This window comes from Polypterus senegalus, chromosome 14 (genome assembly GCF_016835505.1).
Source record: "Polypterus senegalus isolate Bchr_013 chromosome 14, ASM1683550v1, whole genome shotgun sequence".
Lineage (NCBI taxonomy): Eukaryota > Metazoa > Chordata > Cladistia > Polypteriformes > Polypteridae > Polypterus > Polypterus senegalus.
This window is the reverse complement of record NC_053167.1, coordinates 55,291,196-55,352,143: the sequence shown is the minus strand read 5'-3', so window position 1 is coordinate 55,352,143 and position 60,948 is coordinate 55,291,196. Positions and strand designations below refer to the sequence as shown.

The 60,948-nt window shown below is 37.6% G+C and overlaps 1 protein-coding gene across 2 annotated transcripts; it reads left to right on the top strand.

Moving 5' to 3' along the window:
- Positions 1-1,271: 1,271 nt before the first annotated feature.
- On the top strand, positions 1,272-34,230 carry hm13 (histocompatibility (minor) 13). Of its 2 annotated transcripts, XM_039734594.1 has the most exons (13): positions 1,272-1,632; positions 6,107-6,205; positions 10,647-10,729; positions 11,232-11,320; positions 11,430-11,515; positions 13,011-13,136; positions 13,567-13,624; positions 18,237-18,320; positions 21,210-21,246; positions 21,346-21,448; positions 22,416-22,501; positions 24,098-24,266; positions 33,757-33,842. In XM_039734594.1, exons 1-12 carry the CDS (start codon positions 1,426-1,428, stop codon positions 24,243-24,245), a joined length of 1,206 nt encoding a protein of 401 aa, XP_039590528.1. In that variant the 5' UTR covers positions 1,272-1,425; the 3' UTR covers positions 24,246-24,266; positions 33,757-33,842. The 2 variants fall into 2 exon arrangements, with proteins under 2 accessions (XP_039590528.1, XP_039590529.1); XM_039734595.1 differs by lacking the exon at positions 24,098-24,266 and having other exon boundaries at positions 1,274-1,632; positions 33,757-34,230.
- The last annotated feature ends 26,718 nt before the right edge of the window (positions 34,231-60,948 follow it).

Genomic DNA, 60,948 nt, shown 5'->3' with positions numbered 1-60,948 from the left:
CACGCAGGGAAGACAACCCGGGTCACCTAACTGCGAGGCAACAGCGCTACCACTGCGCCACCGTGCCGCCCAATATGCAGAGCATTAGGATTAAATTAAAATGAAGCTATGAGAAAGCCATGTTAAAGTAATGTGTTTTTAGCAGTTTTTTAAAGTGCTCCACCGTATCAGCCTGGCAAATTCCTATTGGCAGGCTATTCCAGATTTTAGGAGCATACCGTGCACTACCGTGTCACATGGCAAGCCATGGACATAGCAGTAAACAACATGGCTGCACCATTCATAAATCATTACAGAAAAGGTGGTACCTTACCAAAAGACAGAAAAATAAAATGTCATTATCAAGAAAAATAAGCATAATTAATCCAATGTAATAGTTGCTTAACATAACAGGACTAGAGATCCAGGAAAACACAGGGCCACAAGAGGGCCCCAGGAGTGTTCTTGACACAGGGAGTAATTTTTGTGTGAGCTTTTTTGGCTAATCCCTGGAAAAAACATCATTTGTGCTTGGAGTCATAATGTGAGTCAGGGTAAACTGGCTTGAAGGTAGTGTGTGCAGGGTATTTTATACAAAAGTAAAGGGGTGGTAAGTTTGAGGTGGCCAAGTACATATTTCCCTTACCCCAGTCAGTCAAGAAGGGACTGACCCACAGTTCAGCAAGCTGTTAAAAACGTCAATAGGCTTACTACTTTGTGTTCTTCTTGTGCTCACTCCATGTGTGATTTGATTAACAAACTCATACAAGACAGACGTTTCAGGGCACAGTAGTCATACTTAATAATCTTTGTGCCGGGGGGTGGTGACGTGTTGCATGCTGATTAGAAAATTTAGAAAAGAATTTTACTGTACCCTAAACATATAACCTTATCTAAATATAAACCTATAGTTGCAACGCTGACTTACAGTCGAATAACACAAAAGCTGTTTTAATCTCAATTGGAAATTACATCTGAATGCCTTATGAACTTTTCACCTATAGCTCTTTCAATAATCTAAACTTTAAATACATCATTAATGCGTTTTATTAAAAACAACTTAAGTTGCCTTTTCTACGGACCAAACAGCAAATTAATAACGTCATCCTAAAACTCCAGTTTGAAATGTATGTGGTAACTGCAAAAATTCAGTAAACACGTCCATGCAACAAAACAGCTGTCACGGACAGTTTTAACAATGAATGTGAGAATGCAGACGCTCCCAGTAGCGGATGCTTCTCAGTTGCCAAGGAGACGTAGTTACCGCTAACATCCGCTTCCTCTGTCGTCACGTGACCTGGGATTCGGTTGTGACGTCAGGCCGGAGTGAATTAAGAAACGTGGCCTTAGCAGAGCAGCGGAAGGGTCTGTTTGGAAAGTCGGCGATCATTAGAAGTCCTTCATTTGACAGTCCTGTGATAGTTAGAATTTGAAAATCGTACAGCAATGGCCGAAGTTGAGCAGCCCTTCCCGGAGGAATCCGTTCTTATCAATGCCTCCAGCAGCAACGGTAGTGACCTGGCTAACGTCACGGCGGCTAAGTTCGTGTCCACTCCGGAGGGAACGGCGATAGCTTACGGTAGCCTGGTCTTTATGGCGCTACTGCCCATATTTTTTGGTGCGCTGCGCTCAGTCAGCTGTGCCAAAAGCAAGGTAAATGATTGCCAAGGATGCCAGACAGAATTGCCGTGATGACATGTCGGGAGTTCGTTGTGTGTATCTTAAAAGGGCCTAACACAGTTTTTTAATAGTGGAAAGTCACAATGGTGCACGTCGTGGTTTTTATTGTACACGCAACAGCGTGATGAAGTGGATGAAAGCGTATCGCTTGGAAATGATGTTTTAATAAGTACATTTATCTGTGTGCTGAGTTACAACGGCGCTTATTGTTGCTTGATGTAATTTAAATTGTTGAAATATTGTTGTCATAATTTTAACATTATCATAGATTATGGGCATGCTTTCCAAATCATGCACATATGTGGGTCAGAAGAATAACATAATTAAATGTATGTTGGATATGTTGAAGTCGTAAAGTGTAGCAGGACATTTGTTCAGTGTATGGGTGAACTAAACGTTTGACAGATCAGGAAACTTTCATTTTAGCCTTTACTGAATCTACACAGTAGCATATAGAGACCACCTTCTCCAGTATCATCTAAACTTGCGCATATTTTACTTTTTATTTGTCTCCTTTGTGAGACCGAGTGTTTACAGATGTCAGTAAGTGGCTCAGCCTTGGGAGTTGCTTATTCTGCCGATGTTTATCTTTTATATCTTTTTTTTTTTTTTGAGTTGTTGGACAGTTGGTGCAGGTTCTTTTTTTCATCTTAATCGTTTGATAGAAGTTGAGAGTTTTAATACAATTCATTTTAAGTACCAATTGATTCTAAAGATCAAGGTCTATGAACATGCAAGAAAAAAAGCCACAACCTAGATAGATTATAGCAGCTTTGCATAATGATACCCGAATTTCATCATTCAGCTGCCTGTACATGACATTGTATGGAATGATTTGCCTATGTTGTGTGGCACTTAATTTTCCTCAAGCAATCTGAAACTTTATGATTTAACATGTGTTTGAGCTATTGGTTAATTTAACACAACTGCCTGGAGAAATGCTTTGCCAGCTGTTGTGTGGCTGGCATTCGTTAAGTGTGTGTACAGTTTAATACAGAAATTTGAGCTTAACACCAAAGATTGATTTGGTTGCTGAAGTTTTGAATGTGTTATGCTATCTGAATGGGTGTGATGCTTAGGGTTTTGAATGTCATTATAAATATGCAATGCCTGATGAGGCAGGCTGTCCTAATTTGTTAATGTGCTCTACTTCTAATTTTGTGAGAGCTAATTTCTCCTCAGTGAAAATCGAGTTTATTTTATTCACATTCAGGGTTGTTGAAATTTAACAATAAAAGCAGGTTGGTGGCCACAGAGAAGCATATTATGCAACCGTCTTTTACATTAATTCCAAATCTTCTTAGCAAAGTTGGTATGGTTGATTGCGTGGAATATTGCAAACATGTCTTGTGTAGCTGATCTGTGGCACTCTTGCCTTTTCACCTCATGGTTTGCTGACTTTTCTTGGAGTTTTCTGGTTCCTGTCAACATCTCATAATACTCAAATTACATACCCTTTAGTTTATTGGCCTTTCTTAAGTCTCTGTGTGTAAATGAGTGTGTGTGTTCTTTATGGTGGACTTGTCTCATTCAGAGTTGCTTTCTGCATTTCCCTGTGTGTGTTAGCAATTGGCTAGGGCTACCCATGATCCTGTATTGGAATAAATGGACTTGAAAAATGAATTCATAAGAAGTACTTTCAAGTAGCATTTAAAAAAAAAAAAAGTCCAATAACCGCCGATAATGAATCAAATTGTTTAATGGTAAATAAGAGTTGATATACAGTACAGAGGGGCATTACGGGTATGTGAATGTTCCTGCATCTCAGTTCTAAGAGCCTGGGTCTGTGTCCTGTCTGTGTGGTTTGCATATTGTCTTTTCTTCAGGTCAAGTTGAGGAGCATGCACTGGTACAGCGCGTTGCCGCACCCACCACACCATGAAACCGCTCAGAATCCTGATTGGCAACCACCAAGGGAGACGCACAGTCCAGTCCCAACCACCGGAAATGATTAGCTATCTGCTGAAGCCTGGTGTTAACATTGGAGTCCTTGGGGGAATTGTGCCACATGGCCGTAGTGCTGTAACTGATGCTCCTTCCCAATGATGGTGTGTGTCTCATTTGGGACTCTGTGAGAAACTGCTCCTTTGACACAAAGTTAAACCAGTGGTATACCCAAGGATTCTCTGAAGAGACACAGTACGGAAGGAGTCCAGTCTTTGTCTCAGGTCACTGGATAGCATCCATGTCTCACAGCCATATAGTGAAATAGGAAGCTCCAGGACTCTAAAGACTTGGACCTTTGTCCTTTTGCATAGATATCGGGAGCATTACACACCCCTTTCCAGCAACCACATGATAACCAAACTGCTCTCCCAATCCCTCTACTGATTTCATATGAAAATTTACCAGAGACATGAATGTCTTTGCTGAGGTAAGTAAACCTCTCAATAAGGTTGACATTCACTCCGCAGGCAGACACACTGCTGACGGTTGTGCCCAAGAGGTCATTAAAGGCCTGGATCTTGGGTTTTATCCTGGATGCTCACAAGCGCAGACAGACTCCTCGCTCTGTCTCTCAAGAGCCCCAATCATAGCCTCCATTGACTTTGCGAAGATCACAGCATCGCCAATAAAGTCAAGATTAGTGAATCTGTCTTCACCAACAGATGCCCCACAGCATCTGGACCTCACGACCCTGCCTAACACCCAGTCCATGCAAGTACTGAACAGAGTAGGAGTCAGAACACACCCCTGACAGACTCCAGAATCAACTGAGGAAAAATGCAGAGGTTCGTCCTCCACTCTGTACAGCACTCGCAGTACCAGTTTACAGGCCCGCCATGATACCAGTAACTTTGAGGGGATCTTGCAAAGTCTTGAGATGTCCCACAGGGAGGCTTGATCAACTGAGTCAAATGCTTTGTGAAAATTACAAAGGCTGCAAAGAAACTGCTAATGTTTGCGTTTGCACTCGATGAGAACCCTCAGTGCTGGTATGCGGTGAATGGTCTTGGGTGTAAAACCAGACTGCTCTGGTTGATGATAGTTGAGCACATGATCATGGATCCTATTGAGAATATATATTTTTATAATAATTGAGATTTGTGACTGGTGAGGTGAATGAGAACTGGGCACTGAGTGAAGCACTGACAGAAAGCAGAAACACTCCACAGATAGATAGATTGATTGATTGATAGATACTTTATTAATCCAAAGGGGAAATTCATATAATCCATCAGCATCATACTGATAAATAGCTATACTGAAACAACACCAGGAAGATGGGAGAAAAACTACACTCTGTAGCAGTTCATGAAGGCTTCCTGATCCAATTTCAAGCTGTCGGGCAATGTCTGTCTTTCTACCTATTTGCATAAGAGTAATAGGTTTATACACCATAATGTTCGGGACATAGCAATGGCAGGTATATTATAGCAGTCATATTTAGTACTTTGTTGCATATTCCCTTTGAAGTTTGCAATTCATAGACATCACCATCTACTGAGTATCTTCTCTGGCGATGCTCTGCCAAGCCTCTAATGCAGCCATCTTCATCTTCTGCTTGTTTTGGGGGCTTGTCCCCTTAAGCTTTCTTTAAAGCCTGGGCAAGGCCTGCTCAGTTGAATTTGAATCCGGTGACTGGCTTGGCCATTAAGCAATCTTCCATTATTTAGCTTTGAAAGACTCTTGTGTTGCTTTAGCAGGGATCATTATCTTGTTGTAAAATGAAATGCAATTCAATGAGTTTGGAGGCATTTACTGATAAAAGTAATGAAGTTTATAAGATGTTCAGAATTCATTATGAACTGCTGTCATCAATGAAGAAAAGTGTGTTAGTACCTGTGGCAGCCATTATGCCCAAGACATAGCACCCCCACTACCATGTTTCACAGATGAGGTGGCATGCTTTGGATCCTGGGCAGTTCCTTTTTTCTCTCCACAGTTTGCTCTTGTCATCACACTGATACAGGTTCATCTTTGTCTCGTCTGTCCACAAGAACCTTTTCCGGAATTTGGCAGACTAGTACTTTTTTGCAAACTGTAATCGGGCTCTCTTGTTTTTGTGATTAACTAGTGGTTTACATCTTGCAGTGTGACCTCTGCATTTCTGTCCATGAAGTCTTGCGGATAGTAGTCTGGCACACATTTGCCTCCTGATCTTTTTTACAGGTGTTTAGGATGTTTTCTTTACCGTAGTGAAGAATGTCCTCAGCAGTGAAGGTCTTCCTTGGCCTACCAGTTCCTTTGTGATTACTGAGCTCATAAGTGTGTTCCTTTTTTTTTTCTTTGTGATATTCCTGACAGTGGATTTAAACAATCCTAAAGTTTTACCGATGTATTTAGTAGTTTTGTTATTATTTGCTATAGTTCTGTATAACTTTATTATTGTCATATTCTCATATACAGTGCCTTTGTGTCATCTGAGGCATCTTCTGTGTTGTTCTAACGGCTTACACATTAGGATGTTTCTGTTAAACTCTCTTTTCTCTCCTTCTAAACCTAGAACTCCTCGGATATGCCAGAGACTATTACCAGTAGAGATGCGGCTCGCTTTCCTATAATTGCTAGCTGCACACTTTTTGGACTGTACCTCTTTTTCAAAGTAAGCATTCAGTCTACTGTTTTAAACCACATAAATTTGTTCTTATTCATTTGAATAGAAAGCCTAAGTGGAGAGTTTCTTCTTTATGCATTTTGTAAATAAAAGGAATTTGGACACGTGGCCATTTGAAATGACACAACTATTTTATTTCTAGCTACATCTCTGCTTACAGAACTAATAGAGAAGCTGCTAAGAAGAAAATTGTCCTGAGTACAATGTTGTATACATGCCAAAATTGCAGGTTTGTGTAATAAAAAATGAAACCAAGGTAAATTCGGTCAGAACTTATTTCACATTTATTGCAAAATTGCAATCTATGCAAAGAAGATGAAAACAAATCAAACTGTTTAGTGAAAAAAAAATCATGTCAAAACCTGTTTACATTAGTGTGCACACCCCCTAAACTAATACTTCGTTGAAGCACATTTTGATTTTATTACTGCACTCTGTCTTTTGGAGTAAGAGTCTGTCAGTTTGGCACATCTCGAGTCCACAATTTTGTTCATTCCTTCTTCCAAAAAAAAAAAAAAATCCAAATCTTTCAAATTATAAGGGTGTCCCCAGCTCCCTTCAGGTCATCCCATAGATTTCCAGCTGAATTAAGGTCAGGGCTCTGGCTGGCCATTCCAGGACATTGATCTTCCTTTGACAAAGCCATTGCTTTGTTGATTTTGATGTGTGCTTTGGGTTGTTGTCATGCTGAAAGATGATGTTCTTCTTTAGCTTCCTAGCAAATGCTTGAAGGTTTTGTGCCAAAATTGACCTATACTTGGAGCTATTCATCATTTCAACCACTTCGATTAAATCCCCAGTCCCCAAAGCATGATGCTGCCTCCACCATGCTTCACTGTGGGTATAGTTTTGTTTTGATGATGTGCTGTGTTATTTTTGTGGCAGACATACCTTTTGGAATTATGGCCAAATACAGTAGATAAACTGTGGTCTCATCAGACCATAATATGTTGTTTCCACATGTTCATTAGAGACTGGGTATATTGTACCTTTTTGCAAAATTTAGCTGGGATTGGATATTTTTTCTTGTGAGAAAGGGCTTTCGTCTTTCTATCTTACCCTCAAGAATATGACTGATTGTTGTCACATGTAGGAAACAACCAGTGCTTGCCAGGAAATTCTGCAGCTCCTTTAATGTAGTTATAGCCCTCTTCGTGGCCTCCTTGACCAGTTTTCCCTTTGTCTTCTTATCAATCTTGCAGGGATGTCCTGATCTTGGTAGAATCATTGTTGAGCCATATTTTCTCAAGTTGTTGATGACTGTCTTCACTTCACTCCATTTGATATTTAATACTTTAGATTTTTTTTTTTTTGTACTGGTTAATTCCTTTCAATGAGATCCCATTCATACTTTGTTGCAACATACTCCAAAAGCCATCGTCCACAAAGAGCATATCCGAGTAATCCTACAGGAACAGCCAAACTTTATCTGAGTCAATTCGCGTCACCATAGTTGAGGTGTATAATGATTACTATTTGAGATGAGACTTATTGTGATTGATTGAGTCTGAACACAGCCACCTCCTTGATTATTAAAGGGTTTTTATATGATTTTTTTTTCTTTTTTTCCTAAACCACTGATTTGTTTTCACCTTCTTTGTATGGATTGCAATTTTGCAGTAATGGTGGAATAAGTTCTGACAGGATTTATCTTGGTTTCTTTTTTTATTATACAAAGCCTGATATTTTTTTTTTTTTTTTTGTAAGGGGTATGTATACTTTTTACTGTATATCCACTGTAGTTGCTAAATGTAGGAGGCACATTCTACAGTTGTTTGCTAATGATTTCCTTTAAAGTAGGTTAATACGTTTTAAACTGTTTGGAACATAGTGTAGAATACTGCTGCATTCCCACAACTGCATCCTGACTGCTGATCCAGCTTTTCTGGATTCCTTCATTCTAACTACATTACGAACTAGACCCTTTTCCATTCATAGGCCAGGTATTTGAAATGCTTAGAACAGGTGTTTTAACATTTATGAACCTGTATAAACATAAAGGAGATGTTTCTTTCATTGCTAGATGTTCAAAAAGTGGAACTAAAATGTAAATTTAATTGAAATCCATTAATAGTTTGAAGCAAATTGCAGGCAGTTCCTTTGTGGGTCTATGGCATATAAGGGTAACATTGACTTGAGTAAACTTATTTCCTTACAATCATGGTATTTATTAATTTGCCACATTAAATTGTTTTGTAATATTTTATAAATTTTAATATATATAATTAACCTACTTTTGAGTTTTATAATGGAGCCAACTTGCCAAGTCTGTCCACCTTGAAGTAGCAAAAGTTTCAATTTAAGACAACATGCCTTACGCTTTTGTGACAGCAAAAGTAAACTGGAAGAAAAACATCTTATCACAGATTATTTATTTGTTGTTTCTTTTTCAAGGCAAGGATAGGTTTCTTGCTTGCTTCTCTGCTGGCAGCAAGTGATATGGGTAGAGTTATGACTACTCCATCATGATAACCCCCTCTTTGAGCAGTTGTGTGCTTAATTTAGTACTTTTGCTTCTGTGTCTTCAAAGGTTATGTTCAAGGATTGCATTTTATTTCAAAGCAGTGCCCTGCATTTTTGTTTTGTGTATATAAAAAAAAAAAAGCAATGCCATTTTACATTGCTAGCTCACATTACCAATCAGTTTTATGCTGTTTTTGTGGCCTGTCATTTGCATGCATAAAAATAGGTAAAATATGTGCCATAGCCAATACACATAAAAAAAAACAAAGTCAAATTTTCTTTGGTTTGTTGTCTGAAGATGGTAGTCAGTGAACAATTAAAGATGCTGCGTTTTGAGAGAGTAAAAGTAATTAGTAACTTCTGGTTTGTTTGCAGACATTTATTCATATCCATTTTATTTTATTAGGCAGATACAATTTTAGAATTATGTACGAATATGGAAATGTGTTTTGTAGCAATTATAAATGAATTTGGAGGAAATCGTAGTAACATTACTGAATACTACCTAATTTGCTGAGGTGCATCAATCTGTGAGACAACAAAACTAACTTCCGTGCCCCAAGCTAAAATGCCCGCACACCATTCTATGACCACCCTATGAGATGCTTTGCGGTATATGGGTAGAGCAGCTAATTATTTGTAACCCCCAAGCATCTCTTCATCTCAATGGCCACGCCAAAAGCAATGGTATCAAACGTTGTTGATGTCATTAGAGGTTCACATCATATTTTTAAAACATCACACAGCCCTATTGGACATAGTAATTTTGCTTTCTTGTTTGCTACACATAAAACTGTGGATATATATTGTGGAGCCGACCTGGACATAGACAGGCGGACATGTTGTTTTCAAACCACCACACGTTTATTTTACAAATATTTACAATAATCTGATCACTCAGACCTGCACAAACCCCAATACAGTCCTGACCACTCAATGCCTTTTCTTCGGGCCGCCTCCACTCTCCTCTCTGCCTTGTCCTTCTTCCACCCGACTCTAACCCTGAATGAATGGAGACGGCCCCTTTTATCCAGTTCCCGGATGAGCCCCAGGTGTTCCCGGCGTTCCTCCCTTGGCCACGCCCCAGCGTGGCGAAAGTGCCGGCTGTCGTCCTGGCAGCTCTCCGGGTGCCGTCCTAAATCTTCCCCCCCCAGCACTTCCTGGTGTGGCGGAAGTGCTGGGGTAACAGGTCCCCAAGGCATTGGGGCGCCTCCTGGTGGTGACCACGGGCTCCTACAGGGTGGAGCTTCCATGCCCTGTACCCGTGGCCCCCAGAGCAACCAGGAAGGCGGCCCCCACGTGATCCAGGGTGGGCTTTGACCCTCTTCCGGTCCCTCATGGTGTCCTGGCCGGGTCTTTGCCCCTGGCATCCCTGACTAATATATATATTTATATATAATTTATTTATTTATATATATATATATATATATATATATATATATATATATATATATATATATATATATATATATATATATATATATATATATATATATATATATATATATATATATATATATATATAAAAATGCAAATATTGTATGTACATTACTATTTTAAGGGAAGATATTAAAATATTAACCCCAATTTCTAATTGATAGAATTGTGAAATACCACATATACAGCACAGGCGCACTAATATAAGGCTAAATTTGCTTGACTTTGTGGATGATAAATGCTAGTTTAATTTCTACAACTTGGTTTTATATTCATCCAAGTTCTGCACTGCTGGATTCAGCTCTTACAAACTACATTGGCCTCATTGCTTCTTTCTAGTTCTGCAGAGACTTTTCATCATTATTTAATTGTTAAGTTTGGCCACTAAACGATAGTCTTTTTTAGAATGTAATTTAAATAGTCTTCTTCTATTTTAGCAGATGAAATGTCTTGCTTTAATTTCTTTTAAATTTGTATAGCACTGGAGATGAAAGTTGACAACTCAGCAGCTTGTTTTTGTTTCCTTTAGATATTCTCTCAAGAGTACATTAACTTGCTTTTATCAATGTACTTCTTTGTGTTGGGTGTTTTGGCATTATCGCACACCATCAGGTAGGAATCTATAAAGTTTTCTTATTTATTTATTTATTTTTTCCTGCTTTAGTACTATTTATTCATTGACTACTTTGCTATCAAAGCATAGGCAGGCTAGTTGTGTCTGTGGTTCTTTGAAGTGGTGTACTTTTAATCCAGGATGACATTTTTTTTATTTTATTTTATTTTTTTAACCCTTCAAGGGTAATGTAACACTCGTTCTTCTCCAGTGCTGACCTTTTGGGTTATTATTTTTTTTTATTTCATCATTTGGAGTGAGAATGCTGTTCTTTACAAGTTTATTTTTATGTTTGTGTGTTGGGAGAATATTAGAAACTCCAGGACATGTAATTGTATTGTTTTGGAAAGAAAACTGAAAAGCTTTTGTGACTTTGCACCATCAATGAAAAGTACACAGACAAAATGAACAAAGCTTGCTGTAAATGAAGCTCAGATCTAGAATGATGAACTCACTCTCTTTCTTCAGATAAGTTACCTCTGCTTTGAATTTCTTTTTCAGTCCATTCATGAATAGAGTTTTCCCTACAAACTTTCCAAATAAACAGTACCAGCTGCTTTTTACCCAAGGTTCTGGAGAAAGTAAGGAAGGTAAAAGACCTATAGGTTTTTTTTTATGTTTTTGTTAAAGGCTTATGAAACCAAGAATGTTTTAATTGCACGAAGAATGTTTTAATTGCACTTTATTTTTTTTCTGCAGAAATTGTGAACTATGAATTTGATACCAAAGACCTTGTGTGCCTTTGCTTTAGCAGTGTGGTTGGTGTTTGGTATTTACTGAAAAAGGTAGGTTGCATCTGTGGTTTTACTGATTTTTATGTGCATTTGCTTCTTGGTTAAAATTGGTCGTGTTATGTAAATGTGTATAATATAACAGTAAACTGTGTATTGAGCAGATGCCGTAATTTAAAGTTAATCCCACTATACTAATTCCCTTCATAATTTTAAACACTTAATCATGTCACCTCTTAATCTTCTTTTGCTTAAACTGGAAAGACTTGGCTCTTTTAGGTTTCTTAATATGATCATTACAAGAGAACCTGCAAGTTTTGTAGTATGCTACTCAAGGGGAGGCTTTCAATATCAGATGAAAAGTGTTTGTTTGAAAGATGAAAAGTGTTTCATTCAGGCAGAGAATGAATTTCAAACTCGGTCCTTTGTCATGCACTATTTTAGTGATGAAAATTTCAAGCCAGCTACAGGAGACTAGTTACACAAGCAAGTTGCTTTTTGAGAATTTGTGTGCTTCAGGAATCTCATAACATTTATATTAGTGCTACTGTTAGTTCTCTTAATAGAAATGTTTTGATCACACCACTATATTCTGACAAGTGGTTTGATGAAGGGTTCTCCTCTTCATTGCTCTACTATTTAGCATTTAGGCAACAAAACTATTTTATTTACTTGCAAAGCTTGATTGGCAACATATTTTAAACATGCAAAACAATGACAAAGGTCTTTTTTTTTTTTTTTCTCTTCTTCTCACATAACTGACTGGCCCAGTTTTCTGTGTAACCCTGCATGCTATTATGTATTTACTTCTTTTGACATAGCAAAAGAATCCCTTGCTAATTTAGTCATAACACTGTAGCTATAAGGTGTACCCCTGCTGACAGCTCATACCCCGGAATAATTAATATGAGTTTTACACACTTTACAAATGTTTGATATCCAGGTTATATTTTCACTCAAAGTTAACTAAAAAATTAAAATTGTTAGCAGTTTACATTCACTGATGTTTAGTTTATTACATTCTGTAATTTGGCATGTTACCTAGAAAGGATTACTTTAAGGGTAGACCAGTAAAGCCAGTTGTTTTTTATCAAAATCTATAATAGAAACTAAACACAGAATTCTCCAAAAACATTTACACCCTTGATAAGATGAACAAAAAAGGTTTTGGGGAACAAATGCCAGTAATTGTGATTTTAATGTTTCTTGAAGGGGAAATAAAAGGAAGGAAAACGAGTGAAATATCAAGCTAATGAGCAATAGAAATGTTTCTTCCATTGCCTCTTTTGTTACTTTACCTGTGGTGCCAATACATCTGAAGGAAGCTGTATTATACAAAGTCCCTGATGATGAACAATTTTAAACAATTTTTATTTTACTACTTTTGGCAGAGTGAAGAAACAAAGTGTGAATAAGAGGACAAATAAAAATTTGATTAAGCAACAAAAGTGAAACCATGCTAAATCAGTGTAGGGACATTGCATAATTATATGTTGTCTTTATTTTTTTCAGATGTACATAATTTAATTTTTTTTTTTTTTAAATTTAGCACTGGATAGCCAATAATCTGTTTGGGCTTGCTTTTGCTCTGAATGGTGTAGAGCTACTTCATCTCAACAATGTCAGCACAGGATGTATCCTACTTGGAGGTCTATTTATCTATGATGTGTTTTGGGTAAGCATACCTTTGATGAATCGTGTTACATTTATCTGTTTTTCTAAGAAGATCTAGTCTATTTAATTTAGCTATGTGAGCTAAACCAGAGAAAAGCATACTTGGTTTATGGCACCTTCATTTTTTTTGGTGTTTCTTTCAAAAGTAGCAATGAGTTATTCTTAATTTTACATGATGAAAAACTGTATATATTTTTATGTGATTCTATGTAATTGCATTTTTTGATTTCTACTGTATATCATTAAACAAGGAGCAAGAAATGTTTTCCTGTGGGTTTAAAAGTTTAGCTATACACAGAAATTTTGTAAATGTATTTTTTATATTGTAGTTATATATGTAGTTGTGCTTGTTTTTAAATAGTCCAACCTTCTATTGCATTACTTTGTAGATGCATCCAGTATAGAAACTGCATCCATTTTGTGTTTTGTAGGTATTTGGGACAAATGTCATGGTGACGGTGGCCAAATCTTTTGAAGCACCAATTAAATGTAAGTATTAAGGAATTCCAATATTGAGTAAAATGACACAAAATTGTTTAAGTCTGTGGCACCACCTTTTGCATGTGAATAGCTTTAATATTGTCTAGTGTGTGAATGTTTCAAATCAACATTCTTATTTGCTTTTGCTAACTGCTATAGAAATTGGAGAACTTTTCTGAACAAATGTTTTGATGTAGAATTGCTAATTTATAACGTTTGCTGTGTAGAAGTCTTTTAAATAGTGTGCAGTAAATGAAGACCCTTGTTGAACTTTTCAAAATAATTATAAAGAGCTAAAGATCCACTCTTGTTTTATTTGAATTTTCATTTTTTGAAAATAAATACAATAGATTTGGATAACCATGTACTTAAACAGGGCGGCACGGTGGCGCAGTGGTAGCGCTGCTGGGTTCGCTTCCCGTGTCCTCTCTATGTGGAGTTTGCATGTTCTCCCCGTGTCTGCGTGGGTTTCCTCTGGGCACTCCGGTTTCCTCCGGGTGCTCCGGTTTCCTCCCACAGTCCAAAGACATGCAGGTTAGGTGGATTGGCGATTCTAAATTGGCCCTAGTGTGTGCTTGGTGCGGTGGGTTGACACCCTGCCCAGGATTGGTTCCTGCCTTGTGCCCTGTGTTGGCTGGGATTGGCTCCAGCAGACCCCCGTGACTCTGTGTTCGGATTCAGCGGGTTGGAAGATGAATGGATGGATGTATTTAAACAGTAAGTCTTATGCTTTATTAACACATAGTTCTCTGTAAGCAATTTAAGACTTATTTATTTTGTCTGTTTGATTTCTTGTTTAATTGAAATTAGCCTCTTTACTGTTGGATCTGCTTCTTTATAAACTGATTATTTCTTTCAGTTGGATCCATAACTGTTTTTTGAAAAGTAACTATGTTCTCATAATCATAGGATTAACATTTGTGTTTTCATTTTTATTAATTGTTAATTGATCAGTTTTTGGTAAATGGTTCATCTGTTATCAGGTGCATTCACATGTAATGTTAAAGCACATGCTGTGTTTTATTATATTTGTCTGTCTGCCCATCTTCCTGGAAGAAATGCCTCTGCTCCCAGCAAGCCTATTTTGTTTATGTAAAACACTTATTTTTTTCAAGGAAAATTGAGGACAGTTCAGTTTTGGTTGAGATATCTCAAATACTGCTCCCTATACAAAGTTTTGAAATTTCAAAAGCATTGGAAAAAGTGCACACTTTTCTATCATAAAACAAAGAAAGATTATGTGTGACTTCAATTATCGGTTAGTTTACCATTTCAGATATACCTTAGGGGGGTCAGTACAACTTGTATATGTTGTATATTTTCCTTTTTTACTTGTCCGAGTACTGCTGCTGATGACAAAAGATCCCCAATATTAGTCAAATGCTGGGCGAGGTGCACACCAGCTTACCTGTTTAGCTGCAGCTGAGATTTTAACTCTGTTAGCTGCTACTTTCGCAAATGTTTAACAAATCTGAACTACAATCGGTAATGGACCCTTCACAACCGACAAGTAATAACAGGGCATCAATTGATGCTATTTTACATCACTTGAACTAGAATCTACTGCATTTGAATACTACTGGGCCACCACAAGTGTATTTGGGCCATTTCAAATTAGATGATACTGTTGCATGTATTACGGCTCACTGTTAAAATATATTTAGTCAACAAAAATTTGAAGTACCATAAAAATTGAAATGCTCTAAATTTCACATTAGTTAAGCTTCCGAACACCCCTGAATTTTATACAATGCAAGCATTCTAGGGTTAGAGTCATTTTTTAAAATTAATCAGTATTTGTTTTGAGATTAGCACCATCTTTAGCAAAAATTACATTTTTTTACTAACTTGTGCTAAACATTGCAGTTGTACTTTCTGTCAAGTCGCTTTCAGAAGATGAGACATGGTAACAGTAGATTTTTAAACTGTTTATTGCTATATGTTGTGTCCTGTGGCTCTAAGGTAAGCTCAGTGTTGTGCTTTTAGGTTTGGCAGTTCACTATACTGCAACTTTTTGATACTAATGCAGCACCTGTTTGGATATTTACATTTTCATTTATTTACTTAGACACTTATCCAAAGTGAGTTACAGAGAAGGTCGACATAATTAAATTTACATCTGTCTGGAGACTGTTTGGGGGGGAAAAAAACTTATTTAAGCAGTGCATGATACAAAAGAACTAAAGCCAAGAAATTACATATTAAGCCTATGTTTTGTTCAGAAAAGGTTGTCTTGAACTTTACTGTTTTTTTCAGTAGAAGTGTGAAGACTAAAGATGGGGGGGAGTAAGTCATCGAATTGTAGAAAAGAAATGTATTGAATATTAAATTCATTTTGCAATGTAGTCTTTCTCCTTTTTTCAGTTTAGAGCTATATTATAATCTGAATTTGTTCTGTAAAGTTTCTTACAGTAGTACATTAATCTGTCCGTCCATTATATCTTACATAGTTGTGTGACTCGCTCATCAACAAAAAACTATTTCCTGTTTAAATAAAAAGCTGAAATTTGATAGGATGGTACATCTAGGGTAGTAGGTATCCAAAAAGAAATGGCTTTGATATATTCATATTCCGGTTTAAAAAAAAAAAAAACAAAAACACAATAGAACCTTGGTGGTGATGTAGAATAAAAAAATACTGACATGTTTTTTTATTTGTTGTAAAACTATTCTAGCGAGTGGGACATTGTAATACATTGTTCCCTTTTACAACCTATGTTGAAGAGATCACATAGAGTAATGGGGTGTGACAATTTATGCAAATGGAGGCAAAACTGCAGAAGCAAACTGAAGGGAAGCGTGTGATGGTGCGCGTTGGCTTCACACTCCTTGTTGGCTTTGTGTGCCTCTTGAACTCGCCACTGTCGATGACGTAACCAAGGATGAGTCAGACAAATGAGGACACACTTAATGCAGTAGGGGGTAGGTGGAAAAAGTAAATTGCCGTTTTATTAAAAACAAAGTCAAAAACAATGTGCCCAACACAGTACAGTGCAATCTTCAATAAATTGAATAATCCATAAAAAGCAGTGAGAGTCCATTAGTTTAAAATCCATAATTAAAACAAGAGTAAAACCAACACAGTCATCTAGTCCTTAATGTTCCGTCAGATCCTAGACGAGCCCAGCTATACTCCCTGTTCGTCTCCCCAGCTCACCCATTACTCGCTCAGCCAGTGGAGACTCCAGCATCTGCGATCCTCTCTCCCCAACCCCCATCTTAGCTGCCTCAAGCGATACCGGCAAGACCACTTGGGGTCGGTCGCCGTCCCATCATCCTTCATGCTCCTGTTGTATCGCAGATCCCTGGGGATGACTATACCTCCATCACGCTCTCACTCCTCTACAAATATTCAGTGGGGATGAACTGCCCCTAGAGCGCCAATTCTTTGCTCCTCTGTGGGTCTTATGGCCACACTGGCTAGCTCATCCTGCCTCTCCACCGGCTCTCTGTTTCCAATGTGTGTCTCTGTTCAAAGAATGGCACCTTATTCCCATAATAAAATATGGTGGTGACTCTTTGAGTGTTTGGAGTTGTTTTTGTTTCCAGTGGTAAAAGAACTGTTGTTAAGGTCAGTGGAATAATGATTTCCATTTAATACCAGAGCATTTTATTGGAAAAACTGGTTGCCACTGCCAGAAGGCTGAACCTAGGCCGTGGTTGGGTCTGCCGACAAGACCATGTCCCGAAGCACACGTCAAAATCAACAATTGAACAGGGCAGTTCACAAGAGAAAACCAGGTTCTCAATGAGTTGGGAATTTTCTGCATGTAAGAGCGGTCCAAGATTCCTCCACAAGTGTTTTCCAACTTTGATAAATATCACAGAAAGTGGCTGAGTGCTGTCATTCTTGCCAGGGGAGGCTGCACCACACACTGAAATTTGGGGTGCCAGTATTTTTGGGATTTTAATTTTTATGAAAATTGTGTTACTAAGGGAAAAGTTTATTTTAATCCAAAATCTGTTTTTCCATTTTCCATTTATTTAATCCAAAAATATCAGTCATTGCATGTGTGGCTCTTTTTTTGTATTAATTTTATCTCATTTTTATGAAGAGTGCCAATAAATCTTAAGTTGACTACATGTGAAAATAAATCTGTGAATAAACAGTGACCAGTGTTTTTTGAAGTTTATAAAAAAAAAAAAACAAAAAAAGAAAAAACATACTCCAGATTAATTGAGGGAGCCAAACCATGATTGAGCAGAATTAAATGATTGTTTTATAGCCCACTGTATATGTAGATGGTACTAATTTTAGGCTTTAGGCTAATGGACGGTCAAGTTTTTTTTTTTTTTTTTTTAAGCTTTGAATGAATCAACTTTAAATCACAGTCATTTGCTAAACCTTAAAGGGAAGCGAAATATATTCGTGTTCCCTGCAGTCATTTCATCTTGTAGTGAGGATCACCATTCTTTTTAGCAATTGAATTTACAAAGATGGGGATGAGTAGTAAAATGTGGCATACTGCAGCTGAATTAATTGTTGTGAAATTTTAGGATTCTTTGTACTGTATATTAGCCGTCAGCCTTTATTAGATAATACCCTTAAATTCGTTCTTCAAGATGTGTGGTGTTGCCTAATGACACTTTTTTTTTTTTTTCTTTTTTTTCCTTCTTACAGTGGTTTTTCCTCAGGATCTTTTAGAAAAGGGACTTGAGGCCAACAACTTTGCCATGCTTGGTCTGGGGGATATTGTTATTCCAGGTATGTTGGTGCTTTCCTTTTCTTACCTGTTAAATCAGTCAGAGAGATTAGCAAGATTATTAGCAAATTTGTTTGTGTTCATAGCAGGGCTGTGGTGTAGGAGTCCTAAGCAATTATTGGGTTCCTGGAGTCTGTAAAAATGACCAAATCTGGCTAAATCTAAATTTTCCAATTTCAAATATACTAATTCAAATAAATCCACTTTATCAAAATGCTAGAAGAAGAAATAGTTTTTTTAACTTTTGTCTTTTGTTTAATATTTGTAACTTTTTTGGTGAATAATATATAAAAAAGCAACAACGGCATTGCTACAGCCTTTAAATTCAAATTTTAACGGGTTAGGGTGGTAAAAAGTCACCTGAAGATTCACTTTGGCAGTGACAAAATGCTTTGTATCTTGTATGTTGTGCGCTTTAAGTCAACCTAGTAAATACACTACTGCTCAAATTGTTAGGGGTCACCCAGACATTTTCATGTTTCAGATAGAAATTCATATCTTTGTTTTATCTTGATACCCTTAAATTGGTAAACAAAAATATAGCCAATGCATTACTAGTGTATTTAATATGTGTGTGGCAATATTTCTGCTTGAAATTTCTGATTCTTAATGTATAGTATAATTCATATATGGCTGCAAAGCCCCACTCTCACTTTCTTACTGGTATCATCCCTTAGCTTACCCTTAATTAGTCAGGTTTATGTGCTAATTGGTTATTAGAGAAACCTTTCTATTTGCATTATCACTGCAGAAACCTGTCATTCTGTTCACTAGTATTGCAAGGTATTGACATACATAAAGTTCAGTTCTGGGGTCAAAAATAGCAAAACTGAAATGGCTTTCTCAAGGAACATTAGAAACTCTCTTATACATAAACCTTTTTTAAAATGAACAATTAAGACAGGATATGAAAATATACCTTTGTGCATGATGGAAGCTGGACTTGGATCAGGTAGTTAGTCTTGGTTTGGTTTTATGCAAATCAGATGGATATCTCTTGTCATCAATAATTACTAAAATAGTGGGGTGTTTGTACAAGGCAGTTTAACTTTTGAGTGTTACCACATTCTAATATACTAATCATAATTTTGCTTGAAATTACTTAGTTGTAATTTGGATGGTTAATACAAGAAGTGTTTTCTTTGAAAATAATTGAGTGCAAGTAAATTTATGTATATTGATAGCTTCCATCCATTTTCTAAACTTGCTTAAGTTTATTATTTTGAGGGGCTTGAGGGTCGCATAAGTACATATTTAAATGTAGCATAAATGTTCTGGGTGCTGCATATTTTCAGCACAGGGCATCAGTTGCTGGCTTCTACCTGAAGCACTCAGTAAATAACATACTGGACTAAACTAAACTGTTTCTTTTATGTCCACCTTTACAGTTACACTTAAGATGCAAATAGCCAAATAAGGATTGCTGAGAGTAAAGATGTGTTTTTTTTTTGTTTTTTTTTTTAGTTGATAGTTTAAAGCCACTGTAATAGCAAAAGGAAAATCTGAAATGTGATACTATATAAAAATATTAAAGTAAAGTTGATAAATACTCGATGAATACAAGTTAACTTGTATCACAATTGAAATTTGTTAAACTCACCAGTCATACGTGATTCACTAATTATAAAAATTAAACAGTTTGTTTTAGAAATGTAAACATAACTTTTTTTTTTTCTCCACCACTAAAATCTACCCATGTACTGTATATAAATATAGAGGCCTGTTGTGCTTGGTTGTTATCTTATTTGGACGACCTTAGAGTGTCACCATGGAAAAACTTTGGAAAGAACTGCTCTGTTGGGTGCCAGTCCAATGCATTTATGCACATTGGGTCAATTTATTTTTCAAAAATGCTAGATGAATTTTAATACAAAGAAATGGGAGAGTGTACCCACTATACATAGTAAGTGCATGGGTCAGGTATTCTCCAAGAGTTTTACACTTAAGCTTATAAACATTAAAATGACAAAACCTGAAAGTTGGCTCCACCTGTGCCAAATATACTTTATGCATATGCATCTGAATCTGCATATTGCTTTTTAACTCTGAAGTTGCTTCTCCTGGACTGTGGTGATAATGTAAAAAGTACCCAAAAGTATACTTGGCTGAAGATAAATTAGAAAGCTGACTTACTTGTGAATGCCTTTAGACTGAAACAACAAAATGTATAGTGTTCTTGTATTGTTGCTAGGTGTGCTACCCTCCAAGACTGGTTGAAATCTAATGTAGACCTCAGCATTTCCAGTGTATCATGTAATGCATATTGCTCTGTTATATGCCATTTGGTATGGGATTCCTCAAAGCAGTGTTAATGTTTGTGATTCTTTCATTCATCTTTGGGAATGACCAGAGACATAACAGGACTGACACACAGACACTTTTTTTTTTTTTTTTTTTTTTTTTTCTTTATGAAGGTAGATTTTTAAAACCAATAACTTTTGAGATATTTGGCTTGATTTTAAATGTGTATGCCATAAAATAAGTTGCATCAGAGATTGTGGTGTCAGTGAGACAAGATAGATTCCAGGGGGAAAAATATTCACAAGTAACAGTAAACTATGTAAAATTTCATGCACACAAAATCTTTTAGTAACACTATTTAAAAAAAAAAAAAAAGTACTACTGCTGAATATTCATTATCTAACTGCATGCTTAAATGTTTGTTACAATTTGAACACAGAATCAAAGCATTATCTATCAAACTTTTATTTTAAAAATTCAGACAAGTTAACTTGTCACAGTGTGCTTTTACATTTCTGAATGACCACAAGATGGCTCTGTTGGCCTTTGTTATAACAGCAGTAACTTATGGAACTTGTGTATGCTCATGTTTTACTGCTTATTCTGTCTGTGCAATTAGACATGTTATTAAGCATTTCTCTTGTTTTTAGGTATTTTTATTGCTTTACTGCTACGTTTTGATGTTAGGTAAGTGATTTTAAGTTATTTGGACTAAATTTAAACATTTGTGTCTGATCAGAATATTTTTATAATAATGCTTTGTGGAATTTTAATTCTACTCCCCAGTTTAAAGAAGAATACCCGTACCTACTTCTACACCAGCTTTTTAGCATACATATTTGGTTTGGGCCTGACAATCTTTGTTATGCATACTTTTAAACATGCTCAGGTAAGTACTCAGATCTTTTTTTATAGTCCTTACAAACTATATAAGGCATTTAAATATATTCATTTTAAATAAAGTTCTACTGTTCTAATTTTCTATTTTCATTCTTTGGTGTTGAATGCTCAAACACTATTTGAATATTAGTATATCAACTTTCCCGAGGATGGATTGTATATAGTCCCAACCCCAGTAATGGTTTTTCAAGGCTTACATTTTTCAAATAATATGTCTTGTTTATAAAGATGAAAGTTAGTTTGCTAGACTTTCCAGAATGTATGCAGTTCTGTTTCATGTGTGAGCTTTGAAAAAAAAATCGTGGAATGAAATGATGCTGCTGTTTTCATGTAAACCACTAGAAAACCATGTACTGGTGATGTCACTGGTCTAGTACTGAGCCATGTCTGGTCAGTCAGTCCCCTAAACACTGTATTGATTCTTTTAATTTGAATTATTGTACCAGCTCAATACTAGACTAGTGATGGCACCAGTCTGCCCGTTTTCGGTTATTTATATGAAAATGGCTGCATCTTTTCACTTGGAGAGTTTTTTTTTTTCTGTTCTTCAAAGGTCCAAAACATAAAAATAAAGCAAAAGCAAAAAATGTTCCTCATTTTTTAACGCATCTTTGTGCTGTTAACTTCTTTTCCTTACTATTACACCCTTAACTATTTTCAGAAAACATAACTGAATGTGATGGTTTGACCTCCCACTGAATTGTTACATTTTTATATATATATATATATATATATATATATATATATATATATATATATATATATATATATATATATATATATATATATATAAAAACACAATTTGTTATAAAAGAACTTTGTATCATTAACTTTGGGGTATGGTTTGTTGATTAATATACATATATTTTGGGACACATTATGGAACTTGTTTATATGAAGAAGTGTTGCAGTGTGTATTAAAATGAATAATAATGTTTAGTGACTGTTGTTTTCAGCCTGCACTACTTTATCTGGTTCCATCGTGTATTGGTTTCCCAGTCTTGGTTGCCTTGATTAAAGGAGAAGTTACAGAAATGTTCAGGTGAGTTACTAATCTATTCTTTTGCAAATGCAATGTTATACTCTTTAAATAAATAAGGAAAACATTTAAATATTGTCTGAAACGGACTAAGAGTGAAATGGAAAGTGTAGTGGTTTTTGTGTTGACAGTGACTAGCAAATGTAAGCACTTCTAAGTCCTCTACATGTGTCTTTTTCTCAGCAGTTAGTGCTGCATATATAAGAACATGCATTGACAGGTGCATGGCCCCAGCAGCTCTTTAGCATTTGGTGTGGAACTGATTTCTGCAAGCAAGGCTGACAATGTTAATATACAAAATAAGCATGCCCAGTTGTTTGCTATGCATTTCAAACATCTGTGCGTGCTAAATATTTCTGCAAGTAAAAAACCTGCTCTGACATTTTATTTCTACTTGTACACCCAGTATATTTGCCAGGCACAAGAAAATGTAGAGGGGATGTCTTGTAGTTCCAAAGTTACTCTTGGGCACCATCCATTTTACCCCTGTTTTTCATGTTACTTATGTGCACAGGAGTAAAGACCATTGCTTCAATGTAACTTTGAAAGTTATGATTTAGTTGCTCCCTGAAGTAAAGTGTGGTATAGACTATTTTATTAGAGGTTTGTTTTCTAACAGACTTGCATCCTACAAAATATTAAGTGATCTTACTTTAACATTTAACTAATACTTTTACTTTAGAATTTAATGTGCACATTGACAGTGAGGAGTTTGCACGTTCTCCTCTTGTTTAATTTTAATTTTTTTTTTTTTTCTTTTTTTTTTTTTTTTCCCCCATTTCTCAAAGAAAGTGAATTCTAGGTTATTTTGAGGCTCTAAATTAGTCCCAATTAATCAGAGTTCATGTGTGAATGAGTGTGTCTTGCATTGGACTGGCACTCTGACCAAGATTGGCTCCCGCTATTTGGCCACGATTGCTGAGATAGGCACTGGCTCCTTAAGATCCTAAACTGTATAAATGAGTTAGAAGGTGGATAGATGTCTGGAATTGGGTGTTGCTTCATATTCTTCACTTTACTTAGAAGTGTGGTGATTGATATAACATTCAGGAGTCAACAATTTGAATTTGGGCCACTCCAGAGACGAAATATTTATATAAGGCAAATATAAGAAATATTCCACATAAAGCTGTGGCATTATTAAAATTTGGTGTATGGAGCTCAACTTCTGAAGACAAATACTTTTCAGGTCATTGGTTATTTTAAATGAATGAGTGTATGTTGTATTGTAAATTATACACTTAATGTTGTTGTATTAGTTTCTATTGCTTTTGTCCCCTTTGTTATAATAATTACATCATGTGGGTTTGAAAATAGATGAATCATTTTAAGGGTTCCTGAAGTTTTTATGAGTAAACTCAATTGTTAACAATACTATGTTTTGCCATAAACATACCAGGGTAACTCTCATAGTGCTACCCTTTTTTCTCGAATAGTTTCAAACTGGCCATTTTACAGCAAAGAGAATTTTCTCACTGTGGACGTGTTGTTTGCAAGAGAATTTTACAACTCCCCTCTGAAATGTATTTCTTTTTCTTTCTTTCTTTCTCTCTCTCTCTCGCTCCCTGGTTTGGGTGGCTGACTTTCACACTCCTTCAGCTATGAGTCTTCTGCTGAGGTTATGCCGCACACTCCCAGGCTCACCCACTTCCCCACTGTGTCCGGCTCTCCTGCCAGTCTTGCTAATTCTATGCAACAAAAACCCTCCTCTCCCCGCCGCAGGCGACATAATCCCAGCTCAATGTAGCTCCTCTGTTTGAGTGAACAGGTCAGGTACATCTCCTTTCTTCTCACTCTGCTTACCGAGGTGTTGTCCCTCACAACCCCGTATCCTCTCATTTCTATTTTGAGATTATATTTTATTATATTCACTAACATTGTAAACACATTTTGATTAATCCTCTGACCCCTCTGTTTTTGTCACATTCTTTTTCATTGCACTGTAAAGAATTAGAGTAGCTGTTTTATAACCAACACACTGTTTAATCTTCCCATTACATTAAAAAAGCTTTTGTGATAGTCTGATGCCACTCATTTTTTTTTTTTAAAACTCCCACAGAGAATGATTTGCTGAAGTGCCTTGCTAAAACCTGGGGCCAAAAGGCACAGATGCTGCCAAGGTTAAGTTGTTCTTTTGAATATTAATTGCTCAGTGTGTTTTAAATAGAGATAAGAATTTCCTGTAATCCGTTTGCCCTCAACTTATTTACTGCGCTACAAATGTGCATTCCCATCTTTTATAATAAAACATTCACTTGCATGAAAACTGCTATTCTTTTAGCATATTTCATGCTGTTTTAGAAGCTCGATTTACAATTTTATGTTTGCCGCTTTAATTTTGCTCTTCACTGACTTCACTAAAAGACATAATTCGTTAGTTTGCATTTAGAGGACTACATTTAGGAAATCACAAATTTCTTATCTATGTTTGCTTATGTTCAGAGTGTTTAATGTCAGTCTGCTTATTTTTCTGTATGTGCATGTATACAGTTCATACATATGTAATGTGTATAATTGTATATGTATTATAAACAAAGAGTTGTATTGTTTTGTTCCCTCTAGTTAACAGGCCTATCACTAGCGCAGGTGGCAGCAGTTTTCTGAATTTACTAGATACAGGCATCATCCTGTCATGGATGAGCCTTATTAACCATAGAAAAACAACAAACAAAAAAGGCACATTTCCTGTAGTAACATTTCTGGTATGTGATGCAGTTAGACTTTGAAACAGGCCTTCCCCCTGGTTGGAAATGTGTATGGAGCAACTGGTTGAGCCCCAAAGCCAACTCATGTGGTCACAGAACAACATGTTGAGCTGATAAAATGACCAGAACAAAGCATTTCAATTCTGTTAATCCTGAGTGGCACTTCTTGCCATGCTAATTTTATTTTTCTGCTTGTTGAGCAGTGCGGCAACTACAGAAGTGGCTATAGTTTACTCTTTCCCAGGGCTAAGAATAATGTTAACAAATGCTTTTATAAAATGCAAGAAGAGTGATAAGCTCTAAAGGATTGCATAATCCAGTGATTCAGAATACTTTCCGCTCACACGGCTAGGTATGTTGGCAGCCTTGTTAGCTGGAGAGTTTGTTAACCATACGTGACTTCCCAACTGAAACCATGTATTATCATGACTTCCAAATGGAACAGACTCTGATATTTCCAGGTGCCCATGGATGGTGCGTCAGAAGTTAAGCGCCAAGATTTGTTTTGTACCTAGTACAAAAGTGTTTGCCTTTGTGTTGGGTATTTACTGACTGATGGGTAAATGCCTGCAGTGGAAACTTGGAAACTACTTTAAGGTGTGCAAGCGAATAATGGATATTGCCTCCTGTATTCATCGAATCTCTTGAGTAGATGTCCAAGACTAGAGTACCATCTTAAACACCAAATCTGCTAATGAGGAGTAGCAACTTCTGAGCCTTTTGAGCCATTAACTCCAAAACTGAACAGTTCACTTGTCGCAAGATTCAAACAAATGACACTGTTAATTCCTGTTAAGTCAGAAAAGGGTGGTTTCTTTATGACAGTTTTAATTAATGACTGTGAATCTCAGGAAATATGAAGAGGGTACAAAGGATGATGGAAACTATTTATTGTAAAATCTACATTTTAACAGTTTTTGGTAGTGGTTTAGCTTGTAGCAGTCTGCAGCTTGAAGTGGGCCTGGGGGCTTGAGGCAGGGTAGAGTGTTGTGACTCGCAATCACAGTCTCACTCCTTCTATTATAGCAGATGCTGTGTTTAGATGGTGCATTTCAATCAACGTAGCTCCAGATATTGGATCAGAATTACTTTTGCAACATCTCTCAATACTATTTCATGTTGTTTTTACCTCCTCCCAAACTTTTTATTTTTCTCCCCAAGGTATTTTTAAGGGGCTCTGTAGCCAATGAAACTTCTTCAAAAGAAGGAACAGAAGTTAAAATGCCACAATTTCTCATTAAGGATGATCTTTATTTAGTGTAGATGGGAGTTCTTCTGAATTACCTGTTCTCTGCCCCCACAAAGAGATTGCTTTAAGTATTGTAAATGTAGTTGTGTTTGAAATCACATTTAGGCATAATTGGAGAGTAGTAGATCTGAAAACTCTTTTGTTGGTGTTAAATTCACAAGCTGTTTAGAGAGGTTTTAGTGAAGTCTTTGATTGTTGGATAGTGTTTATGATGCAGTTATTTGTGTCTTGTTAATATGAATGCTAATTTTGTTAAACTATCATTTGGGAAGTGGCCATTATTTTAATTCCATGTGCTAAGATAAGCAACTGTTGGCCATTGCATCCTATCAATAAAATTACCTGCCTCTGTTTGTGTGAATCTTGTAGGAAAAATACTGTTTGAATCCTCAAACCTCTTTTACAGTATGTTGCAAAGATTAGGAAACATTTGTAGATTGAAGGGATTCAAATATTCCTGTTTTAAATGGGTATGTGTTCAAATGTAATATTAGCTGTACGTTCTGGCTTCTAAATATAAATTTGTACCATATGTGCTGTTTTTACTCCTGTCTTTCACCATGCCTATATAGCATAAAGCACTGATAATTCATGCACTGTTGCTTAAAAGACAAATGCCAAAACTACAGCTTTCAAGCCAAAGTGACACTTTGCCAAAATGCTCTTTGCCAAAAAATATATTTTTGGCATGAAAATGTAAGCACAAAAACTGGAATACAATACACTTTGTACTGACCCTTTCTACCTGTAAACGTAGTGTAAATTTCCCGTGTTTGCTCATATACATTAAATGCAAGAATGTAGTTGCTAGCATTGTTAGCAAGCTATACAGAACAAAATATTAAAGCACAAGAAGTTCAGGCTATAATTCCTATGTAGACGATCTAGATGAAAATAGCAGTCTAAAAAAAAAGTTGGAAGACCGATAGGGTAGTACTAGTAGTGAACCAGGCTGCAAGTGGAAGCAAAGAATACCATTCTTAAAAGAATTCTCCAGCAAAAATATTTTACTTGCAGCTTGTGATGGCAGAGAGAAGTTTTTAATCTTGTGTTTTCAGTTGGAATGGACATAAAGTTTCTGATAGAACCTGGATCCAGTGGTGACCAATGCTTGACAACAAATAATATCAAAAATATCTAAGCCTGGGACCATGCTTTTGAATTGAAGATTGATTTCACCGATCAGGAGTTATGACTTCAGTTTAAAAGTATAACACTTTGCAAAGATTCGTCATGTTTGTTGACTACTTTCATTTTCTGAAGTTATTTATTGAACATTTAGCAAAAAATACATGTGCTTTGTACATTTTTGTGCATACAGCTGTGTGACTTGACGTGTGGATTATGCATCACGAGTAATGTAAGTTTTTGATATTGTTTGCTTTTGTCTGGCATTGGTTACTATTGGGTCCTGTTCTATCAAAAAAATTATGATGTGCATTCTCAGCAAAAACATGAGATTAAAAAATTTTCTCAGCCATCACTACAAACTACATAATGTAAGTAATATTACACTACAGCTCCTTGCCTGAAATATTATGTGTTAAGGCAGCAGCCATCTAAGAGAGACTATGCGTGAATTGTGTGTTCATTTTAGAAATGGCTAAAATAAACATTGCTGACATTGAAAAGCAATAGTGGGGTTAAATAATGTCAGAAGGAAAATAGTAAAAATGATTTATTTTCCATACCCTTACTGGAAAAGGAAGCATTCTTTTGCTTGCTGGAAACATATACTGGGAACAATTCTAGTGATTAACTAGCATGAAGTATCCTTGGGTTCAAGAGTGAACAGAATGGAATCGGGAGCATAACAGTACTCCTAGGATGTTGGCAAGGTATTTAAAAATCTGTTCTTAGTGCAACTGTAGAACCAGAAGCCCATGAGGTTAAAATAAAAAAATAAATATTTAGGAGAATACATTTGATTAACAGTTTTGTTGAAGGGTGTCTACATGGAGATTCATAATACATGTTTAGGTTACTGAATAACATTATTTAATAAGTAATATTTGATTATTATATTTTCAAGATGATAAATGTTTTATGAAGTAGATGTCATTGTATTAAACAAGGAGCAACCCCCATATAATATATGTGGACTCCGATGCAGATATACATGTTAGTTAAAGTATGGTGAATTTTGAATGAGTGCTGTGATTTATTTGTTTTATTGTTATTTTTTTAATAAAAAAAAGAGGGCAGTAATACTTTGTTGCACATCTTGCAAATAATCTTCTCAATGCTGGTTCATATTTTGAGATTTTTGAGTTCTTTTGAGACCCTTCCCAATGGTGCTGCGCACCGAAACACTATTGATGTTTCTATCGCTGGAGCCTATCCTGAAAGCAGCAGTCTGCTGTATATGACAGGGCTGACTTATTAACACATCCAGGCTAATATTCAGAAATGGCCAATGTGTAAACTGACAAGCATTGACATTGAATTTGATTTGAGCCCTCTGGTCATATTCTCCCAGCCCTGGTTAATTTTAATTTTTTTTTCTTTTTTAAATATTTAGATAAACACACTTTTTTAATATGTTCAGCAATGAAGATGGCAACATGTTAAACCTTATTTGTATGAACCAGAATTCACTGAGGATCTACAACACATGAATATTAGAAGTGGAGAGCCAAATAAAAAATGTACAGCTTGCAGCTGTAGGAGAAGCTCGAGACTGCATTTCCTACTACAGCAGTTCCTGACTGATTCTTACCTAATCAAAGCAGTTACTTACCAGCTACTAATCTTTATTTAATTTACTTGCATATACATCCAAAACTATACAACTCAAATTCTCACTCAGGCCTCCCTTTCTGATGCAAGGCAGCAATTTCATTTCTACAATGTATGTTAGGACTCTATCTTACCTTTGACAGTAAATTTAAAAAAAAAAAAAGTTGGAAGGATTGTCAGTTGTCAGTCATTTTTAGGATTAAGTCCTTTAAAACTGCCTAATTTTATTTACAACCAGCCAGTGATTGACTGTCATATTCTCAGATATGTATGTGCTATGAAGATTTTACTGAATGTGTGCAGAATAAAGAGAAAAGGGAATGAGAATGCTCCTTGTGGTGCTCCGGTGGTGTTCAAATCTGTATCAGAAACCTAGTTTTTTAGTCTCATCAACTATGGTGTACCACATCAGGTATTCCATTATTCAGGGCACCACAGGCTCATCCACCTGCATATTTTGGAGTTGAAAAAATAAAAAAACATAATCCTCCCAGTGCTGCCAGCATTGTTCAGGTGAGAATAAGCTTTGTGGAGCAGATCAGTAAATGCATCCTCCACTCCAGTCTTTGTCCAATATGCAAATGTCTGTGGGTTCAGGAGGTCTGCCATAAGAGGATTCATAAAGTCCAGATCAGCCTGTCAAAGGTCTTCATGATGTGAGACGTAAGTGCCACTTGTCTGTAGTCATTAGACGAAGTGGCGCCTGCCATCTTTGGAACAGGAACAATGCAGGATACTTTCCACAGCAGTGTTACTTTCTGAAGCTTAATGGGCAAACTGAATGGGTGACAGAGGACACCACAAGGTTGGTTAGCACAGGCCTTATTAACTTGAGGACTGTGTGTAACTTCCTCAGTGGTTTCCTTACTTAGTCTTCAATTGTGGATGTTTCACACTGATGGTAAGAGGTGGACGTGTCACTGGCCATTCCATTTCATGTGGTAGGGATGGTGTGGGAACCTCATCATTGGAAGAAGGTGGTGGCAGTGGGATTTAAAATCTGTTAAAGAATTGAATTAGGGCAGGGGTGGGCAGATTTAGTCCTGGAGGGCCACAGTGGCTGCAGGTTTTTGTTTCAACCCAGTTGCTTAATAAGAAGCACTTATTGCTCAAGTAACACTTCTGCTTCAATTTAGTTTAAGATTTTGAACCCTTATTACTTATCTTAGTCTTAAACAGCTGTAGCCTTGGTTTTTAATTGCTCCTTATTAGCAATAAGATACAAATGACAAAAGAGAGCAGCATTTCTCCATTTAGCTTGATTCCTTTTATACCTGTGTGTTTATCATGCACTATTTGGTTTAATTAAATACTTGGAAGGAAAGCGAAGAGACTAAAGTGAAGCACTGAGAATAACTTGTCTGTTTTAGACTTCAAATCATTTGGAAGATATCCTTGGAATGGAAAAAAAAAATCTAGGATATGAGAATGACCGGACATGGCAGAGTTAAAGCACTAACAAGCCAAGAAATTAAATAATTGACAAGGATTGGTTTTTAATTAAGCAACTGGGTTGGAACAAAAACATGCAACCACTGCGGCCCTCCTGGACTGAATCTGCCCACCTGTGAATTAGGGTATTAGCTTTGTCTACGTCTCCTTCTACCACCTGAGCCCTGGATTGCTTGAGTAATTATGCCCATCCATTCCAGACATCATTCATGTTATTCTGAGCAAGTTTGTTTTCTGTTTTAGCTTTGTAAGCTTCCTTTCCTTCACTCAGCTTTTTTCATTTGCAGGCGCTGTACGTCCTTCAGAGCCTTTATGTTACAGGATTTGAATGCAGTGTTATTTTTGACAATATATTTTGATTTAGGTTTAGTCTTAGTCTTCTGGATAAATTGCATTTTAGTTACTTTATAGGCTTTTAATTATTTTTAGTTTGTCTAGTTTTAGTTGACAAAATTTTAGTCGAGAAAAAGTAAATTAGTCAAAATCAGATGGATATCTTATTTAAAATATGAATATGCACAGAATATACTGTACCTCCTAAACTATTAGTTAACATGTACAGTAAGGAGCCAAACCATATGTAGTTATTGAACATTAAATGAAGAGTAGTTGTAGAAAGGATTTACTCCAAAAGCTCTTGGTCAGATAATGGCAGCTCTGGTCTGTCATCAGTTTTCTGGCCTTCAGCATACCTCAGTTATGCTGATATAAGATTTTACTCAAAAAGGCTGGACCAAGTAACACACATTTCATTTCGGCATCAGGTTTATAAAGAATGAGATCATCATGGACTATCCGGTTTCTGACCATGTGCACATTTTAAATTTATTCTCTGAAGTTTTTTATCCAGCAACTGAAAATACTGCTTAAAATAATACTAAAATACATTCAAACATTATTATAGCTGTTTGTAGTGTTGAATTAGTGAATTCCAAAATAATTTAGGATACTTGCACTTAAACATACCCTTAAAAGCAGTTCTTGCAACAAATACTTTTAAAATCTGGTTTGTTAGAGAATCACTCGGTTAGATTTGCAACATTTGCTATTGTAATATTTATATTTGCTTAATTTGCTTGGTAAAAAATCACTAAGTAACATTTAATGGATGAGTCATACTTTTTTTTACATGATATACTGTATTTTTCCCATATTTAACTCATTTAAAAAAAAAAAAAGCCTTTACTGTGCTGTTTCTAAAGTGTCTGACATTAGTGAACAGACTTTGTTATTGCTTAGCCTGTGTGCAAGTCCACAATTACAGAAGTTACCAGTAGTCAATTAATCGTAACTGAGAGATCGTATTGCATTCACTAACATACCATTCTAATAAATGACATACGTGCTTTGCTGCGTTCACATTTTAGGGGCTTTGCTCATAAACCTTAATTTGCCCTTGAAAACCAAACAAATAACACAAATTTAATGTCTTCAGATTCATATTCAGCAGTAAAGCAGTGCTCTATTGCTGTACTGTATATTTACATATCATATTAATTGGAAAGTGTGCTTTAAGCACGTCAAGAACTGAAATCCTAAATGCATTTTATGTTAGTATTAATAAATGAAGCACCTGCATTTCATCAGTGATGTAGACAAGCCAAATAGCCACTTAGTTTGAAACTTGCCCATTTGTATTTTTAATTACTACGACAGTTGTCATCGCTGCCACAGTGCCGTATCTGTAAGTGGATGCATTCGAGGTGGTTTCACCTGCAACCCTGAACTATATCCACCAGTTACAAAATGGATGGATGCACGGACGAAGAAGTGTAGATGTGTTCATTACAATCAAAAGAACAATTGTGAAGCTTCAGTTCCTTTATTGGGACTGTGTAGGATACTGTCTTAAAAGTGATTAATCCCTGCTGTAACAAATGTGTGACACTATAAGCTGAACAGTTACAACTCACATCTGGCGCTGAGCAGATCTCATTGCATTCTCGAAGTGGCTGTTTGAGTTTCTTAAGTAACTCATAAAGGGATAAAACCGGCAATGACAAAATCTTGTCTTTTTTTTTTTTTTATTTTTTTTTTTATTAATTTACATGCTTTCACCGTTCGTCCTTGATGCACTCATTTTAGCAGGGTGAAGTAGAGGCAGAGGTAACAGTGTTGGCTTCGGGCAAGTTGCCACCTAGATAATATTACATACCTTGGCATGAATCTTAGGATAGTGCCCCTCTAGACGACTCTTCAGGTTTGTAGCGTTCTTTTCCGTGAGCTTCATTCCACATGGCTTACACAGGTTTTTTTTTTTTTGTCAGTGTTGTAATTAGAGTTGGTCCATACATCTGACCGCTTTTTTTTTCCCACCCCGAGAATCACGTAGCAAGGTGGGGTGGAGCAGGATTTTGACTGACATGATTTCCTGTTGGTGCCAATACTTAGTGTTATCCAATTTACAAGCGTGCTTACAAGTTTTTAAAATTGCACTACTGTGTTCGTGTGCATTATTTGTTGTGTAATAGAGATCTGCAAAGAGCTTCACTCAGAGTCACTTCAGGCTCCACTTCAACACTATTCCGTTGCCATCTAATAACAGGCTTGTAGCTGGAAGTAAGATGAATCGCGTTGTGATCTGATTAGCCTAAAGGAGCCAGTGGATTACACTTAAATGCATCTACGTGGGTCTAAAAATGAGTTTTCTTTTACACATTCGTAAGATTTTTGATTTTTCCTTTTTATGTTCAGCTGCAGCACCTCTTTATAAAATGTAGTACCTAATAGGTAATGTTTTTGAATGAACAAAATTTGTATAATTTACAAGTAATATAAAACCTTGAAGTTGGAATGTTGTTGCATCCCATATGGTTGACTATGTAAATGTGACGGTGTTCTTAAGCACTATGTGGTACTTCGGTTCATGTACTATGTCCATTACATTCTGCTAATAGTCACTTCTCATATGTTTAACAATCGGCAAGACCACATTTGAAACTTGGTAAAAGTACATTGGTGATTTAAAGGTGCATCTACTAATCTTTATATTTTTCAAAATGTGTTTGCCTGTAATAAAATAAGAGCAAGACTTACTTTCCATCTAGTTTCTAAGATTTGTTTGATTTACTGTTATTTAAGCTTTTTATTTATTTATTTATTTTTTAATTCAGATATGAAGAAAACTCTGCTGAACCCTTGGAAGATGCCACGGAAGAAAAAGAAAAGAAAGACCTGTAGCGGAGATTGAGTTGAAGATTCTCCTACTGTCTGAACATTTCATGCCCATTTGTATTGATATTGCTGATGAAATTCTTCTTGTTCCCTATTTTGTGTATGAATGTGTTTTATGAGGAAGCAAATGATATAAAATATGAACATGTATCTAGATGACTAGATAAATGTTTATTATATGTCTGTATTTCATACTTTTTGTCCTCGGTCCCCTTGGTGAAACTTGAGCCCATCAAAATGTAAGGATATCTGTGCCTATGCATTACATTTTAGTTTTTTTTGGTTTTATTATACTTGTGCTTCTTGGTAAGGTAAAGCAGTATGTTATTATGGTTAAACAAGAATTTTAAGTTTAATTGCATTTATGTGGAAACCTCCTGAATGTAAATGCCCCGTCCCATGCAAAAAAAAAACCTGATATAACTATATGAGAAGAAATATTATTTAAGTATTGTATGTATACTTTGTAGCTGGTACAGTTCTGCTTTTCTGTGGCCTTTGTTTTTGTCTTTGACATTGAAAAATTGTGAAAGGCAGCTATCTCAGTTACAGATTTGGTCTGTTTTGAAGAATAATGTAGTTAGCATGTTTTGTTTTTTTTATTTCCCCTATTCATTTTTTTTCCTACAATCAATGAAATGAATTTGGGCACAGTTTCTTTTCTTTGAAAGATGGTTCTCAAACATGAAGTTAAAAAAAAAAAGACTTGCCAAAAATCTTTATCTCTTTATGTAGATTAGTGCAAAACAACAAATGGGTAATAATGGGAGTATTATTACTGATATTTATTAGTGTTAACTTATTGAATGGAGCATCATATAAGACAAAAACGCATGCAAAACAAATTTAACCGTAATGTAATTGCAGATTATAACTTACTTTGTACTTCTTTAACAATTTTTCTCTTGGATTGCTAAGTAAAGAAAATCATTACATTGCTTATCAAATCTTTTTGGTGAAGAAATATTTAAAACTAAAATTACATCACAATAATTGAATTGCTCATTATTAAACAAACATTATTAAATATCTTTTTAATACTTGAATCTTTTCTCATATAGACTGTTCATCAAGCATTTTATGTGTTTCATACACATTTTAGTATTTTATTCCAGTTGAATTGGAGAGTGACAATTTTCAAATGGCACGAGAAAGGGATTTTTTTTTTTCTAGTGAGATTTTGGACTTTAGAACTTTTTTAGTTCATATTTGTGACCAAAATGTGTATGTAATTTTCTTAAAGTATTTTGTTTGTGTTTTTAATATAAAGGGTTTGGGGCAAGTATGGTCTTGTACAGGAAGTATGTACACTTTTGCTTAAGCATATTTAACTTAGGAAAAATCTTCAGCTCCATCAGTACTCCCTCTTTTACTGCAGTTTGTGCCAAACTATTCCTTTTTAGTCTGGGTTATGGGGTGCTACTATTTTGAGATGGGTGCAGTTCGCCAGTGTTATTTACACAATTTCTGTTAAACTGTCACCCATGTAACAGTATATTGTATACTGCGTGTGTGCACATGTTTTATGCATTAAAAATGTGCACTTGTCATTTTATTCATATATAATATAAAATAGGTTGCACACTCATGTCTTGATATATGATACTAATGCATTCCAGGGGTCGGAAAATTCAGATTTCAAAACCTGGTTTTCCTGTGAGCACAATGTTAATTGTTGCCTACAGTTCATGGCATGCGGCTATGACTGTATGGAAGTACAGGTCAAACCATACTTTCAAACATGGCCTTGTTGGAAGATTTTTAAAAATCATGGTTAAGTAAATCTGTTTGTCACAGTGCATTATTGCTCTATCAATGTTTTGGTGGTGATCATTAGAGTAGCTTCTGTTGGCACTTACTTTGCTTTGCACTGCCCCAAGTTCAGTTCTTTTAGGCCTTCTGCCTTGAAAGCTTTTTTTTTTTTGCTTTGTTTTATTCAAATTTAACTTCCATTGTGGAAGCCTTGTGACTAGTTCCAATCTCCCATTTCAGATTCAGACAAATTTTTCATTCTTGTAATATTGGGCAAGTTATAAGATTTAATGTTAGAATAGCACATTTCACTCATTGAAATCAATGATTTTAATAGAGTGAAACAATTCAATTTGCCACACTGTCTTTCTGTTCACTTCTTTATATGTAGGTTATAGCTTATGCTATAATTTTCCTTATTTAAAAAGCTTGTTTTGGTTAAACCTCTTAAATTTGATTTTTTTTATAATTGTATCGCAAGACATGAATGTTATTTATATCCAGCAAAATCTACATAAAATGTTGCTATCTTAAATTGTCATAAAATGAAAACAGAGGTGCTGAGCTGTACAAAGAAAAAAGAAAAAGTTGGTTAAATTTAATTCTCCCATTATTTGAATAACGTTAAAGTTTAGGGTTCTTTTTACGGGGGTGTTTAAAGGTTCTTTTTGTTAATTATGCACTTGCTTTGCTAGGCGTGCATTTAAGTATTCATGCTATATGTGTGTATTTTTTTTTTTTTTTGTCTTTTGGTAATAATGCTGCAAGGTCAAACTGGCTTCTCTTGAGGGGGGAGTTTTTGCATTCTGCAATAAATTGTGGCGTAGACCACTTAGATGCATTTAATCCGTCTAATGTGTGTGTTTTGTGGGGGCAGGGCGAGGGCTGTCCATGAATCATGCAGTTTTCCTTTTTGTGAGTTGGATTCTATGCAATGTCATTTTTATCTTCACATTTAAACATAAGTGCAATAAGAATGTTTTCACTTTGCTATACCTCTGCATCTCTTATGCTTGGTTAAACTATACAAAGGCCCAGTAGTTCTCACAATCCTGTAGGATCATGGTTGTTTTTTTTTACACATCTGTAAAATGCAGTAGTCAAACTTCCCACATGAAAGTCTCGATCTTTAAGCCTTTTCCAAAGACACTTCATAATGCTGGAAGTGCTTGCTTAGCTTTCTTGGACAAGTCTCCACAAATATGAAAAATATTTGATGCTTTTAAAAAAAATACATGTACATCATCCTGAGAAAATTGTGTTTGTAGCAGTTTATATATACATACACATATACAGTGCATCTGGAAAATATTCACAGCGCATCACTTTTTCCACATTCTGTTATGTTACAGCCTTATTCCAAAATGGATTAAATTAATTTTTTTCCCCTCAGAATTCTACACACAACACCCCATAATGACAACGTGAAAAAAGTTTCCTTGAGATTTTTGCAAATTTATTAAAAATAAAAAAACTGAGAAATCACATGTACATAAGTATTCACAGCCTTTGCTCAATACTTCATCAATGCACCTTTAGCAGCAATTACAGCCTCAAGTCTTTTTGAATATGATGTCACAAGCTTGGCACACCTATCCTTGGCCAGTTTCGCCCATTCCTCTTTGCAGCACCTCTCAAGCTCTATCAGGTTGGATGGGAAGCGTTGGTGCACAGCCATTTTAAGATCTCTCCAGAGATGTTCAATCGGATTCAAGTCTGGGCTCTGGCTGGGCCACTCAAGGAAATTCACAGAGTTGTCCTGAAGCCACTCCTTTGATATCTTGGCTGTGTGCTTAGAGTTGTCCTGCTGAAAGATGAACCGTCGCCCCAGTCTGAGGTCAAGGGCGCTCTGGAGCAGGTTTTCATCCAGGATGTCTCTGTACATTGCTGTGTCATCTTTCCCTTTATCCTGACTAGTCTCCCAGTTCCTGCCGCTGAAAAACATCCCCACAGCATGATGCTGCCACCGCCATGCTTCACTGTAGGGATGGTATTGGCCTGGTGATGAGCGGTGCCTGGTTTCCCCCAAATGTGATGCCTGGCATTCACACCAAAGAGTTCAATCTTTGCCTCATCAGACCAGAGAATTTTGTTTCTCATGATCTGAGAGTCCTTCAGGTGCCTTTTGACAAACTCCAGGCGGGCTGCCATGTGCCTTTTACTAAGGAGTGGCTTCCGTCTGGCCACTCTACCATACAGGCCTGATTGGTGGATTGCTGCAGAGATGGTTGTCCTGGAAGGTTCTCCTCTCTCCACAGAGGACCTCTGGAGCTCTAACCATCAGGTTCTTGGTCACCTCCCTGACTAAGGCCCCTCTCCACTGATCGCTCAGTTTAGATGGCCGGCCAGCTCTAGGAAGAGTCCTGGTGGTTTTGAATGTCTTCCACTTACAGATGATGGAGGCCACTGTGCTCATTGGGTCCTTCAAAGCAGCAGAAATTTTTCTGTAACCCTCCCCAGATTTGTGCCTCGAGACAATCCTGTCTCTGAGGTCTACAGACAATTCCTTTGACTTCATGCCTGGTTTGTGCTCTGACATGAACTGTCAACTGCGGGACCTTATATAGACAGGTGTGTGCCTTTCCAAATCATGTCCAATCAACTGACTTTACCACAGGTGGACTCCAATTAAGCTGCAGAAACATCTCAAGGATGATCAGGGGAAACAGGATGCACCTGAGCTCAATTTTGAGCTTCATGGCGAAGGCTGTGAATATTTATACACGTGTGCTTTCTCAATTTTTTTATTTTTAATAAATTTGCAAAAACCTCAAGTAAACTTTTTTCACGTTGTCATTATGAGGTGTTGTGTAGAATTTGAGGAAAAAATGAATTTAATCCATTTTGGAATAAGGCTGTAACATAACAAAATGTGGAAAAAGTGATGCGCTGTGAATACTTTCTGGATTCACTGTATATATATATATATATATATATAAATCAGCATCATTCAATATTAGTTTATTATTTGGCAGGAATGTTTTGAAGAAGAATGCAGAAGAAACCTTGCTCTTCAGAAATGGGAATGGTAACCGGTATTGAAAGTGGCAGTTAAGGGAGGGTTGCTTTTGGGCATGTTCTCGTACTTTTACAAGCACATTTTCATAGCAGTGATAAACTTTGTGTGTTACTTCGTCTTGTCCAGGTTGTTGCCACTCCCTTGATGAGCACATGCAGTCTATAACAAAGAAGAGGATGTGACCTCTGAGGTCTCTTTCAATCACTGATAGAAGACCACCTCAGACATTGCATCAATTTGTCTTAATTACAAGACAGTTAGTTTGTTTTGATGGCTTATGTGCAAAATGTGCTGCAGTAAACGCTAAAGATAATGATACATTAATCAAGTATTATAAAATATCTGCTTATTTAAGGTCAGAATTAATAGGCACAATTACATAAAAGTAACACTGAAAAAATAATTGGCTATAGTAATGCATTAGCTTTTTTTAATAAGTACAGGAATTTTGGCATATTCAGTCCAGATGTTACATTTTCAAGTGTTAACACATGGTGGCTTTTGTTAAATTGAACTGTTTTAATTTATTAAAATGAATGATAGATGAGCTCATTGGTTTCTTTCCTTGTTATACCATTAGCTGTGCCCAGAGACTTTCAGTGGGGGTCTCTACTGGAGTTCTTCAGTTATAGATTTGTTCCTTATCCCATTATGAATTCCCACTCATCCACTTCTTTACCTGTTCTTCCATATTGGAGGTGTGTTGTTAGTTCACTCTGAAAGCTTTTGCGTTCCACTCTCACACAACTTTTCTAGAAAGAATCTGTCATGAAAGTGATCTTCTGTGCCGTTGGCATTGACAATTTTCTTTGGATCAGTGTCAATTGGTAAGTGTATCCCTTGTGCATTTCCCTGATTCTTGGCTTTTATGTAATTTGGCTAGACAAGGGGTGATTGGTGTTGGTCATTGAGGGACGCAGTGGCTGAACCCTACTGCTTAATTTAAAACCAATCCTTACCAATAATGGCCAGTTTAATATTGTGACTTGTTAATGTTTTAACTCTGTCATTTCAGGTCTTTCTTGAATCATAGATTTTTATTTTTTTCCCTTTCTAATGATGTCATCCAAGTGATTTGAAGTCTAATCCGGATGAGTAATTTTCAGTTCTTAACTTTGTCTTCAGTTTCCTTCTGTGTACTTTATTAAATCTAATAATTCATAATGAATACACTCAGGAGTAGAGTACTGTTGTATGGAAAAAAACTGCATTACATTGAATGAAGTGAATATATACCATTTATTTCCATATTTCAAATAAAGTGGAAACATTATACATTCAATTCCAAATGAAAGCATTAACACATTTTATCAAATCTGTGTTACTCTTTTACAGGAAGTAAAGAAAATGAATATTAATCTGTTAAATAAAAACAGTGCTGACATTTTTCTCTTCAAACTCGAGTTCTCTTCAAGTTTCTGAGTATTTCAGTTTTGCATCAGAAACTGTAATTTTGAATGTCCTCCCACAAGTTTTCAATGGGGTTGAGATCAGGGGGTTGAGCTGGCCACTCCATTACCTCAATCCTTTTAGTCAGGAACAAAGATGCTGCTCGCTTATTCGTGTGTTTGGAGTTGTCTTGTTGAAGCATCCATTTCGGGGGCATATGGCAACATAATGTTTTTTAGTGTTTTGATGTATTCAAAATGATCTATGATCCCTGGTATATGATAAATAGGGCCAATGCCGTAGTATGAAAGGCATCCCCATTCCATGATTTTTGCGCCACTGTGCTTCACGGTCTTCATAGTGTACTGTGGCTTGAATTGAGTTCTGTCTGACATACTGTTGGCGATCACTAGACATGAAAAAGAACAATTTTACTCTCATCAGGTCACAGAATGTTGCACCATTTCTTTTTGGGCCAATCGATGTGTTCCTTGACAAATTTTAACCGATTCTGCACATGCCGTTTTCTCAACGATGGTGCTTTATGAGGGCTTCTTGCTGATAGCTTTGATCAAACATCGTCTGACTGTAACAGTACTTGCATGTAATTTCACATTATCTTTAATCTTTCTGGAGGTGATTCTATTGGCCGAATCTTTGCCATTCTGATAATTTTTCGATCCGCTTTAACAGTAGTTGCTCGTTTTTTTTTTAGCTTGTTTTGGATTTTTGTTGCCATTTTAATGCATTTCAGATCATTTTAGCTGAGTGTCCTGTAATTTGCTGCACTTCTTTATACATTTCTTCCCTCTCCAATCATCTTTTTTTTTTATCAACTTACGTTGTTCCGCCAATCAGTGTTTGGAATGACCCATTTTACTTAGCAATTCGGAACAAAATCTGTTTTATAACAGTGTGTGAAACATTTGCTTCCCTTCTTTCTTAATAAAGACCAATTAATGACACCTGTTTTTTCATGGAATAAATGAATTCTCTAAACTCTGTAGTGTATTATTTTGAATGTAGCCCTCTTGATGAATAAGTCAATTACTTGGAACAAGCAGCATGGATGTCATGACAGTTGGGTCTGTTGTTCTACTACATCTACGAGTAAATTATTTGCCATTACTACTAATAACAGTAGTCCAGTAAGAGTTCAAAATCTTAACAAGCAAGATAACTAAAATGTAGAAGAAAAATGTATCGCAGTAAGTGCTTTATGACCAATGAATTGCTTCTCATGAAACAATTGAATTGGAACAAAAACTCTAAGCCACTGCAGGCCTCTATGACTGACAATGCCCAGTCCTGATTTAAAGGGTTTGAGTCTTAAATCACAGATAAATTAAATGAAATTATTTAGCAGTAAAAACTGATCGCTAGGAAAATGGTTAGAAGGAGACCCTGTAAGCACTGTGGTTCCCTGGGATCTGAGACCATCTCAAAGCTGTTCAAGGTCTGCTATTCTTGCCGGCCTTTCTGAGATTTCTGCTGTGTAATGCCAGTCAAGGCTTTGGAACACTTAGATGGCTGAATGACCTGAAATGAATCTTATTCTTCACACCCATCATTATTGATGAGCTGCTAGATTTTGTTAGGTTTTATGGTTTTTTTTGCCTTTTGTAATAATTTTTTTTGACCTAATGCTAATTTTACTTGCTGTACTACAGCACGTGTTCTTCTCCTATCCAGGATGAATTTTAAAACTGTCTCTGTTATGAAGATAGCTCAATCCATTGCTCTTACGATGTTTGTTTGCTGAGCTGGTGTGCTACACATCCATCTGTACTGGCCTAGTGCAGCCAGGTTGCTTCCAGGTCTCCTTCTCCTGGGCTAGTTGGATTATTGCAAAGTTTTTCATATGTGGTGGAATGTTTTGTGTGCCTGCTTTTTTGGCAGCCGTTGTTGTGACTGCTTTCTCTGAGGTAGATGGCCATCCTGATTGCCTTGTCGGAGAAGGAAGTTACCCCCACCTCTTCCATATTCAGTAGTTCAGGTATGGTGTCCTTGAATTTTAATTGCTTCGGATGATCAAGTCATTACAGATCATTGGCTGAAATGTACAGCATATTTGCTCTGTCAGGTAATTTGCTTTAGGAGCTGCAGCATTTTCAAGGCTATACCATAGATCTCAAAACTCCACGTATCTTTACTGGAATTTCACTGTTCACTGACAATACAGTATATGCTGAAATTGAGACTATGTTGGTTGAGGTTGGGTTAAGATTGAGAGCATGTACCGATTCAGTTTCTAACAACCCATTTTTAAGCAAAAAAGAAATGCATCATTTTTACTTAAAAAATAATTAAAAACAAATCTTTCAGTGCCTTGGCCACCTAAGTGCACACACCCTTAAAAACTTAAAGGAAGCCTGTTGATTTGATTCCAGCACTGAGCCTGTTTGAATAGGCCTCTATCAACTTGAGCACGCCTGGATTTTCAGTTTTGTTACGCTGTTACTGTATTTGCTTGAAGGGTTCAAGTTAAGTCCAATTACAGATTAATCTCCCTTTAAGTGAGTCTACCGGTTTTCTGTCAGACACCCTGTGCTCTGAAAGGCCAATCCTAGGACACTGGTTTTGTTTTATTAATTTATTTATTTTTGGTTTTGTTGCCTGTGTCCTTCAGATCATTGGGTGAGTGGTTTTGTGCCACAATAAATTTATTTGTGGGTATCGAGTGCCTTTCAAACCCAGAGTGCTTTCAATCAGATCATATGTACCTGCTGAAGTGAAGCAGCCCTATCAGACTATGCTATCTTGTTAGCTCTTGGTGGGCCAAATTTAACTCTATAGTATGGAATCAAGAAAACTTTAGGGTTATGTTGCACAATTAGCTGATTGTTTAGCTCTTCATTATGCTGTGAAGAAGGGGCCTTGCAATGCTGAGGAGCTCTTAGTTTTTTGTCAGTGGAACATATCACTCCACTGCTGAAAATGTGTGTCCAAAAATGAGAATGTAGACTGACCATTTAATCCAAATAGGTGTTGCCTTTTCTTGGTTGTTACTGAAGTCAAGGTGAAGTGAGAATCTGGGTAATAGTTAGTTTGCTTTTTATGATGTATGGCCAGGAGCCTCGTGTTCAGGCATGCAGCTGCAGTAGTCGAGCATCATTCCCATTAAAACTATCAGTCTGATAATGCAAAGCTTAAACGCACAAGATGAAGGTGGGTAGGAGAGCGTTGTTGGTGTAAGATGGTAACATGTATGAGACAACACAGGGGAGCTGCATCAGTTAGTAGTTAAGTTTCTTCAGTTTTAGGTAATTGAGTTAGTTTTAGCATTATTTGTGTGTCCACTGTAAGTGAAGTGGCTGTAGTTTGGAGACAAATAACATTGGGCATTGAAGGTGAGCATGATCCAAATTAAAATTTGCATTAAGATAAAGAGAAATCAATGGACATATGACTTATTTCAGTGCCAATACAAAAATGACAGTAACTTTAATTTGTCTACTCAAAAAGGAAACCTTTGACTCTTTGAGAAGGTGGGAGCGGAGGAGGCCATCATCTATATGCTACAAGGATCCCTCTCCCACTTGGACAGAGGCAGTGCTGCTGTAAGAATTATGTTTTTGGACTTCTCTAGCGCCTTCAACACCATCCAACCTCTGCTCCTTAGAGACAAGCTGACAGAGGTGGGAGTAAACTCACACCTGGTGGCATGGATTGTGGACTATCTTACAGAAAGACCTCAGTATGTTCGTCTCGGGAACTGCAGGTCTGACATTGTGATCAGCAACACAGGAGCGCCGCAGGGGACTGTACTTTCTCCGGTCCTGTTCAGCCTATATACATCAGACTTCCAGTACAACTTGGAGTCCTGCCACATGCAAAAGTTCACTGATGACACTGCTATCATGGGCTGCATCAGGAGTGGGCAGGAGGAGGAGTATAGGAACCTAATCAAGGACTTTGTTAAATGGTGTGACTTAAACCACTTACACCTGAACACCAGCAAGACCAAGGAGCTGGTGGTGGATTTTAGGATAATCTGAGGTGACTGTGTTCAGAGGGTACAGACCTATAAATACCTGGGAGTGCAGCTGGATGATAAATTGGACTGGACTTCCAATACTGATGCTCTGTGTAAGAAAGGTCAGAGCCGACTATACTTCCTTAGAAGGTTGGCGTCCTTCAACATCAGCAATAAGATGCTGCAGATGTTCTATCAGACGGTTGTGGTGAGTGCCCTCTTCTACGCAGTGGTGTGCTGGGGAGGCAACATAAAGAAGAAGGACATCTCACACCTGGACAAACTGGTGAGGTAGGCAGGCTCTATTGTAGGCATGGAGCTGGACAGTTTGACATAGGCAGAGCGACGGGTGCTGAGCAGACTCCTGTCAATCATGGAGAATCCACTGCATCCACTGAACAGGATCATCTCCAGACAAAGGAGCAGGTTCAGCGACAGACTGCTGTTACTGTCCTGCTCCACTGACAGACTGAGGAGATCGTTCCTCCCCCACACTATGTGACTCTTCAATTCCATCCTGGATGGTGGGGTGTAAACGTTAACATTATACAAAGTTACTGTCTGTTATACCTGCATTTTTATCACTCTTTAATTTAATATTGTTTTAAATTATTATAGTTTTCTTATCAGTATGCTGCTGCTGGAGTATGTGAATTTCCCCTTGGGATTAATGAAGTATCTATCTGTCTATTTATCTATCCATCTATAAAGATAAATGGAAGGGGCTCTTGATTAGTTGCTTTAAGGTGCCATCTTGTGGATTCTGTTACTCCCCATGTACTGTAGATTATGGTGCATTTAAAGCAGATCCCTGCTGCATAATCTGATGGCAGACCGTGAACTCTGAGTGGACACGTTGAAGCTGAAGGTGATGCAGCCACACCGTATATTGGACAGAATTTCTTTTGCTTGCTGAATGACAGTAATCCACAGAGTGTTTCTCAAGCTCCTTGATGTCGTGACCTATTCAGGGGTGAAGTCCCACTTGGTTGATAGAGTTCCATCGTCTGAGAGGTTGGTAGTCCCCCTTGACGGATTTAGCACTACCGTTAGAGCTCCTCACTGGAAACAAAGCCTTTACAGTCCAGCAATGGTTAAAAATGCCTTGCATTAATGTTATTTTGGATGTTGACATCAAATAGCTTATCTGAAGCGGTGTACGTCTTTTAAGGTTATGTTCACACTGTATCTAAAAGCGACGCTGCCCTAATTTATGCCTTGTATCTTTTTGACCGCCACAATTAATTTTTTAAGTGATTGAAATCTAATATGAGTGTGTACAGATATCAATTGTGAATGTACCTCACTTACACAAAATGAACAAAAACAAATTGTCAGAAAGGGGCAAGTTGAGATGGGTGCTGTCAGCTCATGATGGCAAAGAAAAGAAATAGAAAATGAAAAATAGTAGCAGTTGCTGTATCTGTATGTAGAAAGCTGTGGACATGAGAAGAGGCAGGACTGCAGAGAGCGCCATGTGAAGGGTTTGATTCTGTGTTTGTTTGTTTACTAATCATACCTAAAAAGATCAGATCTGTGTCATGTGAATGAAAAAAATGAGAATGTGAACATAGCCCCTCTTTTTTTCTTCTGTTTAAATTTCAAAAATCAAGCGCAATGTTGTATGCGTCACTTGACAATCGGGTGTCAGGCTCTGGTGGTTTAACTACAGCACAAATACTATTAACAACGTGGAGGCGTTCATGAAACAAGGGTCTGAATTAAAAAGGAGGACGATAATAATTCCAACAAATTGGGGCATGTTCAAACGGGATCACCATTAATTATAAAAAAGCTGCAGTGGAGCTACATAGAAAATAAAAAAGGCAAACACAAATCTGTACTAATAGGATTCTGACAATTTCCTTCATTTAACACTTTTTTTTTGTTTTTGTCTCCTTGTTCCCTTTGGAAAAAACTCTCAGTGGAAGTTCTCCTGTGTTTCCAACCCTGCCTGCCTCTCCACTTAAGTCACAAATTAATAAGTGGCCAAATTAAACCTGTGCTATACTTGTCCGGGGCGGCGTGGTGGTGCAGTGGTAGCGCTGCTACCTCGCAGTAAGGAGACCTGGGTTTGCTTCCCGGATCCTAAATTGTCCCTAGTGTGTGTGTGTGTGTGTGTGTGCACCCTGCCCGGGGTTTGTTCCTGCCTTGCGCCCTGTGCTGGCTGGGATTGGCTCCAGCAGACCCCCGTGAACCTGTGTTAGGATATATTGGATTGGAAAATGACTGACTGACTATACTTGTCCAGATTATTGCAATTTGACAATAAACTGCAGTTTCGTTAAACGGCAGGTGACTTGATCATGGGAAAGGTGCTATATAAATAAAATGTAATTATCATTTATATCATAATAATGAAACATCTTGAGACGCAAGTGTTCTTATTTACTTATTTTTGTTCTTATCCTGCATATTTGTAATTCTGTCGGAGGCTGGGGCCGGTAGGTTCCTTGGTCCATCTTTATTAATAGGCTTGTGGTCATCTGCAATGGGAAAAGTGGGCAGGGAAGAAGAGGATCTCTGTTGAGCTTGCTGTTCTGCTTGCTTCAGTTGCCATGATCTGTTCCATTGATGACACTGGTAGCATTTTGTCAGCTCCCTCTTCCACTGGTAATTTAAACACAGAAGCTACCTTTGATAGTTTGATCATTGCTTGCATTTGATTCTTACCATGCTGGAACTCTTCTTTGTCTACTTGCTAACTTCTGCAGATTTGAAATATTATTGTGCTCACTTTTTTGTTCACTGTTATGTCATAAAACATGACATGCCATTTTCTCGCTGTCTTGCTTAGCCTAAAAATACACTAAATATTTATTTCTGTTTTCAGACATTTTGGGGGCTGTTATTGTGAAGGTTTAATGAATAGGAGCTTTGATTTTGAAGGCTTGTCCTTGTCATGGGGGCTGTGGTGCCAGTAACTGCTAGTAGGTGTATCTACATGCAAGTTGGCTTTCCAGTCAGATCCCCAAGCTCTCATTATAAACCAGTTTAGATCAGGTCAGGTCAGATTGGGAACATGCACTGATACAGCACATTGCTGCACCCACCACACGTTGAAACAGCTCAGGATCCTGGCAGACATGCAGTCTTCCTCTGGAAATGACTGTCTTTCTGCTGCAGTCAGGTGTTATGTGGGTGTCCCCTTGGCCTGGTCCAGCCACTCAGGTCCTCAACAAAAATAATGGTCCTGCGAGTCGGATCACCCTCGGGAAATCTCACCACATGGCCGTAGTGCCTTAACTGATGCTTCTCCACAATGCAGGTAATGTGCCTCATTTGGGATGCCATGAGCAACAAAGTCAAACCAACGGTACCCAAGGATTTTCTGGAGAGACACAGTACCAAAGGAGTCCAGTTTTCATCTCAGGTCACTGAATAACGTCCATGTCTCACAACCATATAGCAAGACAGGAAGTACCAGGACTCAAAAGACTTGGACCTTCGTCCTTTTGCATAGATGTCGGGAGGACCACACATCCCTTTCCAGCGACCTCATGACTCCCCATGCTCTGCCAATCTGTCTACTGACTTCACAGGAAGAGTCACCACAGTCATAAATGTCACTGCTAAGGTAAGTAAACCTCTCAACAAGTTTGACACTCTCTCTTCAGGCAGACACACTGCTGATGGTTGTGCTTAAGAGGTCATTAAAGGCCTGGATCTTGGTTTTTATCCAGGGGACTCGCAAGCCCAGACACTCAGACTCCTCACTTAGCCTCTCGAGAGCCCCGATTAAAGCCTCCATTGATCACAGCATCATTGACAAAGCCAGCATCAGTGAATCTCTTAACCAACAGATGCTCCACAGAATTAAAAAAAAATAAATAAAAGCTCAAAAAATACAATTCTGCTTATTCCTCATCCTTGCACAGGCTATTTACTTCCTAGTGATACCGGCACAACACTGCTGGACAGAAATTAGTTGCCAGTTGTGTCTCTGCTAGACCAGCCAACCTAGCTGCTGACCTAAACGTCTCCCAGCAAGAGGGACAAAGTGGGGTGTCATCCCAGTCCAGCCAGCTCATCTCTGTACAAGCAGTAGAAAGAGAAGAAGCGAGCTATGAGAGTGTGCCATTGTGAGCCTAAGAAGGGCAGCTTTCACTACTGAAGGTCCAGTCAATGGAGAAGAACTTGTGACATTTAAGTGCCTCTTTATGACCGATTCTGACTTGTTCCATGACAACAAAAAGACTGCAGGGTGATACCAGAGTTAAGGTTAGACAAACCTGCAAGTCTCTACAGAAAGCAGTTTGTTTTCATTTGTATGCTTATTTGCCAGAATCTCTTTATTCTTGACAATCTGTCAGTTACCTTTCATGCTTTCCATTGCTGCCTTCCAGCAAACCTTTGGCTGCTCTCCTTCCCAGAAATAGCACCAGAATTCATCACTACCTGGGTGTTTTAATATTTGGACAGTGGAATGGCCTGCTCTCACGCACATGTTGTTCTTGTGAGGATTTTATTTGCACATCCATTTCCATTGTTTTCCCTTCATTCATTAGCCATTAGTGTTCATCGCTACTAATGCAAGGTTGTGTGGCAGTGTTGGGCACGAGGCAGGAACATGTCAGTTGTCATTTGGACATTAAAACTACAGCTTTCTGCAGGCATGCGATAATAAAAGACGCACGTAAAAGAAACAAAACCTAGATGTCACTCTGGTGCATGGGGGTCTCGAAAAGTGGGGCTCAGGAGTTGAGGAGTTGACAGAACTTGAGGAAAAGGGATGCTTTTTATATGGCAAAAATGTGGCTTATGCTTTTTGAAGTCTAGGAACGCAGAACACTGAACTGGATAAGTGGCTTAAAAACAGATGTAAGTAAAGGTGGAATAAATATGGCCAGAATTACATCAGTTGTATGGAATTTGATTTGGAAAATCTCATTCAAACTAAACATACTGTAAATGCACCAAGCAACCTAAGACTTGATGGGCTTTTTTCAAACTGGTGAAGCAGGCAGACAATGCAGGCTAAAGCACTTTAATCACAAGCATGTCGGTTTATGGCCTCTCACCAGTTCATTGTGTGACCCTCAGCAGGTTGGTTATCTGCCTGTACTGCACCTGTTAACAAACAAAGTAGATGTACTATATCTGTATCTACGATATTGTGACCTTGTAGGTTACCTTGGATGAAGTAGCCAGAGCCAAAGATAATCTTATAACCCAAGGCTTCTGTTGTCACTAGAAGTCTAACTTAAGGCTTCACAATTAACAAGGTGTTTTAGAAGTGCGAGTATTTGAGTATAATATTATATTAGAACATTAGAACACTCTAGACGAGAACTGGCCATTCTGCCCAAGAAAGTTCGCCAGTCCTATCCACTTATTTCCTCCAAGAAAACATCAAGTCAAGTTTTGAAAGTTCCTAACGTCTTACTGTCTACCACACTACTTGGTAGCTTATTCCAAGTCTCTATCGTTCTTTGTGTGAAGAAAAACTTCCTAATGTTTGTGCGAAATTACCCTTAACAAGTTTCCAACTGTGTCCCCGTGTTCTTGATGAGCTCATTTTAAAATACAAGTCTCGATCCACTGTACTAATTCCCTTCAGAATTTTAAACACTTCAATCATGTCACCTCTTAATCTTCTTTTGCTTAAACTGTATAGCCTCAGCTCTTTTAATCTTTCCTCATAATTCAATCCCTGTAGCCCTGGAATCAGCCTAGTCGCTCTTCTGTGGACCTTTTCTAGCACTGCTATGTTCTTTATGTCACCTGGAGATCAAAACTGCACACAGTAATCAAGATGAGGCCTCACCAGTGTGTTATAAAGGCTGAGCATAACCTCCTTGGACTTGTACTCCACACATTGTGCTACTGTATATAACCTAACATTCTGTTAGCCTTCTTTATGGCTTCTGAACACTGTTGGGAAGTTGATAACTTAGAGTCCACTATGACTCTTAAATCCTTATCATAAGGTGCACCCTCGATTTTCCGACCACCCATTGTGTATTCAAACCTAATATTTTTACTTCTTATAGCTGCAGCATGTCTCCCTGTCCAGCAATAAAAAGATCTCTATCCTGCCATTTATAATTATTTTTATTGGTAACCTTACTTTATACTGGTGGCCCACCCAGACATCGTTTATCCCTTTTACACAATACCTCTGAGATCAATGTGGTTGCCTCCAAAGTCCCTGAACTGTCTGGAGATACTGTAAATAGTAGAATGCCAGTCATATAGATGCCAATAGAGTAAAATGTCATGAAGAGACTGATGAGCCAAAACGTTATGACCACCTATGTAGTCTCGTGGGACCAGACGTGACTCTCAAATGAGAATACATGGCTTGGGACAACCCATTAAAAAGTGTGTAGTGAATAGCGGCAAAATCCTGCACTGCAAAGGTCGCACCCACAGGGCTTCATCCTAAAACAGTCGTCCTCAGTTTTTCCAGTCCGTGCATTTTAAACTGCTGCCAGGGTTTCAGGGAGAGAGCGAACAAAAAGTATGACACTGAGAGAAAATCAAAAGCTAAAATGGACGTTATCCTTTCAGGAGCTCAGTAGCACAAGGTACCTGAAGCTTAAAAATGAATGCATGTTGTAATGACTGTTGCATCAGCAGAGACAGACAGACCACCACAGCTACTTTGAGAAGTGCCTGTCTGCTATGATATCTTTCTGTTATTTTGACTATTGCATCACTACAACAACAACAACAACAACAACAACAAATTTATTTATATAGCACATTTTCATACAAACAGTAGCTCAAAGTGCTTTACATAATAAAGAATAGAAAAATAAAAGACACAATAAGAAAACAAAATAAATCAACATTAATTAACATCGAATAAGAGTAAGGTTCAATGGCCAGGGGGGACAGAAAAAACAAAAACTCCAGACGACTGGAGAAAAAAATAAAATCTGTTGGGATTCCAGACCATGAGACTGCCCAGTCCCCTCTGGACATTCTACCTAACATAAATGAAACAGTCCTCTTTGGATTTAGGATTCTCACGGAAGGGCTTGATGATGATGATGGTCACGTAGACTTCTGCCTTTAAATCCATCCATCGTTGTTGGAGCATCATGAAGCTTTGAGTAGGTGGTGGTGGCACAGGCCACCACCACAAAGAAACCGGAAAAAGAAACAGAAAAGAGAGTAGGGGTCAGTACCGATTTTAGAGTCACCATGAGTAGTTATTATAAGGAAATTGAACATACAGAGTATCAGGATTAAGTTAAATTAAATTAAATTGAAGTTATAAAAAGGCCATGTTAAAGTAATGTGTTTTCAGCAGTGTTTTAAAGTGCTCTACTGTATCAGCCTGGCGAATTCCTATTGGCAGGCTATTCCAGATTTTAGGTGCATAGCAGCAGAAGGCCGCCTCACCACTTCTTTTAAGTTTTGTTCTTGGAATTCTAAGGAGACACTCATTTGAGGATCTGAGGTTACGATTTGGAATATAAGGTGTCAGACATTCCGATATATAAGATGGGGCGAGATTATTTAAGGCTTTATAAACCATAAGCAGAATTTTAAAGTCAATCCTGAATGACACAGGTAACCAGTGTAGTGACATCAAAACTGGAGTAATGTGTTCAGATTTTCTTTTCCTAGTTAGGATTCTAGAATGTCATGACTTTCACTGTCACTACATGACATAACAACAGCAAATAGAGTTTTGGCAGTAAACTTCCAATTTTGAGGCCTTCCATATCTTTCGACAGTGGATTTAACCAGGGCAAAGACTACAACCCAATTTAAAAGGTGTGACAGAGTTCAGTATTTCAGTACATTATTGATTAAAAGAATAATAACAGGTTACAAAACTGAGCTACCACAGCATCATTGGTAACTTGTGTTCGAGTAGGTTGTCTAATAGGAACAGGCTCAACAATACATAACACATTTATGGTCACTAAAAATAAGATCATTAAAATCAGTACAATCAATATTAATACCATAAGTAAAAACAAGATTGAGCGTATTCCCCCCAATATGTGCAGAACCAATAAGATGCTGGATAAAATTAAAATTTTCAATAATAATACAGTAGACCCCTGCAAAGACGTGGTTCAGGGTTTACGGCCTCAGTCGTTCACGGATTTTTCCTTAGAACCTAACTAATAATTGTTAGTGGAAACCGCAAATATCCTCCGCAATTTTTATGGCTTTTATCGTGGCAATACTGCACTGTAGAGAGAACCGCGGCTTGGGATGGTGAAAGTAGACAATCCAAGAGCGTACTCTACTAGAATTTGAAACTGTAACTCCCAGCAGTTCCTGCAGTGGCTCTGATTGGTCTTCTGCTGAGGGTGCAGGGGCTGTTGGAGTCAAAGGATGTCAGCGCGGCTTTTAAAAAAGGGTCTGGTGACTAAAAGAAAAAAAAATGTTTTTGTAATTTGTGTTTCATGTTCCTTTGTCTCTGCCTGCCTTCTGTTGGGTGACCTGCACTTATTCGTTTTGTCCTGGATCGTTTCGTGGTTGGGGTCTGGATTGTCTACCATCTGCCTGTGTAGACGAGGACTCTAAGTGGATTCATTGCTATCCTGTGAAGAAAGAAGCGCTCCTGAACCTGTCTACCCATCTTCACCATTTCAGGAACTAGCGGTAAGACTGTCTTTATATTCCTCTCTGGACTATCTATCTTCATCATTACATTTCATCCATTGTCGTTTTTCATGGACTTTTCTGTGTGTGTTTTGTTGGTGCTTTGTTGTATTTAATGTATAATCGCTGTAAGGGGAACAGGGGTGGTATTGTTGTTTTCATTTGTTTTCATTACATTCTTTATTTGCTGTTTGATTACTGGTTTGCTTTGCTTTTGTCTCTGTTTGTGAGTGCGTGCGGGTTGGGTCAATACTGGGTGCATCCCTGGAATCTCCACCATAAAAATAAATAAATCACTGCCTTCTTGACGGTGTGAATCTTAGCAGCACCGGACTGCTACAGCGTTATTCATTTCTCCTTGTTGCTGATTGACTGTTGCCCTGTGACGCATCTCCAGCTGAGTGTTCTCGTGTTTTCCGTTTTGTTCTTCTTAATCCTTAAACTGCCACAACCGGCTATAGTCGTTTCCCAGTGCCATTTGCCAGCACGTAGGAGCTGATTATATTCAGCGACATACATTCATTGAACGCCGCAACCAGCTATTGTCGGTTCCCAGTGCAATTTGCCGATCAGTCAGTGCCGTACATTCGTTGAGCAGCCAGTTCACGACCACTACCAGCCCCTGCAGCACTGCAGCCTCAGTGTCCCTGGGATTGAGCCGATGTACTAGACTAGCCTGCCAGCATCAGCGTTGTCCTTAGTGTGCTTGCGTGCAGCCAGTTCAGGCGCAGTTGGCTCGGTGATTTACTGAATTTCATCCATGGTGTTAGTTGCACTTTGTACATATTGTTCCAGTAGTTTTTTTTTAATAGTTTTTACAGTTCATTAGCAGTGTGTAAAATGATCAGTGTTGCAGTTATTATGATGTTATTTGCATGAAAAACAATGTTTTCCATTAAAATTTTACTTTTTCTTTCTGAATTGTGATGTTTACTTAAAAAGTACAGCAGTTTAAGGGTTAAAGCCCCAAGATGCCGCCGAAACGCCTACACCTTCTAAGGCTTCTGGCAATGAAAACACGCTTGCATGAATTACTGTACATATAGCGGTAACATCGGTATTTTACATTCTAGCACTGCAGGTGACATATCAGTACAGTACTGTATAATATACGGGTTTACCTTTACATTCTTTTTTTTAGGTAATATATTAAGCTGAGTTTGAAATGAAATTAAAGTATTTTAGGGGCATATTTAGGGTTTAAACTATTAAAATAGGCATTTTTTAACCACATTCATAATTCATGGTTTCTCACAATTCACGAGTGCTCTAGGAACATGACCCCCACGAATTTCGACGGTGTACTGTACATAAAAAAATCAGATACTGCATTACAGTTCATATTGTTAATATGGAGCTTAATTAATAATAACTCCATAATTAAAATGATGTAGCTGGTCCAGGAGGCTGGTAATCCAAAATGCAATATATCTCAAAATGTTCTTGGATGGCTGGGAGAAGTTGCTCTCTGATGATGTTTTGGTACCAAACAACCAAGCGACTTCTCGCAACCATCCAAGAACAGTTTGATGATGAACAATGCCTTTTCCAGCATGATGGAGCACCGTGCTGTAAGGCAACAGTGATAACTAAGTGGCTCGGGGAACAAAACATCGAAATTTTGGGTCCATGGCCCGTTGAGAACTTGTGGTCAATCCTCAAGAGGTGGGTGGACAAACAAAACATCAGAAATTCTGACAAACTCTAAACATTGATTATACAAGAATTGACTGCCATCAGTCAGGATTTGGCCCAGACGTTGATTGACAGCATGCCAGGGCGAATTGCAGAGGTCTTGAAAAAGAAGGGTCAACACTGCAAATATTGACTATTGACTGAGTTTATTGGCATAAACTTAATGTAATTGTCAATAAAAGCCTTTGAAACTTATGAAGTGCTTGTAATTATACTTCAGTATACCATAGAAACATCTGACAAAAAGATTTAAAAACACTGAAGCAGCAAACTATATGAAAGCCAATACTTGTGTCATTCTCAAAACCTTTGGCCATGACTGTACGTCTGCCCATATTTTCTGCATTTTCAACACGTCGACTATGAGTACATTCTGCAGACTTACCCTTTAATGCACCAACTGACCTTGACATGCACCACTGTTACGAGAAAGCCATCGTCATTCTTATCATTTATGTGCAATGTTTTGGATTATCCATATATCTGATGTAGTCCAGTTACCACCAGTAAACTGGAAGAGAAGAATAATATAAAGCTAATGGAGATTACATACTTTGTAAATATTGCAATAAAGTAGAGTTAAAAAACTCATAATTTTTTCCTTATTGATGTAAACAAATAACATCAAGTAGACCAAGCTGGTTCAGAGTGGGATGAATGGATAACTTACCTGTAATGCACTTGAATTGAAGTGGCAGAGAGTTGAGCGAGTCAACTTGATTACCCAGTTTGGAAATTGCAGGATGTTTGCAAGCTTCCAGGCATTAGAAATTTTGACAATATTTAGCAATTTAAAAAAAAAGAGTTTTTATATGCTGTATAATGACTAGCGTCTTTGAGCACTCTTGAGGAAATGTTGTATGGCCCTGCCAATTTATTTGCTTTTAATCTTTTAAAGCCATCGCTCTCTACAATCTCAAAATTGTTTAGTTAGTTTCTTTAACATCTCCTGTAGAGACAGGCATGTTGTTGACATTCCCAGAGTTGAAACTCTCAAATTTTGAATAAAGAGTGCTGCTGTAGCTGCTTTTCTTTACCCATGTGCCTTATTTTCTAATGCACTTTACCTGCTCCTTGACTCTCGTCATACTGCTGTGAGAGTGACAAGATCTCTTTGGGCCATCTTGTGCATTTGTAGCAATATTCATCAGCTGTGTCTTTGTCTTTGGTAGCCTTTCTTTTAACGATTAAACTCATTTAGTTATAGCTTTTGTTATTTATTTTCTTTTCATCGTAAGCTGACATTCCCTCAGTAATTTCTTCTTTAAACTCTTAAATAATAAGAATGAATTACCTTTATGGAGTGCTTTTCTGTCCTACTCAAAGTGCTTTTACATAGATGGTAGGGGTCACTTCAGCCACCACCAATGTGTAGCACCCACCTGATTGATAACACAGCAGCCATTCTAGGTGGTGAAGGTGTAAGAGAGATAGTTAGCCAATAAGGGATGGGGAATGATTAGGGGGCCAGAATGACCAGGCCATGGTGGTCAATTTAGCCAGGACATCAGGAATCACCCTACTTTTTTCAAAAGATCTTTTATGACCACAGAGAGTCAGGACCTTGGTTTTACATCTCAACCAAAAGACGGTGGCAATTTTTATTCCTGTCACTACACTAGAACATTGGTAATCCATGTACATACCACAGGCTAAGTGCCCCTTGAATGCCTCACCAACACCTTTTCCAGCAGCAACCCAAGATTTTTCCCTAGTTGGTCTCCAATACCAGTACTGGGACAGGCCCAAATGCTTCTGACTAATCTAAAAAGAGTTACTGCTTCCACCTTTTGAAATGCAATTTCAAATTTGCTCCATCACTCCTCAACCATTTCTACATCCAGATGGTCACCATGTTTACTTTAATAAGTATTTGTAAAAAGCTGAAATAATGTTAAATTTAATGGATTTACTTTTTGCAGAGGGCAACATGGTAGCTCAATGGGGGAATGTGGACTCAACTTCCAGGTCCACATCCTCTGCTGCTTGCTGTCTGCCTGGAGTCTCCATGTCCTCCTTGTGTCTGGGTGAGATGTTCTCCCACATCCATAAACAACTGACCCTGTGTGGGTGTTTTTGTGATTGGGCTCAGTGATGGACACCAGGACTGCTTTCTACCTTGTGCCCAATACTGCGGGATAGGCTATGGGTCCTTGAGGCCCTGAACTGGATTAAGCAAGTTTGAAAAGGACTTGCTGAGCTATCACTATATTCTGACCACTATACCATAACAATTCAGTAATCTCAATATTTTGTGTCCTGCATTAATTATTACAAATACTAAATCTAGACATACTAAATCTAGGAATATAAGTAACAAGCTGGTTAAGTTTGCAGATGATACCAAGATAGGTGGATTAGCAGATAATTTGGAATCCGTTATATCATTACAGAAGGACTTGGATAGCATACAGGCTTGGGCAGATTTGTGGCAGATGAAATTTAATGTCAGTAAATATAAAGTATTACACATAGGAAGTAAAAATATAAGGTTTGAATACACAATGGGCGGTCGGAAAATCGAGAGTACACCTTATGAGAAGGATTTAGGAGTCATAGTGGACTCCAAGCTATCAACTTCCAAACAGTGTTCAGAAGCCATTAAGAAGGCTAACAGAATGTTAGGTTATATAGCACGATCTGTGGAGTACAAGTCCAAGGAGGTTATGCTCAACCTTTATAATGCACTGGTGAGGCCTCATCTTGAGTACTGTGTGCAGTTTTGGTCTCCAGGCTACAAAAAGGACATAGCAGCACTAGAAAAGGTCCAGAGAAGAGCGACTAGGCTGATTCCAGGTCTACAGGGGTTGAATTATGAGGAAAGATTAAAAGAGCTGAGCCTTCACAGTTTAAGCAAAAGAAGATTAAGAGGTGACATGATTGAAGTGTTTAAAATTATGAAGGGAATTAGTACAGTGGATCAAGACTTGTATTTTAAAATGAGCTCATCAAGAACACGGGGACACAGTTGGAAACTTGTTAAGGGTAAATTTCGCACAAACATTAGGAAGTTTTTCTTTACACAAAGAACGATAGACACGGAATAAGCTACCAAGTAGTGTGGTAGACAGTAAGACGTTAGGGACTTTCAAAACTCGACTTGATGTTTTCTTGGAGGAAACAAGTGGATAGGACTGGCGAGCTTTGTTGGGCTGAATGGCCTGTTCTCGTCTAGATTGTTCTAATTCTAATTCTAATATCTGCTAAATCTCTACCCTTACCAGTCATGCTGCCAACATTCAAAGTTCCTAGACTGTCTTCCTCATTCTTTAATACTTTAATAAACTGCTTTAGGAAACAATCAACTGATTAAATTGATGAGCAGCTATCCTTAAGCTCTACCTGTTTGCTTTTGTTTATAAATAAATTAAGTAACTAAAGTAACCTTATGTTTGCCTCTAAACTTTCTTTTTTAATATTATAGTCAGTCTGATAACTGGCAGTACCGTCTGCACTGGGGGATCTGTAATGCACTCCCGGTGTCCCACTTCCAAATATCCTCACTAAATCTGAGCTCATCTCTTTCAGTTTGCTGCCTCCTCTCCTCCCCACTGTTTCTTTTTCCAGGTTAAACACATCCATTTACAGTATCTTCTTTTCTTTTAATCCTTCATATTTTAAGAGATAATGAGTTAATTATTTTTTCTCCTCTGTTTATTGATTTTTAGGTTTATTTTTGGTCCAAGGAATCTGTTTCTCTTAACACAATTATGTTTCAATGTACAATTTGGATTTTTGCGTCTGTGGGGGAGGAGTTAAAACTTTACATTCATCACAAATTTCAATATCTGGTTTTTGATGGATCTTGACATTTTAGTGTCCCCTGATACCAAAAACATTGATATCTTCATGATGGGTGTTTGTCTGTCTGTGTGTGTGTCTGGGTGTCACAATTTCTTGAGGACAGTCTAGAGTTGAAAAGGCTAGATGGAAAAATACCAAACTTTAAACTTAAGCCTGCTATGGGATAATGATGTGCTGATTAGATTTTGAGGCAAATTGTGCAAGAGAAAGAGGAAATCTAGAGGAACCCTCACATACTGTAATTCTGCAATTAATTATGAATTTTTCTCATCAATTGCTATCGTAATGACCGAATTTATGATCTGATCAGCATCAGAGCAATAAATAATTACTGAAATGTTATGGAATAGTTTGGGTAATTTGTTTCCTAGGGTGCAAAGCCTACTGTCACTCATGCACAAATTTTTTAGATTTAATTTCAATTTATTTTCTCCTCTCTTTTTTTTTGTGGGAGCTGGTATTCTGTGTACCTGTCATTTGGGACTCCATCGTGGGTACAGGGTGCCTGGTTATGCCATTTGTGAACCCTATACCATGTTTGGGGGTGTGGTTACATAATTTGTGAACCCTATGCTAATTCTGGGGGCGTGGTTACATAATATGTGACTCCTGTAGTAATTCTGGGGGCATGGTTGCATAGTTTGTGAACCCTATTCTAATTCTGGGGGTGTGGTTACATAATTTGCAGCCTCTGTGCTATTTCACAATGCATTAAAATGTTACTTTTTCTACGCTTCCATATAAGCCCTATCTTTGCATGCATTTTTTGTTTCTAAAAAATCTTTTTACATCTCCAAGTAGTGATCTTGTTTTCAGTACTTGTTGACTTTGATTTTTGCCTAATGTCTCAGGTTGCCTGTACTTACGATCTCTTGATTTTTTGCTATGTATTTCTCATGCTTTATCTTTAGATTACTTTACAAAATCTGCCTCTGCTATATAAAAGTAGAATAAATGTGATGTTGGCTTTTTAGTGTTCAACCACTAGAGATGATTGTGTTGGACCAAGTATGGAGGACTGTGAGTCGTTGCTCATATCAGGTGATTTGTTGTTGGTTTCCTGATCCTAATTCCCTTATGTATGCATGAGAACTACTTGTGATGCGTTGAAATGTGAAGATGCACCTGGAAGTTGGTGGAGAGCAAACCTGGCCTTGCCTCCCGCAGCTCTGTAGGTGGACTGGTGGCTTTTGCTAATTGTCTGTGAAGCTAAGCGACAGTCGGATTTAATACTGCAGTGGTTTTAAAATTGGCCTTGTCTGGGTGTGTGCATGTGGGTAGGCCTGGAGATGTTCTAGTGCCCCACTCAAGGTGAGGTTATTCTACCTATGCGCTTATTGAAATAATTGAGTTAAAAAATGCATTGATAGAACAATGACTCTTTTTGCTGGAAATCCATCCTTCTAAAACTGTGAACTATAAATTTAGCTTTCAGTCATTATTGAAGGCTGCCAGCTATTCCACAGAACATGGACATAGCTTAGAATTGGATGACATTTAAATAAGCACATTCTACCAATTGCTTCCACAGATTTTGACATTCATTTCATGCTGGATATTGGAAAAAAGATAATCGAAACTATTTTTGGGTGAGGTGAGTGATGGTGATGATGATGATGACAGTCTTCAGTCTTTATGTTTTGTCTCCTGCCAACACAGGAGTAAGGAAGACAAGGTGGCAAGGAACAGTTTGAAACTTACCTCCCCTGGCAGATCAAGCTGCTAATAATTTTGGAAATCTTATGTTAAAGGTATGAGGAAGTGAAGTAAAACTTCCATATCAATCTCTCATTCTATCTCTCTCTCTTTCTCCATCATTTCTAATATGACCAAAGCAACCATTCAAACAAAATGAGAACCATGGAGGATTTCTGGGAGATGTTGTCCATTGCTTGAAAAATGGCCTGTAATTCAGGCTCATCTGGGTGTCCATAATTAAAACAAGTGCCTTGTTGTGCGTGTGCGTGAGTGCACATGTCCGTGTGTCTATTTGCACATTTCGGGGGTCACTGCAGCTAAAGCCAGCTCACCTGCCGGGTGAGGCCTTCGCCGCGGTTCAGTGTGAATTTGAACACAATGCCTTTTAACGAGGCTCTGATTGAGAATAATCAAACATCTGGACTTTTGTTGATAATTACAGCTTGAAAATGCACTCATGCAGTCAGAATTTGCAGGTGGCTCAAATATATTTCATTATTATTATTATTATTATTATTACATGTTCACAGTTTCCATCACCTGCTCTGTAACCCAGCCAAGCAGAACACTCTGTTTCTGTCAGAACGAGAAATGTCCAAAAAAACACTGCATGGAGCAAACTGCCTCTGTCTCCTCTGTGCCGCTGGGAGTTCATTTGGTTTGCTTTTATACAGCACACTTCCCATGAACAAAAGTAATGACGTTAAAACACAAAGTGGCATTCAGCCATACTTGTACTATGCACAAGCCTTTAGTCTTTATGAATATGGTGGAGCAGTGGTTAACCCAAACCCCAAAATCTTGGGGTCGAATCCCAACCCTGTCACTGTCTACGGTAAATGAAGTTTGCATGTCCTCCCTGTTTCTGTTGTACTCCAGTTATCTTCCTGGATTCCAAAAGACACATGTGTGTTAAGTTAACTAACAGTACTTAAATGGCCAAGAATGGTGTGCACTGACACCATTATATGAGCTCCAGCCTCCTGGTCCTCAATGCATTGTGTGATGCAGTGGTTAAGGCTTTAGGCTTCACACCCTGAGGTTGTAGGTTCAAATTCCACAACTAAAACCATGTGACCCTGAGCAAGCCACTTGACCTGCCTGTTCTCCAAATGGAAAAACAAAAGAAATGGAATGTTTCATAAATGTTGTAAGTTGCCTTGGATTAAGGCATCAGCCAAATAAGTAAATGTAAATGCATTGTCTGTGTAACATCTGTCTGTG

Coding starts and splice junctions, on each gene's coding strand:
- hm13 (XM_039734594.1), top strand. CDS start 1,426: ATGGCCGAAGTTGAGCAGCCCTTCCCGGAGGAATCCGTTCTTATCAAT. Junction 18,321..21,209: donor GGGGGATATTGTTATTCCAG/GTATGTTGGTGC, acceptor TCTTGTTTTTAG/GTATTTTTATTGCTTTACTG. Junction 22,502..24,097: donor GAAGTTACAGAAATGTTCAG/GTGAGTTACTAA, acceptor ACACTCCTTCAG/CTATGAGTCTTCTGCTGAGG.